This window comes from Mesocricetus auratus, unplaced genomic scaffold (assembly GCF_017639785.1).
Source record: "Mesocricetus auratus isolate SY011 unplaced genomic scaffold, BCM_Maur_2.0 Super-Scaffold_100011, whole genome shotgun sequence".
Classification (NCBI taxonomy): domain Eukaryota; kingdom Metazoa; phylum Chordata; class Mammalia; order Rodentia; family Cricetidae; genus Mesocricetus; species Mesocricetus auratus.
Genome location: NW_024429195.1, coordinates 16,399,529 through 16,471,617, shown reverse-complemented (window position 1 = coordinate 16,471,617; position 72,089 = coordinate 16,399,529). Strand labels below are relative to the sequence as shown.

The following is a 72,089-nucleotide window of genomic DNA, read 5'->3' as shown; positions in this document are numbered from 1 at the left end:
TATGGAGAGAGTGGACAGCCTTGCTTTGTTCCTTATTTTAGAGGAATTGCGTTGAGTTTCTGTCCATTTAGTTTGATGTTGGCTGTTGGTTTACTGTATATAGCTTTTATTATGTTTAAGTATGTCCCTGTTATCCCAGATCTCTCCAAGACCTTTATCATGAAGGGGTGGTGGATTTTGTCAAAGGCTTTTTCAGCATCTAGTGAGATGATCATGTGATTTTTGTTTTTCAGCTTGTTTATATGGTGGATTACATTGATGGATTTTCGTATGTTGAACCATCCCTGCATCCCTGGGATGAAACGTACTTGATCGTGGGGAATGATTGTTTTGATGTGTTCTTGGATTCCATTTGCAAGCATTTTATTGAGTATTTTTGCATCAATGTTCATGAGGGATATTGGTCTGAAGTTCTCTTTCTTAGTTGTATCTTTGTGTGGCTTGGGGATCAAGGTTATTGAAGCCTCATAGAAAGAGTTTGGCAAAGACCATTCTGCTTCTATTGTGTGGAACACTTTGAGAAGAATTGGTATAAGCTGTTCTTTGAATTTCTGGTAGAATTCTACTGAGGCCATCTGGACCTGGACTTTTTTTGGTTAGGAGACTTTTGATGACAGCTTCTATTTCCATAGGTGTTATAGGTCTATTTAAATTGCTTATCTGTTCTTGATTTAGTTTTGGCAAATGACAGCTATCCAGGAAGTCATCCATTTCCTTTAAATGTTTGAATTTTGTGGAGTACAGGTTTTCAAAGGATGACCTAATGATTCTCTGGATTTCCTCAGAGTCTGTTGTTATGTCCCCCTTTTCATTTCTGATTTTTTTAATTTGCGTGTTCACTCTCTGCTGTTTGGTAAGTTTGGACAAAGGTTTGTCTATCTTGTTGATTTTCTCAAAGAACCAACTCTTCGTTGCATTGATTCTTTGTATTGTTTCCTGGTTTCTACTTTATTGATTTCAGCCCTCAATTTGATTATTTCCTGGCGTCTACTCCTCCTGTGGGAGTTTGCTTCTTTGTGTTCTAGAGCTTTCAGCTGTGATGTTTATTCTCTGGTATAACTGTTCTCCTGTTTCTTCATGTGAGCACTTAGTGCTATGAACTTCCCCCGAAGCACTGCTTTCAAAGTGTCCCATAGGTTTGGGTATGTTGTGTCTTCATTCTCATTGAATTCGAGGAAGTCTTTAATTTCTTGTTTTATTTCCTCTTTGACCCAGGGATGGTGCAGTTGAGCATTATTCAATTTTCATGAGTTTGTAGGTTTTCTGCAGTTTGTGTTGTTGTTGAATTCTAATTTTAAAGCATGGTGGTCTGATAAGATGCATGGAGTTATTCCAATTTTTTTGTAGCTGCTGAGGTTTGATATGTTGCCAAGTATGTGGTCGATTTTTGAGAAGGTTCCTTGTGGTGGTGAGAAGAAGGTATATTCTTTTTTATGTGGATGGAATGTTCTATAGATATCTGTTAATCCCAGTTGGGTTATTACTTCTATTAGACCCTTTGCTTCTTTGTTAAGTTTCTGTCTGGTATTCCTGTCTAGTGGTGAGAGTGGTGTGTTGAAATCCCCCACTATAACTGTGTGGGGCTTTAGATGAGATTTAAGTTCTAATGTTTCTTTAACGAATGTGGATGCCTTTGTATTTGGGGCATAGATATTCAGGATAGACACTTCATCTTGGTGGGTTTCACATGTGATGAGTATGTAATGACCTCCTTCATCTCTTTTGATTGATTTTATTTTAAAGTCTAGTTTGTTAGATATTAGGATTGCTACCCCTGCTTGTTTCTTGGGTCCATTTGATTCAAAAAAATTTTCCCAACCTTTAACTCTCAGGTAATGTCTGTCTTTGTGGGTGAGGTGTGTTTCTTGTATGCAGCAGAAGGAAGGGTACTGTCTTCTAATCCATTCTGCTACTCTGTCTTCTTATGGGTGAGTTAAGGCCATTAATATTGAGGGATATTAATGACCATTGATTGCTCATCCTTCTTTGATTTGCAATGGTTGTTGTTGGTGGAATTATGTGTGGAATATCACCCCTTTGTTCTTTTGGCTGTTGGTAGAGAGGGATTCTCTAATGCCTATGTTTTTCTGGTTGTAGTTAGCTTCCTTGGGTTGGAACGTTTTCTTCTATGATTTTGTTGAATATGCCTTCTGCCCCTTTGAGTTGGATTTCTTCTCCTTCTTCTATACCTATTATTCTTAGGTTTGGTCTTTTCATGGTGTCCCATATTTCCTGGATATTTTGTGTTAAGGATTTGTTGGATTTAATGTTTTCTTTGGTTGATAAATCCATTTCTCCTAGTGTATCTTCAACACTTGAGATTCTTTCTTCCATCTCTTCTATTCTGTTGGTAATGCTTGTATTGGTAGTGCCTGACTGTTTGTCCAGCTTTTCTATTTTCTGCCTTTCTTCAGATTGTGTTTTTTTAATGTCTCTATTTCAGTTTTCAACCCTTGCAGTGTTTGCATTGCTTCTTGCAATTTTCTGCTTATTTTTTCGTCTGTTTGTTGCCTTTTATGAACTTTTTGGTTTGTTCTTTCTTCCATTTCTTGCATTTTTTTGGTTTGCTTTTTGTCCCATTTCTCGCATTTTGTGCTTTGTTTCTTCTTCCATTTCCTGCCTTTTTTGGTTTGTTTTTTCTTCCATTTCTTACATTTTTTGGTTTGTTTTTTCTTCCATTTCTTGCATTTTTTGGTTTGTTTTTTCTTCCATTTCCTATATCCTCTTTTAGGGCCTCTATCATTTTCATGAAAGTGCTTTTAAGGTCGTTCTCTTCTGCTTCATTCACATTGGAATGTTGGGGTCTTGCTGGTGTGGAGTCTCTAGAGTCTCTAGAATCTGTCGGTGTCATATTTGTTTTTCTGTTGCTGACTGTGTTTCTGTATTGTCTCTTTCCCATCTCTTCTTCTAGTGGGTGCAGAAAGAGCCCCTTACTGGTCTGGGGACCAGAGTTCCCTTTTGGTGGGTGCTAGCAAGTCCAATAATCTGGTGGTTCTTCTATTCCTTGTCCAAATGCTGGTTCCATGGGTGGAGAAGAAGAACAGGAATCTGGGGCACTTAGCCTCCTACCTGGTCCCCTGGACCCTATGCTGGGTCCTGTTGTACCTGATCTGGAACAGCTACTCCCCTAGTCTTCCTGCCTCCTCTGGTTTCCTGGTCTCGTTGGTGGGAGAGAAGATCTGGAGTCTGGGGTGCTTGGCTCCCGCTGGGATTGGGAGCTCTGTGCAGTTCCCAGGCAATCTGCAGGCACTGGAATGCAGGCCGGGAAGCCGGCCTGTTTACCTGATGCTGCTGGAGGATCAGCTGCTTCCCTGGACTCCCAGCCTCCTCTGATTTCGTGGTCTTGTTGGTGGGAGAGAAGATCTGGAGTCTGGGGTGCTTGGCTCCCGCTGGGATTGGGAGCTCTGTGCAGTTCCCAGGCCATCTGCAGGCACTGGAACACAGGCCGGGAAGCTGGCCTGTTTACCTGATGCTGCCGGAGGAACAGCTGCTTCCCTTGTTAATTAATTAACATGCTTTCATAGGTGTTAATTAATTCACATGCTGTATTGTCCATTAATATAGTATCGCAATGCACATGCTCCTTGACTTAATATGTTCCATAGCTCTACACATCCACAATAAGTTGAACATGTCATTAGTCAAATGTTCATATCATTTACCTGTCTCATTGGACATAAAAGAGTAGCAATTAACACACTATAATGCTAAATTGTTACCCTAACGTTCACACTTATACATGCTTAGCTGACTGCTGGAAGCTGTTTTATGCTTTCATAGTCAAGCTCTACAGTAGTGTCCTACTATTTTGCAAAAGCAAAACAAATTTAATGGTTAAAAGTGTACTTTCTATTGAATATGTCTCACGTTTTCACTATCACGAAAATAAAATATACTAAATTGGGCTATCATAATTCAGAGTCATCTGTACTATGTTACTGTCATTAGTTAATGTCTTAGTTGGGGTTTTATTGCTATAAAGAGACACAATGACAAAAGCAATTTTTAAAAAAGGAAAACATTTAGTTGGAGCTGGCTTACAGTTCAGGGGTTTAGCGCATTATCAACATGGTAGGAAAGCATGGCAGCACTCAGATAGACTTGGTGCTAGAGAGGAGCTGGCTGTTCTACATCTTGATTTGAAGGCAGCATCCAGTGAACGTAGACACACTTTCTCAAATAATGCTACGTCTACTCCAACAAGGCCATACCTCCTAATAATGCTACTCTTTGTGGGCCAAACAATCAAACACATGAGTCTATGAGGTCACACCTATCCAAGCCACAACAGATAATTATGAAATATAGATGAGGGAACATATATTTTTATACTGGGTTTTTATTCATTGTAGAGGCTTAGCATATATTCCTGGATGTGTACCTATATTCTTATTAAAATACTAGTCATACATTTAAATTTTTCTTAGGTTTTACACAAGTTAGCCTTTATCACTATGTTTTACACTCTTCTCATTATAATTTTTTAAGCTAAAAAGTGGTCTCTTTACTGCCCTTCTAACCCGTGATCACAGTTCCCCACGAATAAGCTTGTCCTTGCGTGTACTCCTTCTTTCTATCACTCCAGTATCTTTTCTCCAAATCAATGGCATTACTGAATAAATCTGTGCATCTGTTTTATAACACATCTTGAGGCACATCTTATATCCATAACAAAATCAAATGTAAATGCTTTGGGAATTTAAAAGTACATATTAGCATGAGGTATATAGTTCATGAATGGACTGAACTTACTTAAGTAAAAGAATCTTACCCTAGCAATCTCATATCTCACACAGAATGTGCACTTTCTATTTTCTAGTCAAATATTTATGAAAATATTTGGCAATTTTTAAAAATAACTCTGATATTCCAAACACATGGATTCATTGACCGGGGCATAAAATAAATACACATATGCACCACTGTATATCCCACTGAAGAATCTCTCTCTGGATGTGTTTGTTACAAACCTGATAGTAAATGTATTAAGCATGTTAACATATAAAGGAAGCAGCACAAATTGCAATTACTAGTTCAAGTCCAATTTGACAGAGTTTGAAACTGGGTATAACTGTAGATTTAAATACCATATACAAACTGAGTTTCTTCCCAGGGCTATTTAGTCTTCCTACTACTTTCTTTATTTTTTTATTTCTGGGAAAGCATAAAATAAAATGGTGAATTGTTCTTATCAAGCAAAGGCATAATGAAAAATCACAATTCTGTAGCTGTGTTTAAATAGAGAGCCACTGTACTTTAATGATGAGGAGGTTTTGAAGAGGTTCCTCATCTGTGTGAGCAGCAAGTCCATCTGTTTGATTTGCAAATATGTTTTTAAAGGGAAAGATTTGAACAAGGTAATTTTGAGCCACAAGAGTACTCTAGCTCTCTTTGTCTAAATTTAAACTCAGTGAAAGCTTAGCAATCAGTCAATTCAAAGCAGAATTCTCCATTGTTATTAATTTATTTTGTCAACAATGTATTCTACTTTAGCTCCATGGTGCATTTAAAGCATAATATCATTAAGTAAAAGGGTCTATTTTGATTCTTTATTTCTGATTATATAGAGCAGACCACTTTTGAATGAATATCAGAAATTACAAGAGATTCTCTTCATGAAATAGGGTAAACTATTTCTATTTTAATACAACTGTTTTAAACTCAAATTGCAAGAGTTCTTACATCCATTTTCTACTTCTGAAATCATCTGGTAATGAGAATCAAATGCCTTTTATTCAAGACAATAGACAACCCAAAACATGATGGCACAATTTTCTGGCATGAGAAATACTTAAAAGGCAAAGACCAGGGAAAGGAAAGTTAAAATTCAGTCTAGGCTCCATAGAGTGGAAGAGTGGGACACCCAAGCCATAGGTGCTGGACTCAGTGGGTTAAAATAGGGGAGGCAGAAATGTGAGTGTGAGCTCTGTCAGAAGAACTAGGGGAACTGGAGGGAGGGAAATGGTAAGTGTGAATAATTTCATGCACACACACATATATATATATAATTTATATTTAAATATAGACAATTTTAATAATTTAATAAAAGTAGGGAAATTAGTAATACACTTGCCAAACATAAATAATACACACCTAGTTAAATCGTTGTAATAAGTTTGTCTGAAGCCAAAATTTAAACCCATACACATATAAATAAGGAGGGCCTCACTGTCACTGGAGAATGATGTGAGGATTGGTGGGGGGCTGGAGGGACTGGTGGAGGGACAAGAGAGGAGGGGTGGGAGAGGGAGGTGGGATTGACATATGAATCATTCATGTTTCTAATTTAAATAAAAAAATTAAAAAAATTAATCATTGGTTTTGCCTGATTTGTGCAAGAATTCAACCTGCTAAAACTCTCTTTTCTCAATTTACTTAAAAATTACTCAAGGTTCCTATTGATACATCAGGTTTCTTTTTCCATTTAGAGACAGAAAATGAAGACAAGGGATAAAGGTATTTTCCGCTCTTTTCATAGGAAGACAGGAAACAATTTATAAAAATGGTGCTCTTAGTGGTTTCACTCAGTATTCATGAAACAAATGCTGCAATGGCAAATGGAGGCAGCTCCTTTATGAAAATAACTGTGGCTCCGATGAGACTCTCTGATCCTTCTATAAGTTATTTTCCCCTGTTTTCACCCTGAGCATTCCAGTTACTAAAAGAAAATCCACAGTATACATGCTATGTTGTTTAATCCTGAATTGGATCTTCTTTATCAGTGAAGTAACATGAATATATTTAGTTTCTCACCTGAAATGAAAATGTGTCAGATCAATTCCTTCACTGTGATTTCTTCTTTTGACTGTGGCATTATTACAAATTACCCTGAGGCATACATTCCCTCCTAATATCATGTCTCAAATGGAAACTTTCTGTGGTAGTTATTGTTCAACACTATGTAACCAAAGAGAAATGTCACCTAGCTATTAAACTGTCAGAACATTAAAAGCAAATAAATCATAACTAAACATAGAGTATATAAAGCCATAGTCACAACCAATATTTCCCAGTTTAAAAAATGTATGAATGATAGTAGATATAACTAAGAAGCAAAACTGAAATACATTGTTTTAGTTACAAGCATATACTTCATTCCTCAAAATTATTAGGTTTTAAAATTTGGGAAATGACTCCTTGAAGGAAGCATTTTCCATGCAAGCATCCCAAATAGAGCTTGGAAATCTAGAAACCATATAAAATCTGGGAAGATTATTAATGGCATTCAGAGGTAGAAAGATGGGATACCCTGGCAAGATGGCTAGTTAAACAAACAATTCACTTTGTCTGTGACCATATTACTAATAACATCTTTAACTAAATGATACTTTTCTAGACAGAATAAATATATACACTTTCATTATCTTTTCATTTATGACAAAAATTATCTAATAGTGCCTATGGTTGTCATTGGGTTATATAAATGCACAAAATGCACTGTTGATATTTCTTTTCCATTTTCTTTATTTCTTTATTTTATATGTGTCATGTTTATGAGTATGTACTTACCATTACAGTTTATTTAAGTCTTCATATTGATGTCATTTAAAATAAGCCATTCTTAGCTGGGAGGTGGTGGCACATGCCTTTAATCCCAGCACTCGTGAGGAAGAGGCAGGTGGATCTCTGTGAGTTCGAGACCAGCCATCCTTATTGTTGCCCACACCAAAAGCAAAAATCAAAATATTAAATATTAAATTAATCTGGCTTTATATTATCATATTTATTTTTCAAAAAATACTATTAATGAAAAATTCATAAAGCATTTCTTAAGATTGTTTCAATCACTGGCAAAAATTTTCAGTCAGTGAGTACTCCTGGATATGTAGATTAAGAGGAATTTGGAGCACCTACTGTTGTGTAGCAGTTGTACTGAAATGTTTCAAACAGGAGAAAGCTCTTAATGACTCAGAAAATACTAATAATGCCTTGTTAATAGTCATGAAGTGGGCTGGGAAATGGTGACACAAACAAGCCTTTAATTCTAGGAGGAGGCAGAAGTATGCTGATCTCTGTAAAATTGAGGTCAGTCTTGTCTACAGAGTGAACTCCAGGGTGGTCAGGGTTACAGAGTGAAACTATGTCTCAAAGCAAACAAACAAAGAAACAAGAAAAAAGAAAAAAACCCAACCAGCCATAAAACAAACACAAAGTGTCTGCAAGTAAATAACTCACAAGTCTGAGGAAGTCCCTGAACCTTACCAAATTCACTAACCTCCTACCTCCTCGAAGTAAATAATCAATGAAGACTGATGGGGAGAGGAGATCCTCAGACCCGTTCAGATACTTGATGATGTGAGCAGTCAACCATGCTATCTAGGTTTCACTTATTAAGGTTTGATTTGTCCCTTCTCCTTTAAGTAACTCCTCAGTTAGATTATTGAAATAACTCAAATAAACTCATTGCTTTGCCAAGTTGGTCTTTGATGAGGTTACCCTGGTCTCTTGGGGCTTTTTAATGTGTGGTTAGTGAACATCTGTTCATGTCTAGTCTATTGAGGAACAAACAAGTAACACAACAGCCCAATTGGTACATACATGTTTTTCATTCAGATATCCTCAGGACTGAAAAAAATCCAGTTTGAACACTGAAAGGAGTATAAGAGATGGATAAGGTAAACAAACTGCAGAGAAATCTTTAAAGAGGATTTAAAGAGAATCATCTTTGAGCCTTGAAATTCCAGTCAGTTGTGAATCTTTTTTTATGTTGGTGAAGCTGTTTATATTTTTGTAGCATAGTTTTAAACAATTAACAATGATATCCATTTTCAATAGCAAGTTTCCATCTCAGGTGATGCTACCCACCACCTGTAGCTACATAATCTATAGTATTAAAGTTAACAGTGGTAAAACAATTGTATTTATTTTCCTTGTGAACAGCTCCTTTAATTGGTGTGCTCAATGTTGGAAAGAGTGAACAGCGAGTTTTTAATGAAATGAATGGACATAGGACATATACAGTACAAACGGCTCTGATTCCTTGTTTCTCTCTCTTTATTTTGATTATTCCATGACTGCTCATTAATATATTATACTTAGTGGACAAACTTTGATATAAAGTGAAACTTTTGTACAAGGAACAACAAAGCTAGTGCTATCAGTTGTCAGGAAAGGAAACCTGAAGCTAATGAGCAAACAATTGCTTTAAAACATAAAATGGAATCATTAGTTCAGTAGGTATTTCCTGGGCACACAGGGATTTCCAGTCATTACATGTATGGACTAAAGATTGGAGGTGGAAGAATGCCTAAAATCTTAGATAGGCTTTATGGTGAGAATGAGATCAATTGAATAAAAACAGGCAGTTGTGCAAATCAGAATAGAATATTCAAATATTTCAAAACGCAAGTTCGGAGCATCAAATCAATCATCTAAAAACTGTACAACTGCGTGTGCACAGTATAAGAGAACCAGAGGAAACTGTGCTGCCTTTGAGTTTTAATAAGACCATTTGCAAGAATATTGTTTAAATGAGTAGATAACACTGTTAAGTATTCCTCAAACAGTTTTAGCAGGGCAGTGGTGGCACATGCCTTTAATCCCAGCACTCCGGAGGCAGAGGCAGGCAGATCTCTGTGTGTTCAAGACCAGGCTGGTCTACAAGAGCTAGTTCCAGGACAGCCTCCAAAGCCACAGAGAAACCCTGTCTTGAAAAACCAAAACAAACAAACAAAACAAACAACAATAAAAAATTGATTCCCCAAACAGACTGGAAACGGAAGAGAGTGGGTTGGGAAAATATTTTCCAGCATTTATATTGCATTTTAAAGATTGTGATTAAATCCTTATGCTTTTAAGTATAGTCTTCCAATTATTTGGTTTGTTGCTAGCTGATTAAAATATCTTTAGAAGAAAAAATTCTCAGTTGAGTAAATTTGAATGCAAGTGGCCTGTTTTTTATGTGGGTGTCTTTATTTTTCAAGGAAAAGCAATGATTAGAGGCTATCTAGTGTTAACAAAATATGAATTCTTAAAATGTACATCAAACAGTTATTATTTATTCAGACAAGTATTTATGTGCTCTTAGAAACATCTGCCTAATGAACCATTTGAAAAATAAGCATGAGTTGGGCCAGACGTATTGGTAAAGCATGCTGCTGAACAGCAGACAAAAGGAAATGAATCAAACACCTGATCAAGGGCACAGGAAGATTCTAGAATGGCAGACTGCCATTGTTGATGTCTTTGTTTCTTAGCTATTATTGCATACTTGAAGCCAAGAATAATATATGAAGGAGCTGAGCTTTCTCAACAATTTTTCTTTAATAAATAAACTTACAACTTCTACAAACTGTAGACAATAAAATAAAAATTAGCGTAAACTTAGGTGTCAGTCAGACATAAATTGCATGGAAACAAAAGTTTAATTTAAGGATTCCAGGAAAGAAGGGTGAAAACTAATTGAATGCTGGTGTCACATACCAATGATGTCATCAAGCTGTCCTTTCCTTTAGCAATCAAATGCTTCACATTTTCCAAGGAAAAAGAGAAGTTATTCTCCCCTGCTTTTTTAGTGTAGGTTCTCTTACAGCAAAATGAACAATCTGCCAATTGTGATTCAGACTTTGAGAAGTTGGTGTGTTTCTGTTTGTGGTCTTGTGGCTTCAGTGTTATCCCCTCATAGGAAAAGTAGACTGCTAAGTGACAGACAAGTAGAGAAGTATCTGAGGTCATTCATAGTGGACAGCAGACATCTGAGATTCAGATATGTATAAGCTCTCATCAAAACACTTAGCGTCACAAGACACTTACCTGGCTGGAAATATCTGTGCTCTAAACTATAATTTAGCATGCTGCCAATGCAAAGGAATGTGAATATATATATATATATATATATATATATATATTCACAGATGCAGGGTTATGACCAAATACTTCTTCATATGTCTCAGTCTTGCAGTGTTCCTGATAATACATATTTACTCCTTTAATCAAGGTATCCTGGCTTAGATCACTGCACATGAGTGTTCATCAACAGCATATGTTTCTCAAAATATTTTTTATTAATCTGCATCATAAGAGTTTTCATATACATGCTTGACTTATATTTTGGTAATTACATAGCTTAAAAAATGTAAACCATGTTTCTCCACAGACACATGTGCCAAATACACCTGTATCCTTAATGTTAGTAATCGGGCATCTGTACTGGCCTATCCTTGGGGTTCTGACAGGATATGCCCTTAGCTGAAGCCACTAAGAGCACTACCTGTGCATATTCACTATGGTTCCTTTTATAACAGCCCTGCCCAATTCCCACCCTTCTTTCTCTTTCTTTCTCTTCCTCTCTCTGTTCCTCCCTTTTTGTGCCTCTCTCCTTCTCCTCCCCATCCCTTTCCCTGTCTCACCCTCACTCTCCCTCTCTTTCCTGTCTCCTCTTTCCTGTTGCTCCTATTACTGGAGGCTGGTCTTGCCTCTTCCCTTTCCTCTTTTTATGATCCCTTTCCCTAATAAAATACCCTGCTGCTTAAACCCTCTTGCATGGGCATCTTCCTCTCCCATGCTGCTTTTCTTAAATTGCAACACTCATCACTTCCTAAGAAGTACTACATTTCTAAAATATTTCACATTTATCAACATCTTCCATTCATTTTCGTACCTTCTTGACTATTTACCCTTTGAAATTTATCTGGTGTGTGAGCATTCTCTTGAATTAACTTCCAAAAGCAAGATAGTTGAATACTCACATAAACCACTACTTCATGATATTGAACAGCTTCAACATGCATAACCATTTTCACAGGCACCCACCATGCTAAAAATGATGGGTAACTCTTGTAATCCCATAGAATCTCTATAGAAGTAGTAGTAGAAGAGTCAGGAGTTCAAGGTCGTTTTAAGCTACATAGCTACATAGTGATTTAAAGAATAGCTCAGGCTACAAGAATACTTGCTTTGAAAAAAAAACAGTGCTTGATAGATGGATCAGAAATTAAAATCACTAGTTCTTCTAGAGAAAATGAGAGTGAACTCAACACCTTCATGGCAGCTCACAAGCAACTGTAACTCGAATTCCAGGGCATCCAAGACCCTTTTTTTGGTTTCTGTAGGAATGGGTAGACACACCTACAGGGAAGATGCTCATGCACAAAACTTACTAATTTTAAAAACCGAACCAAACCATAACAAAAACAAATTTCCTAAAATAATGGTAATAGATATTATTTTAAAAGTTCTGCCATCTTCCAAGGTATTCCAAATGACTCAATATTTATTACATTTCTAACATGAAAGTATGAACAACTATAGTATTAGCTACTGTAGGAAATGTGAACATATGAACTTGTTTCTACTGCCTCTGTCCTTATTACTTAATTTTGTAAACAAAAGCTAAATGTAACACATTAAAATTCATAATCACATCCTAGAAAGACTTAAATTAGCTTCATTGTGTGACTGAGTTGAGTTTGGTGACCTGTTAAAGTGATTTGTTGTGCATTTAACCATTAGAGCGTAATTCTCAACTCTGGCCAAATGGGGACTGATTTAAATTTATGAAATTGTTATATGGAACTTATAAATACTATATTTGTATATGCTCTTACCTTCTTTCATAAATGTGAATGAGAATGAGAGCATATAGTGTAGATACTGTCTTCCAAGTAACAATTGGAGGTGTTTAAGCACATAACTGCTGCATCCTAAAAAATACGTTCCAGAGAAACATCCCACCGAGTCCCAATCTGTTGAATTCTGCTGTAATGGTTGAATATAGAGCTAGTGATCAAAGTCTCCTGGTGAAATGAAGCACATGGGGAAATCAAAGTGATGGGACACTTTGCTTCAAATACAGAGGAAGGGCTTTGGTAGCAAGGCTGGAACAGTTCAGCAGCAGCATGCATATTTTAATACATCCCAATTCTGTAAAAAGCACTGGAATTGTGTATATGCCAAATGAAAATTACACATTAAGAATTGAGTCTTTGTATTTAACATAAGCTATGGAGCACAACTACCAGGAAATCACAGATGCTGTCACGAGAAAGACAAGGCAAAAAAGTCTCTATTATGTATGCAGTCCTGGAAAGAATCACTGCAACAACACCCTTTCCCTGTCTCGGTGTTAGGATATTTGTGGATTCCCAAACTAATTTGACAGAAAAGAAGAAATCTATCTGTTTAAATACTGAGTTCTAATCCACCCTCCATTAATAATGAGTTTATTTATTGTATGAAAAAGAAACCTTGTATTTGTTGTTTACTTGCATCTTTGTATGATAGCTTATTGAATTAAAAGGGAAGAGTGTAAAGTTGTTCTCACTGTCCTTTATTTCCCCTTCTCCTCTTCTGTCCCTTTTTTCTAGAAATCATCCCTGTTTCTTCTCCTATACTCATTCCTCATTTTCATAAACTACAGAGTATGTATCTATACTCAACTTTTTTTTTCTTGAAATTTAAAACGGGGAAACCAAGCATTTAATCCAGGTACAATGATCCACACTTGCAATTCCAGAAGTGTAGGGAACATTATGAGAAATTCAAGGTCATTCTGGACTACATAGCAAACTCCTCACTAGGCTGGGCCACAAGAAAAATGTGCTTAAACCAAATAGCACAAAGAGTTGTACACTGAATTGTAGACAATGGAATTTTGAATTATTAGCTATAGAAAAGATACTCTTGACACCAATGACAATATTGTTGTTTGTTTATACTCTATTGCTGTAGTAAAATTCTCACCAAAAGAAACTTGGGGTCAGACAGTATTAACTAGTGTTCCAGACAAAGGTTCATCATGGAGGGAATCCAAAGCAAGAGAGCAAGAAGGAGCCTGGAGGCAGGAAGTCAGTAGAAAATCTAGAGGAACACTGCTTCTGACTTGCTTCGCCTGGTTACTCAGCTACTTTTCCTTCCCCCTTTCCTTTATTTTAATACAGCCTTAATTTAAATCCAATCACATCACCTCCTCCTTATATTTCTTCCTTCCAGCCTCTCCCAGTTACTTCCCTCAATTCCCTCAACTTATTCCTGTAGGTCTCACCATACTGCACCTGGATATGTATCTTGTCTTTCTGGCCACTGTCATGGTTAAGAGATGTTACACCTCGGCAGGTCTGTTTAATTAATTCTACCCCTTAGTAGGCTATAACATAGTATAGAAATGGAAACAAACTAAAGGTCCTTCAGCAGATGAATGAATAATGGAACTATGGTACGTATACACAAGGTAATATATTAATCTGTAAAGAAAAGTGAAAATGTAAAGTTTGTAGGAAATGGATGGACTTGGAAAAGATTATATTTATTGAATGAAGCAACTCAGAACTATAAGACAAAATGCCACCTGTTCTCTCTCTTCAATGCTTCGAAGATCCAAATCCTCAGTTTGAGAATAGATCATTGAGTAACTACGGAAACAGGAAAGCATCAGAGGACCACAGTTTGTGGAATAAAATAGCAGAATATGAATAGGAAATATGAAGTTGGAAACAGGATAATATTTATCTGGGAGGATCTTCACCTGGAGATGAAGGAATAATATTAATACAGGAATATAAGATGAATTAGAGGCCTACAACACCAAGATTGTTAGATAAAGCCTCCAGGAGTGATATTATTTTATAATATATGGAAGTGAAGCAATTTTGGCTTACATTTCTGCACACAACAACCACAGACTGTGGGCAAACCTAGTATCAGTTCAGAGAAAGCTCCTTTTAAATGACTGATCAGGGTAATCCAACTGATCAAAAAAATATAATACAGATTACAGGTGTATCTTTGGTTGCCTCTCGAGGTTTGCTGGTATGAACCTATTGGCTATAGACAAACTACACTTGGGATACAGGCCTGGGATTATGAGAACTGGATCTGACCTGAAAACTATTTTTCTTCTATCTACCCTCAATGGTTTCAGCTACCTTTATTACACAGTCCAAGTTTACCTGTCTGAGGGTGGAATTATTCATAATAGAATGGGCTGTTCTGTAACAATTAGCAAACAAGAAAACGTCTTATAGAAATGTTGACAGGTCAATCTGATGGAGGAAATTCTTTTTTTGGGATCCCCTCTTCCAAGGTATGTCTAAGTTAGTGTCAAATTAGCAAAAACTAAACAACTCAAGCAGAATGTGTTCTAATAACTGCTGCTGCTCCATTAGTGGTACAGAAATAAAGAATCCCAAAATTTCCACTTTCCCAAATCTAGTTCAAAGAAAATAATGATGAGAAATTGCATAATGAAGAAGAAACTTCCTGGGTTCTTGGTCTCTTCAAACATTAAAATTATCTGCTCAATAATTAGAAGTGATATATGAGTTTGATTATGTTAATAGACTGTTTAAATTAAATAGCTAGGCATATTTGAATTGGAGCAAAAATAGTGAACTTTTTATTATCTTCTTATAAATGTTTTATGACTCTATATAGTTGAAATAATACTCTATTAATAAAGGTTATCATGGGTCTTCACAGGCAAGAAATATGTAGAATAACTAGGCTGCATAAAGTATTCTGAACATAATTCTGATCTTTGATATGTATGACAAATATGATTTATGAAAGCAAAATCAGCAAGTCTTTATTGGATGAATGCACTTTTTTCTTCTATTTTTGACATTCTAATATAATTCCATAAAATTTTGCCATTCCTTTTCTTCCTTCCAAATATTCCATTTACTTCTCCTTGCTCCTTTTGATACTCATAGCCCATTCTTTCATTAATTGCTGCTATGTAAATGCACTTTCATGACTGACTTCTTCAACAATGGAACACACACTACCCTTATAGCCCATAGAAATGGGGAAATGCATTGAATGAAGCATCTTAGTTCCTGTGGGAAGTGGTATCTTAAGAAGGAACAGCCTCCATGGTTTATTCAACTCTATTGGGTTTAAGGTTGGCAGCAAAGAACATGGAACTTAATGAGTGGTGTTGCAAGTGTACTGGTTGGTATTCTGCCAACTTAAATCAAGGTAGAATTGTCTGGGAAGAAGAGACCTTAATTGTCTTCATCACCTTACCTGTCGATATTTTCTGAGGCATGTTTTTATTAGTAATCACTGTTGGACTACTCATCCCACTGTGGGTATTGCTGATCCTTGACAGAGGATCCTGTGTGGTCTATAAAAGCAAGCTGAGCAAGCCATAAACAGCAAGCCACTAAGAATCATTTCTCTGGGGTATGTGGTCAGTTCTTGCCTCCAGTTGCCCTGTTTTTGTTCCTCCCCTGGCTTCCCTCCATGATGGACTGTTCATGATCATGTAATCCAATAAAACCCACATTTCCTTTCCAAGTTGATTTTCATCAGAGTGCTCTAGCACAGCAATGGAAACAAATCTAATGCAGAAAATGGTACCAGAGAGCTGTTTATTATGGTTACTGAACTGACCACGATGTTATCGGAGGATTCTGGGGGACTTTGGAATGTTAGTCATGGAAAAGCCATCCAGTGTTCAATGCTTAATGGGTTTTTGTGGGAACTGGGAAGACTTTGCAGAGAAATAGAGCCCTGGCTTGTGAAATTCCCGAGGGAACTTTGTGAGTTCCTCAGAGAGCCTACACGGGCCATTTTTGTGATACTTTGAACTACGAATCTATGATTCCTGCTCAACTGGGGCCGAAAAACCAGCTGTGAGTAACAAGGGATCACACCACTGAAATTAAACTTTTGTTTTTCAGAAAACGGTCGCATGTCAGATGGAGCACAAAACCAAGCAATAACAATAACTGAATCTGAAATGAAGTCGATGAGTCCACAGCATCTTCTAACTTACAAACAAGCGTTGTTTGGAAGAGAACAGCAGCTAAGTAAATGTTTTTAAATGGTGAGGGTTGCCGACTGGATTTGCTAATGAATAAGGTAGGTTTGTTCTAAGTTTTAAAATGCCTTCTTTACCATGCTGACAATGAAAGTAAAGGTCATAAAAGATACACAATGCTTTCACTAAGGAATTTAATTTTAAATACTTACATTTTAATGTGCATGTGTATGGGTGTGTGCAAATATATGCCACATGAATGCAAGGGCCTGTTGGGGACAGGAAAGGGAATGAGATCACTTGAAACTGGAATTACAGGCAATTTAGAGCTGCTCAACACAGGTGCAAGGAACTGAACTCGAGTCATGTAGTAGGGACATACTCTTAACTGCTGAAGTGACTCCAGCACCTTGTGGGCATAAATGTATTCTTTATTTATTTAAATATACTAGCCAAATTAAAGACATCTTCGATGTATGATGAGATTTTAAGAACATAAGTAAAAATGTAAGCAAAATTTAGTATCAGAAAGTAATTGTTTATGTGAATTATTTAATCTCTAAGATTGGTGAATTTTGAGCAGACTTAGTTCTCATTGATACTTGCCAAATCTTCTTAAAATGAAGATTATATACATCCCTTTGTTGTCCAGGAGGTCATGTTTATCTTCTGTATTTCCTGTGAGACCTCCTAATGGAACAAAGAGCATGGTCCTACCAACTCTTCAATTGGTATTTTACTCTGAATTGAGGAGAAAACCAAGAAATTCTAGTAACCTTTGTTCATCCAGGTCCCACAGTGGTCAGAAAGAAATAATTACAACCACTTTAAAGCAATTAAAAAGCAGTTGTATATGAAAAGTAAGAATGGTCGTAATTATGCCGTAGGGAAGGCTGCTTCAGAGGGATACTTATAAATTCTTTGAAGCAAAAGTAACTGTTCTCTACTTCTCAGCAGGCTTCACTAAGTAGAGATGTATAAGCCTTAGTGGACTCGAGGGAGGGAATAAGCTGAATACCTGGTATACACATTGATTTCTTAATCTCATGAGGTAAACCCCTGCAGAACATGATTCAGAAACAAGGTGTGTGATTTCCAGTGCTTGACACACTGCATTAAAACTAAATTAGACTGTGTCGATAAGCCTAAAGAAACGAATGTCCTTCCAAAGAAAACAATAGTTTAATTTGTAATTCTCCCCAAAGGTTTCTCTTCTTAAAATAATCAAATAGAATGGATCTAATCCTTGCTGTTTAATTTAAAACAACATCAGATGAATGTGGCCCAGAGTGGTTGCATTATTTGAAAACATGCAGCATTTTCTTTCTGAGAATTATAAGACAAGGTAACAGTTGTCACAATGCTGTACTTTAATATCCTGGGCAACAGAGTAAATCCTGAATAGAGGAATAACTAAGAAAAGTGTTTGTGCAAGGTGACTTCATTGTTTGAATTTGTTTTTATGTGGTGATACTTATTGTGACTTAGATTTTTACTATTTAAAAATACAGAAACTTTTTTTTGGTTCAAGCTCAAGATGTTAAAAATCGCATATATTAGTTTGAAATATAACTACAATAGTAATCCAAGAGGAGTCTCATTTATAAATGCTTTGATCTGTATATTACTCCAAAATATTTTTCTTTGTCTTTTTCATCATTTTTTATTACTTTAATTTTAAATAGCTTGCTTCACATGTCATTCCCAGTTCCTTCTCCCTCCCCTACTCACACACCCCCTCTACCATCCCTCCCAGCCTCCTACGCTATCCCCACTTCCTTCCACATAGGGGATATCTAGAGTCTGTCATTTCACTCAGGTCAGGGTCCAGGCACTCCTCTGAGAGTCCAGGCTGAGAGAGCATCCCTCTTTATGTTATGTACACATGATGTCTGTTTGTATGCCAGGGATAAACACTGATCTACTGCCCAGGGCCCCATAGGTTGCCCAGGCCTCCTCAGTGACTCTCACATTCAGTCAGTACCATGCTGCCATCCCAGCCTTCTGACTGGGGTCCAAGAGCTCCCCCTTGTTCAGATCAGCTGTCTCTGCTGGTTTTGCCAGCCCACTCTTTGCCAATTTGCTCATTGCTCCTCTGTCTCTGTCACTGGGTCCTATGGGTTCAGTTGAGTGTTTAACTGTGGGTGTTTGCCTCTGCTTCCATCAGTCACTGGATGAAGGTTCTAGGATGGCACATTGTGTAGACATCAAGTTCATTATCAGGAATGGGCATTTAAGGTGGTCTCTCCACTATTGCTTAGCTGGTCAGCGGGTATCATCCCTTTAGATCACTAGAGGTTTCACTGGTGCCAAATCTGTCTTCTAACCTATAACTCCCTCTTTTATGGTGTTTCTCATAAAAGTTCTTTAAAGTACTTTAGCTAGTTTACTAAAAATCAACGACAGACATGCCTAATACATACTATTGTTGATTTCAAAATGAAAAATATAAGACATAAAATCGTGTCACATACTGAGGTCCCCTTATGTCTTATTTTCAAAGTAAAATTTAGTTTACTTTTCATAAAAATATTTTGCTTTATATTTATAAAATTATAATGTTTTCAAATAGAATTTACATTTAATCAACCCTTAGGATATAAGATATAATTCATGGGTATTGCTTTCAGAAAATACTTGTGTACATTTTTTGTGTTAGTGACCTATTTTCTCCTATTGACATTAATTATTTAAATAAGAAGCATAAATTTAGAGAAATGAGTGAAAGCAGGCTTGTTATAAATTATATTTTCACAAGTAATGGAAACATGACTATGTTAGACTGCATTTGCTTATCTCATATTATAACTTGATAAAAATGTTTTATTTTATATGTGAGTCTTACTGATTGTTCTATAAATCTTTAATTACAGAAAGGAACTTTTAATTTTATGCTATTAAAAATAATAAAAACAAAATAATATTTGATCTTTTTATACTTTACTGACTATGATATGCAATTAAGTATATTTTCTCACCTCTCAGCAGGTACTGATAATATTATACATGTGGAATTGAGTATATTATTTTTCCCTCAAATTTTCACTAGTGTGGACAACTATGGGAAACTGCTTACCAGATTGCATAGAGTAGAAATTGTATTTGCTTGTATTACTATATGAATTAAAACAATAGAAAAGAAAAGTGGAATATAACAGACTATAAACTTTTAGAATGTACAATAATAGAAAATTGTTAATGACTGTCATCTCAATAATAGTATCATATATATTCAGTATGTGTGGTAGATTAAATTGATTTTATATAAAAATGTTATTATTTATTCATGCAAAAATATAATAAGCAGTACTGGAAAGTTGGGTATTTAAATCTGAAAAGAAATATTGTAGAGATTGTATCCACTCACACATCTGATAGAATGTATTGATTACTAACACCATAGTAATCACTGGGCAGAAAGATATAGAAACATAGAATCCCTACTCTGGGGACCTGTAATCTCCTAATGGTGGTTGTACATTTATAATCAAATTGCCATAAAAATGCAGTGCATTCTATTTCTAATAGACATTTGAAAATGATGTTCTGTGGGCTCAGAAAAGAATGCACTTAGCTCTGCATAATAATTCAGAGAAGACTTCCCAGAGGAACTATCATGTCAGTTACAAGTTCTGTTTCCATTATTCAACACTTTCATAATGCCAAATATATATATATATACATTTAATAGCAAGAAAAGCACCACTTCATCACTTCTAGTCCTGTGTTTCCCACAGTACATTTATGCACAGCTGATAGTGAGTTTTACAAAACTTTTTCAAAATAAGCTATTATTTTTCTTAAAACAACTGTATTCACTGTCCTTCATACCTTGGTCCAAAATCTAAAAGAATCTCACCAGCATCAACATTCTTGTGATTTCATCTTCTATAAAACTTCCCTTCACTTTTCTTCTCTACATTTCTTTACTTCTGTGGGTCCATGTGCTTTGCAACGCCATGAAGCCATCCACAAAATTACCTTAATCTCTTACTGTATTATACTATCCGTTAAAATGCAGAATTGAGAGAAAATATTCTTGGTTTCTCATTTAAACACTGCACCCCAAACTTATTATGTGTAGGAGGAAGTCTGTATGCCGCCATTAAACATGTGACTTATTAGAGGCACATACAGATGAGCTAATAAAAGGGCAGTTTACCACACCGCTAACCACACCCACTTTAGGCAGGACTAAAGACGTATATGGCTGGACGTAAAGACGTATACGTACGTAGGCAGAACTACGTCACTAGCCAGGCCCACTTTTGGGCATGGCTAGGGGGCGTTACGGGGGAAGGTATAAAAGACAGCACACAGGAAGTCTCGGTCTCTTTTCCTGGAGTTCGGCTTCCGGCTCGGCAGAGGAAACGGCTTGTATCGTCTGGGTTACTTGTTTGGTATCTTGTGAGTAATTTCTACATTAAATACTTAGCTTTACTTTCAGTAATTGTGTGTCGCGTATCGTTACAGCGTCCGTTGAAGCCTACAATTATGATGTAATTGAAAACAAATGAAATCTTTGTCTTTTGTCCTTGTTTCCACCATAGAACTCCTGAGAACACTCGAAAGTGGATATTGATGCAAGTACTAATGAATACCTTCCCTTGAAAATTCAAGACAGTTCCAAAATATGACTTGGTGTTTAGAAAGGCAAAAGCATAAGTAAAACTTTACACAGTGCAATCCCAACACCAATCTCTGAAAATAGAAAAGAGGCTAAACATTCAGCTGAATTTGCAATGGATGTTGAATTTGCAAACCAAGCCTACATAACAAAAAATATGTAATAAACTCTATATGGAAGAGTAAAGGTTATTTTTGTTATGGGGAAGACACGAAGAATTCAGGAAGGGTGTCTTGCAGCTGACCATCTGTCTCATATGCATATTCCCCACTTTTGGGATGAGTTCTATTCCTTATAATAGACTCATAAATGTTGGTTTTATTCTGGAAATCACTCTAGAAGCTATTGAATCACCTAGAGGATCCAAGAATCTTTCAATCATCTGTCAGAATTATGGGTATTCTAAGATTTATAGATATCATATAAAATGTGGATAATGTAAGATAGAATGCTTTAACTTCGCTATCTGTGCTAACTCTGGGTAGTATAAAAAAATTGCTTAGACTCCAGGATACCAAAATGGTGTCAGAAGATGCAGACCTATTCATTATCTATTCTAATATGCTCTATAATAATTGTACAGAAAAATAATAGCATAATAATATGCCAAATACTGAAAATCATAGTGAAAGTAGTATCAATAGACTGAAGGTACAACTGGCATTTATCTCCTTTTCATCACAAACTCCTTAAAATCAGAAATAATACTTACTTGCATGCATTTGGCATGCAATAAAATTTGTGAACTAATATGTGAATGAATAAATAAATGGCTGCTATTTGAAAGTATACTGCTGCATTACTGTACATTATTAGTGATTGTGGTGCATAAATGAATAGATAAAATACATGCATATGATTCTTAGGATGCCTTAATCTTGCAAAGACATATTATCAAGTTAAGGTAGTAAAATGAGACACTGTGGAAATAATAATAATAAAAAAATCAAAACTAACAGAGGAAACAAAGTAGAAAAATCAAATATCTTTGGACCAAATTATGTACTCCCTGATCCCAGAGAGTCGCCTTTTCATTTTGACTATTACCAGCTTCATTCCTTACCCTGAAATAAAAATTGTGTGGCATTCTCCTTTGTTTGCTTAGAAGCAGTAAGATCTAAGTATCCCAGCAGGTTTTCGTTGCAAATACAGAGAAGTAAATTCTCCCCATATGGCTTCTGCATTATCCATATGAGGGTAATCAAACAAACCAGCTAGGGAAATCAAAGGGATCAGCTGGAGGCTTTCTTTTTGCTACAGTGAAACAGACCAGTTCAAACAGTGTGTGTTCTTTGGAATGTTGCTTGAAAACTGACTTTCTCCTCCTGAGAATTAAATATATATGCACAAAATCATGAAATCAGTATACATTTGGAAGCATAAAGGCCGCATATTCTGTGCATAACGGTGATGCTAGATGATGTTTAAATGTTTTTAAAATGCCAGTTTTATTTGGAAAGTTACACTGTTTTTTGTTTTTTTGTTTTTGTCATTTGCTTCTGCAACAGTGGAAAGCAAACTTTGATTTGAGTTCTTCATTTTCTTAATGAAGTTCTCCTGTTGCACTGAACAAACACAGAGAGAAAACACCCATTTGTGTGATAATATTGCAAATTACAACACTGCACGTATACTTTTGGTACATTTTTCCTCATCTAAAACATTTGGCTTTTAGTTAACAAGAACAAAGAAATTGATTTCCAATTCTTGACAGTTATTCTGCAGTTATGTAAGGCGTCAACATAAAGGAGATAGAATAAGTAACATGGCAATTTTTAAGTTGGAAACAGTTTGAGATTAAAGTTCAAAATGAAAAACTTGAGTCATACATACCTAGAGAGCAAAAACTAATTTCAATGATGTGCCAAAATACCCATGTTTTAAATGAGAAGGATGGGCTGCTAAAAGTATTTAAATGACTTAAGTTTTTGGAGCATTTAAGCTTTGTTTTGGTCATCATAGGGAATTTAGTATTCAATGGTTTGTTACCAAAATAATTGTGGTAACAATATCATGCATGGATTAACATTTTCAAACAATAATAAGAAAACTAACAAAATCAGAAGTAGTTTATGGCCATAGTTTCTGAATAATGAAGAATCTGGACAATAAATCCAGTGAATTTTATACGACTCTGAGCAGAAGCACATTTTGATGACAATGAAGAGTTCCAACAACATTGGAAATTGAAGCTAGAGACATAATAGAAAGAAATGTAAGAGATGCAGTGTGTCTCTAGGGAGAGAGAAATGTAGAAGAGAAGATGTGTCTCCAGGAGATAGGTGGAGATATATGCTGACTTAGATCATGCAAGAGTTTCCTCTGATACTGAAGCATTCCAACCAGCAGTAAAATCCTGATGAAAGAAGATAATCAACCAAAACCAGTTCAGGAAGTTCTTGAAACTGAAGGAAACAGAAACTATCCAACCTACCTGGAGATGATTAGACCAGCTGAATATATATATGTAATGCTTATCTGTTTCCTATCTATAATGAGTAGGCATGAGTAGTATCTCTATTAGAAAGTTTTATCACACAACTTATGTCTGAGCTGTCTCTCTGAGGTTGTGAAAGTCTAAGAAGAGAATAACTTGTCAGGACTAAGATAACAAATGTTATACACAATGAAGAGACACTAAATTTGAAGCCAAGCTAGTAAAATGCTCCCAAGCTCCTCAAGAGATCAGTTCACATGCAGGAAGCAAACACATTCCTGCATGTTAAACAACCCATTCAAGAACTAAATCAATCTGAGAAATCAGTCCCATCAAAGAATCAAATGAAGCATTGCTGACTCTCAGTGATCTTCCACTGACTTAATTACTGGAAACAAACTCAACTCCAGTCAAAGAAGCAAGGCTGCTTTAAATGCCAGTAATCAGAACATCAAAAATGAAATAAAATTCTCTATAATTGAATGAATAAGAAAGTATGATAAATCTAAACAAATGATAACTTATACTTTAGGATTAGGATACAGAGACTGCAAACCACATTAATATCTTTAACAGAAATACCAAGGGAAAAAGTACATGACAGATATCACTAGCTTAATTTCATTCAAGCTCATATAGACTAAAATAAATTAAAATCACATAATTGAAAGAATAACATGAACAAAATTGTATTGTGTAATCTGAATAGGACAAAGGACAGAGTATGTAAAATGTGATAAGAAAGAAAATGAATGTACACAGCTGAGCATGGTGGTAAACACCTATAACTCCAGAACCAAGGGAGGGGATGACAGGTATAGTGCAGGTTTGAGCCAGTCTAGGTTATCCAGTAGAATCTGTTTCAACAGAGAGATAAATTGAACACTTCTCAAAGTTTCCAACAATTCAGAAATATAGAGAGCAAGACCAAACTCATTCTTCAAAGCCAGTACTACTTGATAACAACCTAGGATGCTTAAAACGAGAAAACAGAGGACTATGAATCAATTATTCTAATGAATATAGATGTAAAAATTCACAATAATTTGTTAAGAACGTCACACATCTTCAAAAAGCCCCATTTTAGTCTAGGGATACAGACTGGTAAAAGATACAAGAAGCAAAAATTGCAATATACAGTGTAAAACCCCAAGAGCAGATATAATGTGACCATTATTATAGACATTGAGAAGTCATTTGACAAAGACAATATGACAAAAGCCTGCATGATTTAAAAGTTCCAAATAAACTTGGATAATACAATAGTAGCTACCTATTGCAAATGTTCATTAACCCCCCCAAAATCTGGATTAAGACAAAGTTTCCCTCTACTCTTGTTGGGTGTAGTGCTAAAATTCCCACCTTATGAAGTATGGCATGCAGAAGAAATACAAAAAATGCAAGTAAACAAGGAATAAAGTAAATTATCTGTGTTTACAAATAACATGATGTTACATTTGATAGACCTTGGGGACTCCTCTAGCAACCTCCTAGTTTTGATAAGCACTACCACAAAGTCACAAAGTTGCAAGATACAAAGTTGCAGCATAAAAATGTGCTGCTAATAAACTTGCTGAGGAAAACATAAGGGAGAGAATAGAATGTGCAAAGTTTTCCAAAAGGAATAAACAATTTTGAAGATTCAAAATTAAAAAAGAAAAATGGCATGTCCATTTCCAAAATGATAATTTTAAGATTAAAAGAAAAATTGAAGAGACACTGTATGGTAGAAAGACACCCCTTGTTCCTGAATTGCTAAAAATCATATTATAAAATACCCATAGCTCTTATAGTAATGTACAGATTCAGTGCAGTCCCTACCATTGTTCAAAATGTTCTGCATAGGAGGCAAACTATTCTAAAACACATACAAACGCAAAATCAAAATGAATCTGAATAATCAAAGAAAAGCTTATCAATAAGGACAATGCCACATCACAATATTCAACTTCTAACTACAGGGCTATAGTTCAATCTGTCTATGCCTACTTACTCACCTATCCAGTTCTATTTTCATGAATTTTAGAAGTATCAAGAACCCTTTGAAAACTCTGTATGTATTATATTTCCTAATCCTTATAATAAACTCCTGAGGAAAATACTGATCTATGTCTAACATTCAGATCATTACCCAAGGCCCAAAACCATTAATCTGCAACATCAAGCAGCCAGAGAATTGTCTCTGCTTTTAAAGAAGTAAATTGGGTTCCTGGTTCTTATTCTCCAAAATATCATTGTCAATTAGGGGCTGCCTCTGATTTGACTGACACAGTGGTTTGATAATTTACTGCTCTGTTACCCGAAGAAACATATGTGTGTGGACTTACACATGTGCAATAGTAAAATTATTAAAACATAGTCTTCAGTGAAACAAACTACACCACGCCATTGTAGAAGAGATAGGATGTAACATACTCATCCTTCGTTTCAAGGTTAGTTTCTGTATTTACTAAGAGCAAATCTTACATTCTATACATTCCTATCTTTGTTACCAAATAATCTTCCACTCAGTGAATAAGATATTTTTCAAGGAGGACATTATAAAATCTTTGAAAAACAGTTTTTTTGTCACTTCATCATGGAAAGAATACATCATCACCATGTGGTTCTCTCATTGTCTTTGAACTAAGGGGTGGGTAAAGACTTTGGGTGGGTATAGGTGGTTTCTTTTTTACTCTTACTCTTTTCTCTTTGGGGGCCCACCACCCAGCTCCTAAATAAACACGCAGAGACTTAGTATTGCTTTTAAATGCTCGGGCTTATCTTTGCTTGTTTCTAACCATCTTTTCTTCATTTTAAATTATCGCATCTGTCTTTTGTCTCTGGGATTTTCTGTTTTTCTATTTCTGTATACCTTTCCCTTCCTTTTTATTAAATATCTAGCTATGTGGCTGGGTATCTGGCCCAATCTTTTGCCACTACTTTTCTTCCCAGATTTTTCCTCCCATGTATTCTCTCTGCCTGCCAGCCCAGCCTATTCTTTCTCCTGTCTAGCTATTGGCTCTTCAACACTTCATTATGTCAATCAGGTGTTTGGGGAAGGAAAAGTAACAGAGCTTTACAGCTTTAAATAAATGCAAATTAAAAGAATGAAACACATCTTTGCATCATTAAGGAAATATTTCACAGCATAAAATAATGTAACACATCCTTAACTAATATTCTATAATAAGTGGGACCATTCTAAGCAGCTCAATTTATACAGACAGTATATAACTCATAAATAAATATTGTACTTACATTTGGGCAAGCAATGAGCTAATAAAGAAATACAGGAGAAGCAACCTGAAAGTTTACTCAATATTCCACTTATAATGAACAGATTTAAATGTTTAATATTTTCTGCTTTGTTCCTATTTCACAATCCATTCATATATTTAATTAAGACTTACTGGTATAAGTTTTGTTCAAGTACAAGAGAACAGACATTATGTTTTTCAAAGATATGTAACATTTCAGATTATAACACTATAACCTCCAGACTTTAGTTCCTGTCATTATACATGTGGGAAGATGAAAAGCTACAATTTGGTGTGCTAAACCACAGAAAATAGTGGCATCTACATCAAATAGATATTCTGGGTACACAGACATGATAACAGACTCATTTTAGTGGCAGCAATATTGACAAAGGATCTCACTTTGTATCAAGGTTGGTCATGAACTCACTATGTATTTCAGGCTTACTTACCTTGAACTCATGGCAATGATCCTACCACAGCCTCCCAAATTCCGGCATTATTGTTAGTAGCCCCAACATCACCTTTCACTTTTTTTTCTTCCTTGAAGAAAACAAGTCTTTTGCTATAGTTGCAGCTTTTGTTCGAATGCAAGTATATAATTGAGTAATAATTGAGATAAGTTTGTGTGTATTCACCATAAACATCCATAAAATATATTGTGACAGAATAATTTGGTTCTTAATGGATGGGGAATTGGTGATGCTGTTTCTCTGTAGTTGCTAAAGATTATGTGTATTATGAGGAGTTATGAAGGGTAGGCATCATTTATTACTTGGACTACCCAGAAAGGAGACAATCCAAACAATTCAAATAACCACATACTGTGCATTGGAGTTCAAGTATTAGTGAGTTGCTCCCATGCTGGGGTGGACTTCATGAATCAGACATCTTTGAGTTATTTCTGCTCCCGGAAGTTACCTTTGCCCAAATTCCTAAAATGAAACACAATAAAACACACACCAACAAGGTGAACTTTGTATTATCCTCATGTTGGTCTCTGGTCAGTTCTTATTTCAGAATAAGTAGATTTTTGTTCCTATCTCCTGATGAATATTTTAACACAACATTTGGGATTATCAATCCAGGATTAGTTTCCCCTTTCAATTTTTCTTCCTGTGGTCCTTTGTCTCTTTTTCCTACTTTTCATATTTACATGTGGGTACTATTTAATGTGTATAATTTTACCCCTTCATAATCCAAATGATATAAAAATGGAGCAACAAAAAGAAATAGGTGAAATTAAATTCAAGGGTGTAGGGAAAGATTTTACATGTCCATAGCACTAACCACTCCCATGTGGGTGTGTTCATGGGTAAATACAACTTATGGAAATAAATAGAGCTAGGGGGAGGGGACTCTTTCACTTTGGGTTTATGTTTTGACCTGGAGAGCAGTGCACAGACCTTTGGTTCTTGGCTTTTGTGGCTTTTCAAGTAAGTGATTTTTCTTTCAATAAAATATCATAGAATATCCATATTTTGTGTTGTTTAATATTTCATCAATTCAAGAGAAACTACAAAGAATACACAACACTGGGTAGTAAATCTTAGCTATCCAAAATCATTAAAATTAACAGATAATTACAATGAGGATGATCAGACTGTCACCATTAAGAAACGTGGTTATATAAGATAAGCATAAGTGAGATTTTTATGTGTTGATTTAGAAAACACTGCCATGGATTCTTGACATCAACTTTGATGAAGAATACAAAAGATATTACATTTTGCAGATTCCTTGAGAGTGTTGATATGTACTAAGAATTCGTGTTCTAGAAGAAATGTGTCATTTGGGAAACTCCATAGAATAACTATGTTCATGGCAACATTAGCTGTAATGGTATGGATACAGATTATTTTAATACACAATAATGAGGTTTTCTTTTGCAAAGTAGATCCAGCTGCATTTCAATGTAACATTATAAGATTGTATAGGGTGGTTACATTTTGAAATACTTATAAAACCCATATTTACATAGTCTTACATATTAAGCACATAGTGGTAAATACAGAGGAAGAATTGTGTCAAATTCCTGAGCATGTTCTTCTTATTAAAATCAGTCCACAGCCTCTTCTACTGCAAATGATACATTGATATTCTCTGCAGTCATAGATCTGATTTATGAATGACAGTCTCATGGAAGACTACTTTTTCTCCTGCCATTTTTGTGCTATATTCCATCTAGTGTAATATATGTAAAGAACAATTACTGTAGTTTGCCATTAAATCTCTTCCTCCTGTGAAGTGATAATTCCGCGTGACTCTCTATGGGCCTTCTTCTCTAAGAGTTAGAGTCTAGTTATGCCTTCATTAGCCTCCTAAGGAGGGTTTAGGAAATTTCAATAAATCATTAACAGTACCAGGGAAATGGAGATACCCTAATATTCTCCACTAGGGTCACGGTTGTTGAAGATCTGCACTTTCCCCAATAAATAGCAAGTTTAATAAACAGGTGCTTATGATTTAACTTTATATAGTTAACCTCTCTGTTCAACAGTATGCACAGCAGGATGCATTCCTTTTATTAAAAGAAACACTTATCTTCTTTGTCTTTATAGGTAAGTGTGTGTCTATATGTGTTTAAGCCATGTGTATGTGGTGTTTGGAAGCCTGAAGAGTTAAACAGATCTGTGTATCCGAAGTTACAGCTGTTTGTGAACTCCCTGGTGTGGTGCTGGGAGGAAAATGTTGGGCCTGTAATGGAGCAGCAGGAATTCCTATCCACTGAGTCCCCAGAATACTTATGCAGGGAAGCAAAATTCTCTTGAGTCATTCTCATATTGTGTTCTTATTTTTCTTGACTTCCATTCTTCTGTCTGCATGTTTCAAACCCTAATCTCTGGCCTATTTGTAATGGGACAAGGTTTCACAGACTCTTATTTAAAAGCCATGTTCAACAGTTGACAAAAAATAACATATTATAGGAATAAACAGAAAATATGTGGGAACAAGAGACCTAGGCCAGAGGCCCACTTCCCCATCAGCCTGGAAGCAGGCAGCTGTAACCCGTGTCTGTGACCACAGAGAAAAACATGTTTACTAAAAACAATCCAGTGTTTGTAATGTCTGAAGCTAGAGGCACCATTGTTAGTAAGGATGAGGAGGAGTCTCTTAGTGACAAAGCAAAAACGGGTAGAGATCTCAGGGCATGACCCAAAAAAGGACTCCAGTCAGAATCGGTTATATCCTTCTCTGCCAGACCTAGAAAATGAAAGCAGCTCAGACTGTGACTCATCAGAGTCTGAAGAAGAACAGTTACTTGTTGAGATCACAGCCCTTAAAAAAGCACGAAAAAAGACTCAAGGAAGGAAAGATTTAAAAACAGGTACCTCAACTTCTAACAGTAAAATTGAATGGTCAAGTCTCCAGGCTTTTGCCTGAGAGATCACCTTCTAAGGAGAAGGTGTATTGAATTAATCTCCATTGAGGTCAGGAAAGTAATGGGGAACTGACAGATCACCCTCAAAGGCTGGCCAGCAAGTAAAGCTATGAGGGTGTATTGGAAAGGAGTACCAAGTTGTGGGTACCAGGTTAAATCTCCAGGCATTTTCATGACACCAAGGTTGGGAAAGTGTAGGAGGAAGCTTGTATGCCACCATTAACCATGTGACTTACTAGAGGCACATACAGATGAGATAAGAGCGGTTTACCACACCGCTAACCACACCCACTTTAGGCATGACTAAAGACATATACGGACGGACATAAAGACGTATACGTATGTAGGTGGTGAACTACGTCACTAGCCAGTCCCACTTTTGGGTATGGCTAGGGGGCGTTACGGGGGAAGGCATAAAAGACAGCACACAGGAAGTCTTGGTCTCTTTTCCCAGAGTTTGGCTTCCGGTTCGGCAGCGGGAAAACTACTTGGCTCATCTGGGTTACTTGTTTGGTATCTTGTGAGTAATTTCTACAATAAATACTTAGTTTTACTTTCAGTAAGTGTGTCGCTTATCATTACAGTGTCATTTGGAGCCTCAGGAAAGAAAGGAGAAGCTGAGAAATCACTCTCAGTTGGAGGGTGGATTGAGTAAATCTCCAGGCTTTTGCCTGAGGGATCATCCTTGGTTGGAGGATGGATTGAAAATGGGTGAACTGAAAATGGGTAACAGTTAGTAAACAAGGTACTAGTATTAAGTTAAGGAAAAGGAAAAGGCAAAGGTATATGGAATGAAAAATACATGGAGAGTCTGGATACTGTGTGCTATTGTGTTGTCTTTAAACAGTTTAATTGCGAAGAAAGGAACAAAATCTGCTAAAAGATATTTGATTATCAATGATGCTAAATTAATCCAACCTATATATTTTGAAAATGCTTTGACTTCTAAATTTAAATATAAGGACGGGTTACTTGAGAAAAGAATTTCTGCTTTTGTTTCCACAGGAAATAAAAAGCTGTGGGTTCCTTCCAGACTAGTATGGTTTGATGAAGCAAGACCACCTGAAGCAGTGGCACAGGTAATCCAACATCTAAAACAAGTGAGATGATGCAGCCTTGCAGACCACACAAACAAGGACTTCAGCAGGTTTCTTTTTTTGTTTGTCATGATCCCCATGATATTCAGCACCCCTTTTACAGCAGGGAGTAGTTTGGAAAGAATGATGCCCACATTCCCAAATATTGTTTATAAATGTTTGTTTGCATTTATACAGGGTTGGTTATTGATAAAAATTTAAGGTCAATTATGTGAGTCATCTCTAAAACCTTTTTACAAGGAGTTGGTATGGCTGTAGCCCCTGAGTATAGCTCAGAACTTCGCAAATGGAGGGATGTTGAGGGGAACACAGGACTTTTTCAACCTTTTGTTTTAATTCAAGGATTGGCTGGAGTAGTTCTGTCATAGAGATTTCAATTAAGGAAGTTTCATTTCAACAAACTAATCATGACCTAGGGGAAAAGTATGAAAGATGTATGTATGTTCTGAGTGTATGGTGTGGCCACAATGGTAGTTATGAAATGTGATTATGAATGCATGAATGTGAACTGCTTAAATTGCCTTGGATATGATTAAAAAGGATACTTAGGTTGCTTTGGAGATGGTTAAAAAGCTACCTAAATTTCTTTGGATAGCCAAAAAGATCATGCAGCCAGTCAATGTCCTTTTTTTTTGTTTTGTTTTGAGGCAGGGTATCTCTGCATTGTTTTGGAACCAGTCCTGGAACTCCCTTGGTAGACCAGGCTGGTCTCAAACTCTGCCTCCCGAGTGCTTGGATTAAAGGTGTGTGCCATCAACACCCGGCCAGTCAGTCTTAACAAGAAAGGTTGACCATTTGAGTACTCAGAGCCAGTCAGTGGAAAAATAGCAAAAACCTACAACATGGTCTGAGAGCAAAAGAAATCTGTATGGAAGATTCTATAGAGTAGCAAACAATTCAAACAAAATTTCAAAAAATAAAAAAGGGGGAGTATGGTATCTCCCCTAATATTCAGTTATTCACCATACTTTACATTTAAAAATTTTTGGCCATAGACAGTAATGATTTTTCTGCTATGGAGAGACATTGTAACAACCCCTCCCAGTCTTTGGGATGGGACAGATGGAAGGACTTGATTACAGGAAAATGGCAGCCACCCACTCCTCTATTTGTTAGGGTTTGAAGGGACATTTGTGTTTTCCCTCCAGGAAGTGAGAAGCCCATTTGGCTCCCCGAACAGTGCATCAGGCATGTGAACCCCAATACTTGGAATGCTTGCCATGATCAAGATGGTCCAACCATCACCAAACACTCGCGGGGGGGGGTCTCTCAATTGATTTCCTGGCTCCTGAGTTATGAGTAATTGCTGGCCATCTGGAGATTCTCACACCCTGATCATCCAGGTTCCCTCCCTGGTTACTATGGTGATGGAAGATCAACACTAAGGAGAGGAGATCATCCTGTATCTCCCTAAAAGAGACTTTGGCATCACGGCCGCTGTTTTCACAGCCATTGCCATATCGGCCACTGCAGCTGCCATGGCCAGAATTGCCGTTGCCCAATCTTCCGCCAAAGCAGAGACCTTTACCAGCCTTGCTTGTAGAGTTAGTGAGCACTGTCCACCCAGAATGTGCTCAATACGTGTATTCAGTTGTGGCTGCTGATCAACAAACTGCATCACTACAGGAATAAATTGATGCTCTGTGGATAGTGCAACAAGCCTCTTGTTCACATTTTTTATCATGCTACATGTGTATCTTCAATGAGTGTATCTAGTGTATCTGTGCAAGTGAACCTTCTAAATGCTTTCATGAGTGGATCTCGGAAAGATATCTTTGTAAACTTTACCACTGTTCTGGCTCATCATGTAACTATAAATCATACGTGGATTACCCTTGTAATAGAGGAAGGCAGGAAGAACACTATGGTCCAGATTGGGGGATGGTTACAGTCATGGGGAGGTGCTGTGTTTGTGGGGATTCTAGGAGTCATGGCAGTGGTGGTAGGCATTCTGGCCTTATGTCAAGTTCTATAGTCAACAGATCCATCACCAAGTATTGCTTAGCTTAGCCCATGGCAATCCCAGTAGCCATGAAGTCTAGTTACAGATGATTCAAGGATGAGGTTCTCTGATGATAGGCAATCTATGGGGAAGAGACCTCCCACCTAAGACAGGGGTTGCCAGGTCCCCCAAAGATAGGTAAGGGAAGGTGACCCTAATTGACCTAAGACAGGAGTACCTCATTAGAAAATGAAAATGGGGAATTGTGGGAACAAGAGACCTGGGCTGAAGGCCCACTTCTCCATCAGCCTGGGAGCAGGCAGCTGTAACTGGTCTCTGTGACCACAGAGAAAACAAGTTTACTAAAAACAATCCATTGTGTGTAACCACAAAGAAAAACATGTTTATCGGAGCAATAAGTTCCTGATAAGGGCTCACCCACTGGAACACCCTGAACCTGACCTTTCCAATGACAAACTGCCTCTTCCTGACCCTCCACTCCTGCGTCTGGTGTCAGGGTATATAACCAGATGGGCTAAGAATAAAGTGAGCCTTTTTTCACCACTGACTGGTCTTTGTGTCATCAATCCCAACACCCTCTGCAGATTCTCAGTCCCAGGCTTCACGAGCATGGCAAAATATACACTGTGACTCAGTTAATTCTCTCTTTTTTTCACAATATATTGTGATCAGGTTTTCACTGCCTCAACTCTTCTTAAATTCTAACACCACTCTTCTCAATTTCAAGTAAGCTCTCTCTCTCTCTCCCTCCCTCCCTCCCTCCCTCCCTCCCTCCCTCTCTCCCTCTCTCTCTCTCTCTCTCTCTCTCTCTCTCTCTCTCTCTCTCTCCCTCTCTTTCTGTGTCTCTCCCGAACAAACAAAAATGAAAAACCAAAGAAAACATGTTTAAGCAAAATAAAATAAAGCAAAAGCCCCCTCCCCCAAAAACAAAAAACACACAGAATTGGTTTTCTGTTGGTCATCTCCTCCTGGGTTTGTGTCCTGACTTGGGGGGTGATTAATTTGTCCAGTGACAGACAGAGAAACCAGATTTTCATTTGGTAACATCTTTCAATTGCAAATAAATTCCTGGTTAGGAATAGGACTTTGCAACTACTGAGAGGGAATCCATGATGTTGGCAGGTACTCTGCATGTTATCAGCAGACTAAAGCCAATATTAATATCTCCCACCTACAAACCCTGTAACCTATACAAGATATATATATATATATATATATATATATGCATGTGTGCATGTGTGTGTGTGTGTGTGTGTGTGTGTGTGTGCGTGTGTGTGACCTGACTACACCCTGGTACAACAGTGGCACAAATATAATGAAAGTAAGCAACCCCTTTTTAAAAAATATATTTAAGGACTACTGCTTAAGTGGAACTGCTAAAGTAACCAGAACCAAAGATTTGATAGCTTATGGTCCAAGAGGAAAATCTACTACTATTATTATTCTAAAGGAATATAACAATAAGATGAATCCTAATGACATATTGCTAAACCCATAGGTCAGTGAATCACTCAGCACTAAGTAGAGAAACTTTGTCTTACAGTAGATGGGAACAACAGAAATACCTGCAACGAATACTTTCTTACCAAAAATGCTTGACAGAGAGTAACTCACACTTGTTCAGGAGATGATTGATGTTCTGATCTATGTGTGGTTCTACTTCTTCCTGAAAGTGTTATTATGATGTGTCCTAGGTCCAAAGGCAGTAGTAGTACTTGTTCTTCCATGTGTACAATAAAAATTTCTGTCTATAAAACTCAATCTTTATTAAGTGTGTGAACACACATCAGATTATACCACTCCCTTTGGAGGTACCCCACCCCTAAACTTTCCAGGCAGCATCATCTTGCACCATGTACCTAGTTGTGTTTGACCTTTAGAACACTGTATTATCCATATATACTGGAGTTCTGTACTATCTGCGCACCAATTTGTGAGCTATGACTCCTTTGGTATATTTGTGATCAATCTTTTAACAAACTTTCCACTTAAAATCACCTGCTCAAGACAAAGGCAGCCATTTTATTTAACTGCTCATGTCTGAAAAATGCCTAACAATAAAATTTTATTTAATTATGTTAGCTATTTGACTCTTGAGGAGAAGTTTTTTAAAGAAATCATTACCTATTTTCCATTTGTGCAGGTCTGCATACAATCTTATTGCCTTACATACATATACAATTTTATTACCTGTACATATCAATTGGATATCATGATATTTAAAAAATCTTAAAGATTATATAACAAAACTTCAATACATGAAGTTTTATTTACAAATGTAAGCATTTTCAATTCTAGTAAATGGAAAAAGTTGCATAAACATTTTATTTTGTCATACATATATTTAATTTCTGGAAATAAATGTGTTGTGCTACAATTGGAAATATCAAATTAATTTGAATATTCTAAATTTCTATTTAAAGGAGGCACATTGAACAACATTCAGAAAAATACAAAAATCTGCATTCACTAAAAAGATTTAAATGTGAGTGAAATTAAAGATATGAACACAGAATATGCACACATCAACAAAAATATTGGCAACTACTTAAAGAAGGTTGCACATATATATCTTATGGGTAATAAATATAGAATCATAAGTATGATTCTTAACCTTTCAATAAAGTACTCAACAAACACAATCTTTTCATTATCAGTTTTACTTCAAACAATCCCTCAAGTTTCTTGAATCTTCAGGAGGATAAATTTTTTGTGCTTAAATAGGACTATAAAAAGAGGAAAAATAATTGTTGTGTCTCTAAACAACATTTGATAAGAACCTCTTCTTTTTATCATTCTCTTGAGCTCCCTACAAAAAAGATATTGATTAAAGTTGATAAAGAACATGATTTTATATATTATCAGGATAATGAAGAGGCAGAGTTAATAATCCTGCAGAGTAACTGTTACTACTATATATGTTTCTTATTTTGAAGGGAACATTCATCAACCCATGCTGAAAATATGAAGTGTACTGTCTTTGGTGATTGGATCTTTCTAACATGTCAAGAAGGCTGATAAAGGAAATTATGTGACTTTTCACCAAGCTGAACTTTTTTCTTCAATAAGTAAAATTATTGTAAAATACTGTTCTCATTCTCAGTGTCCAAGGTCAAAAACAAATACTCTGAAATTTTATGTCTTCCATATAATTTCAAAAGCATTAACCTCTCAATATGAACCTTTTCTTTATTCTAATTACTTCTTTTCAGTGTTCCATAGAGTTAGAAAGAGAATGCACTGTTATCAATTATTAAAGTTCATATAATTGTGCTCAATATTTCATTATAATTATAATAAGCTCAACATTTTTGAAATTCTAAACCTGTAAATGGAAAGTTTAATTACCATGATATTTAAAATTGGACACACTGATTCTTCATTTCCCGAAATGACTATTAAATTGATCAGAATATTTACCCTAGAAGACACCTATTTGAAATTTAAAACGATATAATTATACAATTTAACCAGGTATATAAGTACTATTAACTCAGGAATTAAATTTAAAAAGCAAGTTTTAACTAGTTTTCTTATGAATTTAAATATTGAAATGATCCTTTATAATTCCATACATATGTTAATTTCATTCTAGAACAATCATATGATAAACATCTTTGCCGTATTTCAAATGTGTGCCTATATAGGTATATTTATGTAAATATAACAATTATAGTAAAAGAAAAAGTGGGTATCAATTTAAGAGTGAGGGGGAATGGAAGGATTTGGAGGGAGGGGATTTGGGAAGGGCTTGGCAGAGGAAAGGAAAATGAGACAGTGATTAAATCCTATTTTAACTAAAATAATTAAAATTAAGATTTTAATCAAACCATTTTAAAAAATTGTTATTCACTTAAATTATTTTAGCAATTTGTTAGTACTAGCAGCTGGTACAAATGATTCTTATACTGAGAAGCTAACTAATGATCCAAAGTATATAGTAGGAAATTTATGTTGTTCAACATTTTATCAGTTTTTCTAATTTTATCTTTAAATATTTTGCAAATATAATCCTCTGAATGTTTTATACATTCATCCATATTCCTTAAAGTATATGGGTACTTCTAAATGACTTTTAATGAGACTGTATAAAGTATCATTTTTAATGACTACATTTTGGTGATTTTATACTTAACATGGAGCACTACATTATAGTAAACTATATTTATGGAAATTTTCCATTTTGCATGTTGAAAAGTTTTTAGTGAAATTACTGCTCAAAATTAAAGTGTAGAATTTGATAAACATTTATGTGACTCTACATTCAGGTTAATACCTATATATAGGAATCCTGAAAGATCACTCAAATCTAATTTTAATCCTTTCATACCCATAGTAAATACCCAACTATACACTTATGAATCCATCATACATACACATGTGTGTTGTATATGTCTTTGTAGATTTAACATTTTTCTGCATTTTAAGATTTTTTTGACAGTACCATACTCATACACTGTGATCACATTGGCATCCCTATCCTTTCCCATAATCCTTCCACTCCCACTAAGCATCTCTTTTCCCTAGCTGGTCTACTCCTACATCCTCGTCCAACCACCTTTTTATTAGGATCCCATGTAGACAGTCATAATTGCTATAACCCTGTTGTTTTCAGAAAACAGTGTTCTTTCTCAATCCTTCCCACTCTTCAACTCCCACAATGCTTCACTTTCTTCTGTTATGTTCCCTGGGCTTCAGAGGGTGTAGCATATAAGACACTCAGATGCGTTGAAGGGGGATGTCCTTCTGTATGCTGTGAATATATGTTTCTGTCATTGGTTCATGAATAAAACTCTTTTGACCAATTGGCATGTGGGTATAGCCAGGCAGGAAGGATAGGCAGGGCTGGTAGACTAGGATAATTCTAGGAAAAGGAATGCAGAGAGGGTGTTACCATTGAGGGAGAAGTCGGGACATCACCGGTAAGCCAACACCACATGAATATGCACAGATTAATATAAATGGGTTAATAATTAACATAGAGCTAGTCAATAAGTAACATTTAAACAGTCAAACAGTTTATAATTGATATAAGCCTCTCTGTGTTTATTTGGGACTAAATCAATGTGGGAAAAGGCAAGACATAAACTTCTGTCTACAGTAATTTGGATTCAGTTACTTAATATCCATTATTTGAATAGTTTAGACGTTATGATTTGGCTACTGTCTATTATGAAAGCTGTGTATGTCTATGAATGTAAGTATAAGTATGTAGAAAATTATTTGACGTTCTCTATTTGGAAAAGCATCAACAGTAAATTACTTTGATTTTGAAATCTTTAGACAAAAATCTTTGTGCAGATCTAGTATCAGGTATATATGACCTTCTATGGGACAGTCTTTAAATTAATTGAGGAAAGGCCTATCACTCTAAGAATACCCATGCAACTATTTAATCAGAAGACATACCTTATGAAGCAGGTAGGGTCTACAGCTATTGTGATCACTGATAATTTTCTCCCTCAACAGCCTTCATAAAACCTTGCAGCATGGTGAACACTAGCTGTCAGAGAGGAAGCTTCCATCCAGGTATCTTCAGCAGTCACATCTTACTGTCTAGTTTTGTTTGGCAACAAATAGAAATGCTGATATCCTGTATTTTGTGGGAAATCTCTGTGGATTTGTGGGGTGTTAACCCATGCTTGGTACTAAGATTAATATCTAAAAGCCCACAACTCTAAAAGCAATATTCCCACATTGCAGAGCATCTCCTGAAAGTATTACATGCTTTATTATTGTATAGTTTCTTTAATTCAGCACAATATACTTTAGGATTTACCCATACTATGCATATATCAATACCTCATTCTTATTGTTTCTATATAGTATTTCATTATACACATATTTTCAAAAATTATGATATATTCATGTGTAGGAATTCTTAAGAGTTCCTGAAATAAAACTGCTTGGTACTTTCACATTCTAGTGTTTATAATGATGTGTTACAGATAATTACAGTTAATTTTCTAGGAAACTGAAATTATTTTCCTTAAAATATTGTTCCAGTTTACATTTGTGAACCTAGTCTATGCTCTGATATCTTCACATTTCACACACATCTGAGAAATTAGATGCTGTAATTAGAAATCAGTGCTATGTCAGTGCAGTTTGATTTTTCATTTCATTAATGATCAGTGATGATGAGCCTTTTAAAGCAGGCTTATTTATCTTTTTCATACCCTTAGAGTTCCTGGCTTTCTATAAGCATGACATTCTTGAGAAAGGAGTTGTCAAGGGATACAGAGCTTTCATTTTTGTTCCTTCAGGTTTTGAATATCATAAGTGTTGATCAATGCAAGCTTTAAGTGTATTACTGTCCTAAAAGTCACAATATTTCTCTACCAAAAATGTATGTCCAGTACCATGACTTTACAATACTTAGGCACAAAAGAATAAAACTGAAAGTATGAATTTGTTTGTAAATATGCAGAGAAATTATTATAAATATATGTAAGAACTTAAAAACTATTCATTTCTCTTGTTATTTGGTTTTCCTAGATAGGGTTTCTCTGTGTAGCTTTGGAGCCTATCCTGGCACTGTAGCCCAGGCTAGCCTCAAATTCACAGAGATCTGCCTGCCTCTGCCTCCTAAGTGCTGGGATTAAAGGTGTGTGCCACCAATGCCTGGCTCTATTCATTTCTTTACAATATAGAAACAATGTCAGACATGGGCCTCTAGTTGGAAAATTAATTGGCAAAAAATCATTGAAATGATTGCTGATGATACTCTTCTATATTCATAGATGGGAGCCTAGTCCAATCATTATCGCAAAGGCTTCATCTAAAAACTGATGAGAACAGATGCAGAGTTCCACAACAAAAAGTTAGGTGCAAGTTGGAGAACTCCACAAAAATTAGAGGAAGAACTGTAGGAGCCAGAGGGTATGAGGATGCCATAAGAACAAAGCCCAGAGAATCAATTAAGCAAGGCTCATAAGGGTTTGTAAAGACTAATATGACAACAGGGAGCCTGCTTGGATGTGAACTTGCCCTTCTCCATATATGTTATGGTTGTATAGCCTTGTATTTCTATGGGACTCCAAACAATGGCAATGGAGTGTCCCTGACTCTTTTGTCTCCTCTTGGACCCATCTCCTCCTCCTATATTTTTGCATCCAGTCTTGATATGAAGGTATGTGCATACTTTATTTTAACTTCTTTCTAGCTTTATTGTAAATTGTTATTCTATGTTCAGGTAATGTCTCTGGGATACCTGCACTTCTCTGAAGGGAAAAGGAGGGGTGAATCTGGGGGAGAGGGGAGGTGGGTGAAGGGACTAGAAGACTAGAGGGAGGCGAAGTGTGGTCATGATGTAACATATGAGAGAAGAATAAATTTGTAAATAGTGGGAAACAGGAATAAGATGAACTTGAGCTATAACTTTAATATTTCTCAAATTTAAAACAGACACGGGAACATTTTGTTAAGGAGAATCCTAAGTAAACAGGCACACCTGCATCCATCTCAGAATTCATGGCTGAACTTCCTCCTGCTGATAAGGCCTCAGAGCACTATGCTGAAATACCATATAGGAATTACATTTTAATATACTGATTAAAATCACCTTTCCTAATTAATGTTAACATCACTTGTTTTCTGTATCTGAATACCTAAATAATTAAAAACAAAAAGAAAAGGTATTATCTTTTTAGACTTCTACAAGATTTCTTGTACCTCATTATCTCTAAACATGTCCACATTTATCTTAAAATAGCCACTTATTGCAGCAATTAAAATAACATGCAAATATTTCTGCTAATTAGAAAGAATGGAGTAAGATGTCACCTCTCATTTTGGACCAAGACATTAAACCAATCAATGATATTTCTCTATTAGACCTGATCATAAACAGATTTTTAAAAGTTTACTTTCATATTTGTATAAATATTTTGAATAATGGAGTGATTAGCTCAAATCTCTATTTAATTTTTCAAGTGTTTAAAAGAGACATCTCCTTTTAATTCTATGCACATGGGTTAACAAAAGTTATCTCATGCATGTTTGACTAATGAAAGAAAAGTCGTGAGTCAAACCACATTGACTTCTCAGCTCACTTGTTCACAGACGCATTCATTTGTAAAATCTAATGAAAGTATTGAAATGAAAGAGACAAAGAGATGCTGTAAGAGAGGTTTGGGGGAAACCCTGAATTAAAGTTGAAACAATAAGATAACAAAGAATTTTAAGAAAGCACATGTTTTCTGCCAGAAATCTTCATACCAACTAATTCTATTGAATTCCATGCTTATTATTTCATAAAATTGGGTAGGGATGAAAGAACTTGATGAAATGTGTTGAAGAAACAATGCTTCATTCTTACTGAAATTTAGAAATACTTACCTTGGGCTATGCCTCTCCATAGAAGCAGAATAATGCAGAACACACTTCATTAATTGAAAATGAAAACGGTAGAACTGCCACACAGATCTAAAACCTACTCTGTCCCTAGAGGACAAAAAGTAACCAAGTTCTAACAGCTTCTGTCTGTTTCCCTAAATGACCTCTGTCCTCCCATTAAAAAGCCTGCCAGAGCCATCTACTGCTTGCTCTAGCCAATACAAGACAATAGGGCCCTGACCTTTCTATCTTAGAGCGTTTATAAAAAAGGCTCACAATTATAAATCTTTCTTTTGTCCCTTTGAGATGTATGGGCATTTCCGACAACTCAGAAGTGTCTCTCTGGAGCACCTGAAAGCCATTGCTTTGAAATGCAATCAGCAGGAAAAAAATAAAAAAAGAAAGAAAAATAAAAGGAAAGGAGGCCTTAGTGTCCAAGACTCTGGGGACAGAACACAATCTGCATTTCCACAATGGTCAGACAGAAGACACAGCAGGCCTCACAACATCTACCCTGACCATCTCTGTAATCTCTAACTGCTAGGAGTCCAAGATAGTGTTTGCCTCTTGCTCCTCCATTTTCCTTCAAATATCCAATCACCTCACTACAGTTCAGAATAGAACTCAGGAATTCTCAGGAACTATCAATATTTACTGAGTAAAATCTGTTTATGCGCACTAATATTCAGCTATGCTTCCTGTTAACAAAACAAAACGTCTAAATATTCACCTAGGAATATATGACTCAAGTTACATCCCATGTTTGACCTCATATAAAGCTGCCATAATTTAATTCATTAGGAATGTCCAGGGCGTTAAAAACAATTAACAAAATAAGCACACCATTAGACCACCTAGTAATTTCATGGACTTGCTGATCACATTTATTGTTTACCTGAAAATTTGAGTCTTTAAAAGCATAAAGGGCTAACAGTGAAGGAATTTAGTCACTCAATGGTTTTAATAAATATCGGTGAGTAACAATTTTCAATTAGTTATGAAATGTTGTTATGTGTAAATTTGTTTTAAATACAGTGCTTTAATTGAAAATACAAATATGCCACAGTCTTATGATTTTTGGTCACTAATAAATTTATGTGGGAATGCAGAATAACATTCATAAAATTTCAGAATTGAGAAAGCCAAAAACTATACTGCATTTAAACCTTTTACAGAGAAAATGCACCTATGTAACAACACGCACATTATAGAGAAAGTCACTACAAACATTACATACACATCTGACTAATCTTTAAGCTGATCAAACACATACTTGCCCTGACACATAATTTCCTACATCAGAACATCCTGCTTGTATATATTATAATTATTTCATTGAAAATGTAGACAATTTAATCATTTTAAGAACTGTGAATTTTCCTCAGTATAGGGAGTTAATAACAATATAACCACCCTTACCTCTGGGAATTCCATGTTTTATGTATTTCCACAAATACAGAAGAAATGACAGTGATCACCTTGTCTTTCCAGTGAGGTCATTTAGTTTCATAAAAATACATAGCCAATAAATAAATAATTTGGTCCAAAAATCTGGACCTTCATAATTTGAAATTTATTGCTGGTGATTTTTAAACATCTCGGAAGGGAGAGAGAACTGGGAGTAACATGTGTAAATAGTTAAATAAAAAATTATTATAGGAAAATTCTACTTCCAATAGTTAAAGTAAATGAAGCATTATTCTCCATTCAGGGTTATTACAACTAATGGTTTAAGCTTACAGCTTCTTATTGCTTATTTCCAATTAATTTTCACTGCATTAGTGGTTTCATTCTTGTGACAATATCCCACACAAAAGAAGCTTAAGGAATGAATGGTAGGTTTAGTTCAATGTTTGAAAATACAGTCTACAATGGTCAGGTGACAAGGCCAGGAATGAAGGGCAAGTGGTTACCTCTTAGGAATCAGGAGACAAATGCTGGTGCTCAGCTAGCTTCTCCTTTTTATCATAGAAGGACCACAGCCTATAGGATGGTGTTACCCATATTCAGAGTAGGCCTTCCATCCTATCATAAATCCATTCAGAGGTGATTCTCCAAAAAAGTAGGAATCAACCATCCTACTTGTCCTGCATTTTAGTCTCACTGGTTATTATCTCATTCTTTCCTATGGAACATTAAACTTTGAATCACTTAATAATTCTGTCCAGGTCATCACTAAATCACATTTTAGTATCTATCAACAGTTCTGTGTGTATTTAAATGATGACTAATACTACAATTATTTAGGTTAAAAGCCACTAAAATTTATTAGTGGAAAAAATGGGAAAAACCAAATCAATTAGTTACAATTAGTCTTTTCGGTCTTTTGTTTGCCATGATAATTCTGGTTTTCTTCAGTAAACTGTCAAATTAAATTTTTGATATTAAGTAAAACTCATTTAATTACAGCCAAGGAGATCATTTTAACCATGAGTGTTATTTGTTATTCAAATTGATACAATGCATTTTTCATTAGGTGAAAATAGATTTTTTTGTTTGTAATATATGCTGATTATAGTTTCCTCTCCCTGTACTTCGTATAGTTCCTCTGACATACACACACATCCAACTCTGTGCTCTTTCTGTCTCTCATTGGAATACAAAGAAGCTTCTACAGGATAATAATGATGTAAGATAATAAGATAAAAACAACATTAATACATTGGAATAGGACAAAAAAAGAGATGGAAAATAGTTCAAGAAAAGGTACAAAAGTAGATGTAGACACTGATATCCTCTTTTTCTAACACTCAAGCACCCATAAAAGTCCTAGTTTTGAAGCCATAATGTATATGCAAATAATAGGAGAACTGGGGTGACAGAGTTTGTGTGTAAAGTAAATAAATTTAAAAATAAAATAAAAGCCCTGGCATAATATTATGAGCCAAGAAACCTCCAATGATGTTACTGTGTCTGTTTTCTGTAGTCGCTCAGTGCTGGGCATGAAGCTTACTCTTAAGAGTTGTTTGTCTCCACAGTGGTTATCAATTGGAGATGGATTCTGGATTACAGATATGGACATGTGTCCTCTTTTCCTTTCACCTAGGACCCTCATCTGATGGAGACTCCTGCAGGCACTGGGCACGTTGCCCCAGGCCATGTGAGTTCATATGCATCTCAGTCCTCAATACAGTTTTGTTTTCTTGGTGTTCTCCATTTCCTCTGATAATTACACACTGTCTTCCTCATTTTCCTTGGGATTCCCTGAGTGGTGGGAGGGATTTGATAGGGACATCCTGTTTATGGCTTTTTCTCTCATTTACTGCATGTAAGTCTGTGGGTCTCTATATATGTATCCACCTGCTGCAGGATGGAACTTCTCTGCTGTTGATTAGGCATCATTTTTTTTCCATCTTTTTTTTTGTTTGGTTTGTTTTTTTTATGGCAACAGCATTTGCTTTGGGTTTTACCATAGGTCTCTGTACTATCTAGTCGCATATTCCTAGTCACCCTAGCAGTCTCAGACATGGATTCCATCTCATGCAGTGAACTTTAAGTCAAAGCAGACATTTGTTGGCTACTCCCACAAGTGTTGTACCTCCTTTGCATTAACATATCTTGCAGGAAGGACACCATTATAGATTAAAGGGTTTATGGCTGGGTTGGTGTTTATGTTTCTCTTTTGAAATCATGAAGAGTAACATCCTATACTACAGAAGCTAGCATTGAAGAGTGTCTATGTAGCAAACACATATACTTCTTCATGTTCAATGAGTTTTGTTGTTGCTGCCTTCAGCAATGGGGCTTTGCCATCAGTTTGTGAAGAGCTGTCTGTAGTCTTTGGCAACAGTCTGGGTTGCTTGGGGGCCGGGGATTCCATGGGACCTCTTTGGGCAAAACTTCAATTATAAGGAACCCAATCCTGGTACTTGAAGTTTTATTTAGGGAGAAGAACTGTCCGATTGGGGATCTGTCTCCCCTGTTATTTTGAACTTCATTTAGATTTCCTTCATATATGTGCATATCTTAGGAAGCTGCTGCTGTACTAGGTTTTCATACTACCACTCATGTGGCCCTTAATTTTAGTTGTGTCTCCCTGTATTCTCTCCTTCATCCTTCTCTTCACTCTCCCTTGATGGGAGATGTCCTGTATGCTGTGAGTTTATGTTTCTCTTATTGGATGATTAATAAATGATGATTGGCCAGTAGCCAGGTAAAAAACGTAGGCAGGAATACCAGAATGGCAGGAGGAGGAAGGCATAGAGAAAGATACACCATGTAGTTTCTGGGAAGATATAATACTGGGCATTCTCTGGTAAGATAACACCATGTGCAAATACATAGATTAATAGTTATGGGTTAATAAATTACGAGAGAGCTAGTCAATAAGAAACCTAAATTATCAGTCAAACTGCTCATAATTAATATGAGCCTTTGTGTTTTTAATTGGGGTTAAAAAGCTGTGGGACCAGGTGGGACAGAAAGTCTGTGCTCTAAGGACAATTCCAGTCACCCAAATATGCATCCATTATATTCCATTTCATTTTCTTCAGGAGATCTCTCTTGATTATTATTGAAAGAACAGGTAAAATCCCCACACAAGCAAATGTATGCCATATTTGACATTCTGGGTCTGGTTCCACTCACTCAGGATGGTTTTCTTCTCAATTCATCCATTTACTGTGAGTTTCACAATTTCAGTTTTAATCACTGAATAATAGTTCATTGTGTAAATTTACCACATTCCACATTTTCTTTATACATTAATCTGTTGAGGCACATCTAGTTTGTTTACAGTTTCTGGCTATTATTAATAAAACAGCATTCAGTACTGAGTTGTTCAGTTTCCAAACATGAATCTATGGTTGCCATATAGGATAGAGTGTTATTTCAATTTTCTTGTATTTCTTGAGACTTTGCATCTAAGTATATGGTCCATTTTGGATAAAGTTCCAAGAGATGCCAAGAAGCAGGTTTATTTTTTGTGTTTTGGTCAATATTATTTAAGTATCTGTTATCATATTAGGTTCATAACCTCAGTTAGATCTAGCATTTCTGTGTTCAGTTGTTGTCTGGGTCAATTGGTGAAAATGTGATATTGATGTCTCTTAATGTCTATTTTTGAAGGTCAATATATGACAGAAGCTATAGTAGTATTTCTTTTATGAACTTGTGTACCTTTGAATTTGGTGTATAGATGTTAATAATTATAATGTCCTCTTGGTTGATTTTTCTTTTGATGAATATATAATGTCCTTTCATATCTTTTCTGACTTGTTTTGACTTGATATCCAAATTTTAAGATCTTAAAATAACTACCCTAAATTGCTTTTTAGGTTCATTTGCTTGGTTTATCCTTTTCCCATTCTTTTACCCTGAGGTGATGTTTATATTTTATGTAGAACATGCTTCTTAGTGATAGCAGAAGAATTAATCCTGTTGTCACTTTCATTCTGTTAGTCTGTGTCTCTTTATTGAGGAATTGAGACTATTAATGCTGAAAGATATCAGTGAGCTTTGCTTGTTGATTGCTGTTATTTAGCAGATAGTGTGTGTTTGTGTGTGTGTGTGTGTGTGTGTGTGTGTGTGTGTGTGTGTTTCCCCTCTCTTGATTTTCTGGTCTTGAATTATGTGTTTCTTGTGTTTTCATGGGCATGGTTAACCTCTTTAGGTTGGAGTTTTCCCTATAGAGCATTTTGTAGGACTGGATTTGTAGATAGATATTTATTACATTTGGTTTTATAATAGTATTTTTTCACCCATTGTGACTAAAAAAATTCTGAGTATAGGAGTTTGGGTTGGGGTTTGTGGTCTCATAGAGTCCATAAAATATCTGTGTATGCCCTTCTAGCACTTAGGATCTATATTGAGAAGTCAGGTGTTATTCTAGTAAGTCTGTCTTTATATGTGTCTTTTTTCATTGTAACTTTTAATATTCTGTTTTTGTTCTTCATGTTTAGTGCTTTGATTTGTAAGTTCTGAGTGATTTTTCATTTCTGGTCCAGTCTATTTAGTGTTCTGTATGCTTCCTATACCTGTAGATGCATGCCCTGCTTTACATAAGGGGAATTTTCTTCTATGATTTTGTTGAACTAATTTTCTGTGAATTTGGCCTTTGCTTCTTCACCTACCTCTATTCCTTTATTCTTAGGTTGGATCTTTTCATAGTTTTCCAGATTGTTTGGAGGTTTTTGACAGGAGTATTTTTAGACTTTGCATTTTCTTTGACTGAGGCATATTTTTCCTATTGTGTCTTGTATGTCTGAAATTCACTTTTCATCTTTTATGTTCTGTTTTAGAGGTTTACATGTGAGGCTCCTTTTAAGTAACTACATTTTTGGTTTCCAGGTTTCCCTCAGGTGTTTTTTTTTTTTTTTTTTGCTTTTTTTCTGCTTCTGCTTTCAGGTCTTGAGCTATTTAAATTAATTCCTTCTACTGTTTTTTAAAGAATTTTTTATTTCCTCTTTAAGTATCTCAATAACATCCATAATGCCATTTTAAGGTCTTTGTATTATGCTTCAGCTATGTCACTGAACTCAGGGCCTGCTGGGATGTCACATGAGGACATGTTTAGGCCCCTAGAATTTGGGACTAAATGAGGTGTGAGGAGAGGTTATACAACACGTAGTCTCCTACAGGGTTAGGAGATAGACTGGAGGCTTGGACATGGCAGAGAAGAGGGATAGTAAGGATCTGAAGCTCACCTACCTGTTTGCATCTTCTACTCTCTTCTCTGGTGGGCTAGGTTAACAGGATCCCAAGGAATGCCTGCTGAATACAGGAACTAGGATAACAGGATGACTGCAGGAAAGAAAGTTTATAGGGAAAGATAAGTGTGATCTACTGAAGGTGGGGGCAGAGAAGTGGAGGTTACCACCAGTGGGCCAGCTAAGGAACTTTGGATAACATTGGGGATTAGATTTGGGGGAGAGGAGACAGAGATGAAACCCTACAGTAATAAGGCTGCTTGCTTCTCTGGACAGATACCCACAGGTTTCTTGGAAAGGTGTGGTGGATTTGGGGTCTGAATTAAAGTAGTGAGTTGGGTGAAGGCAGTTTGTCAGGAAAAACAAATCTTTATGATCCACTGAAGATAGGAACATGGTTAAGGAAGGGCTGTAGCAAATGGCATGCTACAAATCTGGGCGTGAGACTGATGGAAGGGGAGATCTGCAGTTAGCCCACTTGCTTCCCTGGCTGAAATGTCAAATTATTTTCATCTTATGATATAAGGTATTATCTGGATTCAACAAGATAATCACTTTAAAATATTTTTCTTCTCTAATGAAAATGACTATTGAAATGAAGCATACATGTGTGATAACAGTATTGAACTCTCCAGAGTTGCCCTCTGAAAATTTCATGTGCACTTTCTTATTTTTCATCCACAGTCTAACTATATCTTCAGCATGCTTCCAGAGTCAGGGAAAAAGATCTGACATTCATGGTAAATACACTCTCCCCACTGTTTTCTGTGTGCCTTTTCTCATGGTTGTGTTTCACCTAGCTACTATGAGCTCCCATTATGTTTCTGTAGTTCTTGCAAAGGCATTTTGTTCATGTATATCTTGCTAAACTAGAGTTCAAGCAACTCCCTAGTCTCCTTCCAAATGAAAAAAAATATTATACATTTATTGTCACTCATGTTGGAATCAGATCCTTGAGATATTGTATTCTTTGTATTCTCAAATTTCTTACTGTTTCATTTAGTTCTGAGCCATTCATTTCACTCTATCTTCCAAGGTGCACACTTTGTGCCAGGTAATGATAGGTCAGTTATACTAACGTTGAAGTAAGCTTTTGCAATATAGTTATCAAGATTTTTAAGATTTTATGTGTGCCGGCCATTGGTGGGGCACGCATTTAATCCCAGCATTCAGGAGGCAGAGGCAGGCGGATATCAGTGAGTTGGAAGCCAGCCCGGTCTACAGAGCGAGTTCCAGGACATCCTCCAAAACAATACAGAGAAACCCTGTCTCCAAGAACCAAAAAAACAACAACAAAAAAGATTTTACTTGGTATTCCTGGAGAATTAATTAAACCATTTTGTTGAGACTGCTTTGTGTCTACTGGAATGACTATGAGTATGAGCAACTTGATCTTGGGATCCTAGGCTGGTTCATTGGGTTCTTCTTTCTTGTAAAAACCTCAATTATATTAAATTGCTGAAGTAGCTCAGACACACAGTGAGCAGACTGTAGGGCTCCCTCTATAGCTTGAGAAGGAAGTAAATAATCCCTTAGCTGCCAGCTCCCTCCTGAGGCTGGAAAAAATTTCTTTCAGTGTCTCAGAAGACACATATTTTGGGACCTGTCCCAGACTCTTAATTTAAAAATTACTTGAATGGCATCTCCTTTCCATACTCAGAAACATCAAAAAGGCCTCCTTTGAGTCTATATGAGCAGAGCATAGAAATCTGCCATTTCCTTGGCATTATGTATAAGTTAGACACTTCTTAAATATTGGTAGTTTTACTTTTGTTCAAGATAATTTTATACACTTTATTCTGATCACAGTCTCCCCTCTCCAACACCTTCAAGATCCTCCATACTTTCCACGTATATCTTCTCTCACTCATTAAAAAACAAGCAAACAAATGTACCAAAACTACATAAACCAGAATTAAATAATAAAGACAAATTTATGTATGTATTATGTATGTACATATGTATGTATATTTCATTTTGTTTTCAGACTCATGGGACCTAGGAGTAGTAGAAGGCAAGAAAGAAAACAAAAGATAATATATTATTCATTTTCATTTTGTACACTATGCCATAATAGAACTTTCAAATTTTGGAGACATGATTTCTTTGTGTAGCCCTGGCAGACCTGTAACTTGATGTGTAGATAATTCTGGTCTCTTCCCCAGAGATCTGGCTGTGTCTGCTTCCTGAATGCTGAGATTAAGGGCATCCACCACCACCTCCCAGAAAGTTTTCATATTTTTTAAGAAGAATGTTCCTGCTTGAAAAGGAGTTGTAAGTTATAAAAGGAAAGAAACAATTACTTGTTGCAAAATGGATTGTGACTATTTCTTCCATTACTTTTGTATTCTATCATTTGTATGACTTGTCTTGATGAACCACTGCAGTCTACATTCGTGGAGAGATTCTGTTAATACAGAGTGAGTTCTAGAAGTTTTACAGATATAATAAGAGAGCCATCCTTCTGTATCTGTGGGTTTTATATTGATTAATTGGGTCACATATGGATGCAAAATATTTGAAGTATTTCATCTACATTGGGCACACGTAAGTATGTTCTTCTTGCCATCCATCCCAAGAATACAGAAACAGCCTTCACAGCATCCCAAATGTTTCTTTATTTTAATATTTTGACTTATTTTCTTCAAGTCTTTTTCTTTTTTAATGTTTTTATTTAAATTAGAAACAATAATGCTTCACATGTCAATCTCAGCTCCCTCTCCCACCCCTCCTCCCTTGTCCCTCCACCAGTCCCCCGACCCCCACACAATCCCCACATCATTCCCCAGGGAGGGTGAGGCCCCCCTTGGGGAGATCTCTAAAGTCTGTCATTTCATCCAGGGCAGGACCTAGGCCCTTACCCATGTGTCCAGGCTTATAAAGCATCCCTCTATTTGGAATAGACTCCCAAAGATCATTCATAAACCAGTGATTTCTGTGGCCTCCTCACTAAGACTACATTCATGGAGTCTGGATCAGTCTCCTATTGCCCATTCAGGCATCAGTCTGCGATTCAAGAGCTACCCCTTATCAGGTCAGCTGTCTTTGTGGGTTTCACCATCATGGTCTTAACCACTTTGCTCATCACTCCTCCATCTCTGTCACTAGGTTCCAGGAGTTCAGTGTTTAGCTGTGGGTATCTGTCTCTGCTTCCATCAGTCACTGAATGAAGGTTCTAGAATGGCATATAAGGTAGTCATCAACCTTACCATCAAAGAGGGGCATTTAATGTAGTCTCTCCACTATTGCATAGTTTGCCAGTTGGTGTTATCCTTGTAGATCTCTGGAGATCTCACTAGTGTCAGCTCTCTCCTCAAGCCTCTAATGACTCAATCTACTATGGTATCTCTCATCCTGCTCTCCTCTATTCTTACCTTGACTCAACCTTCCTACTACCCCATACCTTCTTCTCCCTTCCTCTTATCCCCTTCTCTTTTCCCTGGCTCCCACTCCCCTACCCTGATGTTCCCAATCTGCTCAGTAGATCTTGACTCATTCCACTTCTCTGGGGTATCATGCTTCTCTCTTGAGAACCTCCCTGTTTCCCAGACTCACTGGCACTGGGATTGTAGGCTGAGACACTCATGACCCATATCTAAAATCCATAGATGAGTGAGTACATACCATGTTTGTCTTTTTGTGTCTGGGTTACCTCACTCAGGATGGTTTCCTCTAGTGCCATACATTTGCCTGCAAATTTCAAGATTACATTGTTTTTTTTTCTGTTGAGTAGTACTCCATTGTGTAAATGTACCACATTTTCTCTATCCACTCTTAAGCTGAGGGGCACTCTGTCATTAAAAACCTGACAAGAATAACTTTCTTGCCCACTAATATTAATCTATAACAGTTGGTTGAGTATGAATATGCATGGGTTCTTGGAATAGTTTGTTTTTCACCTGTAATATGTGAGATGCGTAATCATGAAAGGATATGGAAAATGTGCTGGGTTTTTTTTGACTCTTTATTTTGTGTGTACTGTAATCATTCACTTGGAAAACAGAATGGAACCACATTATAATTCCTATATTGCCCGAAAATATTTGTTGGATTGTATAAGCTATAGAAAAAGAAAAGTATACAGTATAAATAACATGGCAAGAGCATGCAAGAATGGAAAAGAAGGAAAGAAACCATCAGGAGAGTGTATTACTGTCTTTCCCTTAACTCCTTCAGATAGAATAGTCTTAGTTTATACTCAAACTGTAGATTGCTTTTGAGCACTAAGCTGTTTTGAGCCTGGTCCTCCAGGTGAAAATGGATTGCTACCTAGCCCAATTGTTATTAGATAGACTTCATCCATCAATAGATGGAAACAAATGCAGGCACCCAGAGCCAAGCAAGCTAAGCTTCAGGAATCCTATAGAAGAGGACAAGAAGGATTGTAAGAGCCAGAGGGGTCAAGGACATCACAAGAAAACTCACAGAATTGACAAAACTGAGGTCATAGGGACTCACAGAGACTGAATCAACAACCAGGGTGCCTGCATGGGACTGACCTGGGTGCTTTGCACATGTTACAGTTGTGTAGCTTGGTCTTCTTGTGGGACCCCTAACAGTAGGAACAGTAACTGTCTCTCTTTTGCAGGGTTTGGACCTTAATTCTCACAATGGGCTCCATTGTTTAGCCTCAATACTGGAGAAAGTGCCTGGATTTACTGCAACTTGACATGCTGAGTTTTATTGTTAGCCATGGGAGGCCTACCATTTTCTGACTAGGAAGAGGTGGATGGTGGGGTGGAGAATAGAGGTGGGGGGAAGGAACCAAAAGGGGAGAGGATAGGAGAAACTATGGTTAGGTTTTTAATTAATAATAATAATAATAATGTCATTTAAAATAAATAAACAAACATTGCCAATTCCAGTTAATATAAACAAGGCTTAACAATAAGCATTGTCACGTGTACAGGGAGTGAATAAATGTTTTCTTTAAACTGCCATATTAACCACAAAAATTCAAAATGCCAAACATGGTGAGCCTTCTTAGAATTAATGGCATTCTTATGGCAATATTATTGCACTATTACATGGGAAACATACTAATTATATAAATTGAAATGTGAAGGACATGTCAGTATTACCTGTTGCTGTTAAATTATGTCAATGCTCTTTGCTTTTACTCAGCAAAGCAGACTTTTCAATGTACTTGGCAGAAACTCATGTTAAGTATATGCAACAGCCATTTCTTATAGACCATCATGTGAGATAAAAATTGTACAAAAATAAAACAAGAAAAGGAAAAGATGGCCCCTCCATCTCTGTACTTGTAATGATAGTGCTTTGAATGAGATTCCCTGATGCTGAATACTTTACTTTCCCCATAGAGTAAGTCTGCCAAATTTGTGTGATTTACAGAGAAGTGACCTCCTCCTCATTGACTCACATCAGTAACATTTCATGTTGATTTTTACCTAAATGAATTTTATGCAGGGATTCTTGTTCATATCTAAAGAAATCTACTCAAACACCACCTCAAATTTATTGTCTAGAATCACTCCAAAATAATCAATTATTAGTCTTATCTAAAGGACTAATCCTTTTTGTACATATAAAGTGTATAATTTTAACATTTTTGATCAATTGTCTTTGTATAGTGTTTCTAAACCGCAGAATTGAAGTGTAGAGATGTGCTTTTTAAATAATATCCATTGTCTAGCAGGTAAAATGATGGTAAGTTTCAGTTGGAAGGAAACATATGCCCCATTTCCTAGATATATGTCACAATGTTTCTATGAAACTCTCACATATCCATTCCATCTGAGATTCACAAAAACTCAAATGTGCCATTTTTTTCCTGGAAACTTTAGCTTACTACATTCAGTTTCCACTTCTGTCCTAAAGGAGAAATCAATAAACACTTTGGAATTCCTATCCACTACTGCTCTGGAGTCTTCAGGAAAAGAATTCACATTGTACAAATGTCTGGGGATATAGCAACAAAATTTATCTCTTTGGGCTAAAACACATCAACTGATATATAATTTTCAAGTGTCATCTATTTTATACTTAAAAATAACTAATGGGCATGCTCCTCGGGGCTTTTTTAAAATAATAAGTTTATTTTAAAAATAATAATGTATTTTGAAAGCAATAATGTATTTTTTAAACAATTTAATGTTCAAATTTGTGTCTAGTGTGTTATATGAATGTAAGAAAATAAAGGAGATAGAGTAGGTGAATATGATCAATTTTAAAACAAAACATCCTTAAAAGAATAATTACAATTATAAAGCTAATATTTTAAAAATTAAAATGATAAAGTAGAAGTAAGTATTATGCTTTTTATTATAATTAGCTTATCAAAAGTTCACACCAAATATATGCTTATAGAAAAACTGAAGATTATCACATGCATATGTCAGTCTTAAGTATGAAAATATTAATACATTAAACCCATTAGCATCCCTTACATAATACATGAAGATCACTCAACTAGTAAGCTTTATTGACTACACAGCATAATATTCTCAATAGCCAATGGACACTAAGATGTTAAGTGCTTTGTACCATGCATTAAAACAGGAGACTAAATATGATATATCTATTAATGTTTAATTAATTCCATTTTGATTATGAATTAATACTATTCCAAAAATTTCTTTCCCTACAAATATAAAAGTAGTCTGGGTATTTGACACTTACCATAAGTCTGAAATTATAAAATTGTACCATTTGGAGTTTATAATTTCTGTCATAACATATGTTTCTTTTAATAATATATATCATTAGTTATAGCAATATATCCCCAATTTTCTATTTAACCACTCACACAATAAGAAACAGAAAATGTCAGTATTAAACAGTTTAAATATGAGTTACATCTCAATGTAACTCTTAAATATCTCATATTTAAATGAGCTGCATAGGCGTAATACCTTAAACAAGAGTATAAATATAAATATAGTATAACAAAATTGAGTTTCAATTTGTATCAATGAATACTTTAAAGTATTCATTTCCATATCATATCTCCTTTTTTTCTTTAGAGATTGACTGTGACCATTAACCATTTATAACAAATACCCTATAATTGAAAACAGACATGCTACTTCATGATTATTGTTGGGCACAGTGAACTTCTTGGGACCCCGAGGAAATTTAGAATTATGCTCATGTCCTGATTTGGATATCCTGTGTGGTTAGTCCATCACACCAGCAATCCTGAAGCTGTCATGGAGGTTGAATCATCTGGGATATCATTTCACGGAATCTTGTTTTATCATACTATATTAACCTGGAAGGAATCAACAGGTTATCATCTTCTGTGGAAGCAAAAGTAGAACTTCTTTTCCAAAGCACCCCATCATTAGACCCAAATTTCAGAGCCAAGATGCCTATATATATATATATATTGGTTTAGTTTAGAAGCCCTCACAATCTAATGTCTCTTAGCAGTTCGCTAATTAACAGTCAAAAAATCCCAAGAAAACCATAATATACATAATTCATACTCTCTGTGTATTTTCCATCTTTACATGGCCAACTATGATGTTTTATTCCTCTATTTTTCCTTTAAGAATCTGTTTATTATCCTCAAATCGTTATCTATCCTCTATCATCTTCTCCCAAGCCAGTGAACACATATCAAATACACTGTGACCCACTTAGATGCCTTTTTAAAAAATCGGAATCTGTCCGTATTGTGTATCTGTAATCGTTTTGTGACCATTGTTTTAAATTGTTAAGAGTACATGGATAAGACCAGAGTGGCTGCTTTTGGCATTGGTACTACCCCACTCCACTTTCCAACACAGTGGGGCTGTGTTTACCGTCTGCTGCTGAAACCATGTTTAGTGCCCTAACACTGGTCTATGCCACCACTCAGTAGCTTGTAGAATATTCTCCGTAAACCTGTTTCGTCTGTATATATAAAAGCTAAATCGACCAAGCATCACACTTAGTGGCTTGGAGATGCCGCTGTGTACTGTGGTGGAAATCCACCATGCTATCTTCAAGCCCAAATGCAGCATCAACTCTGCACCATTGTCTGCATGAGACTGTGAGACTAGGAAGCCCGGTGCAGCACTGTTTCTGTGTGTTCAGAACCTTATTTTTTAAAGCTTTTTCAGGTCTAAGGTGGATCCATGCCAAACTTCAGGCACCTTATGGAGGATTTTTCTCGCCTGCCAGTTTCTGAATAAACACTCAGAGGCTAATATTAATTATAATTGTTTGGCCAATATTTAGGTATGCAAGTGACTAGCTCTCACAATTAAATTAACACAAATCTAATATTCTATATTTTACCATGAGGCTTGTGACTTGTTACCTCACATCCTGCTTCCCTGAGGGCTACACGACATCTACCTCACTCTGCCTTCTTTCTCTCCATAGCTTTGCTTGGATTTCCCACCTGGCTCTATTCTGCCTGGCTATTGGTCAAATCAACTTTAATTTTAAGCTCCATTTTTTCTATTTCTTTAAATACTGCAGCGGAATGATCAACAAATACAGACACTTTTACATAGCAATTGTAACATAATTCAAATTTACCTTATTAAGCTTAGTTCTAACCACTGTTTTGTACTTACTTTTTCAGAAGTCTGAGGGATTTTTCACACAATATGTATGTACAGGAGAGTATTAGTATAAGACTGCTTTCAAATTATCCATGTGGGTGGGGGACTGGAGATATGGCTCAGATGTTGAAAGCACTTGGCTGTTTTTCCAGAGGTCCTGAGTTCAATTCTCAGCAATCTCGTGGTGGTTCAGAACCATCTATAATGAGATCTGGTGCCCTCTTCTGGTCTTAATTGTATATAAATAAATACTTCTTTTAAAAAATTGCATGAGGAATGAGGAAAGTTAAACTCACGAAACAAGCCATGACAAGTGGCAGGGATGAGACCTCAGCATATAGTTTAGGAAAGTGTACTCCAATCCTTCATTATTATTCTTCAGCTATGTATGAAATCTTCTATTGTTCTCACAGGCTCCACACCTTCCTGTTAAGTGAAGCTCAACTAACCTTAGGAATCATAACTTGGAGCTCAACATTATCAGAACAAGACGCCTAAAGTATTTCCAATTACAGACAAATAAAATCAAGTGCACAATAGGAGGGGTGGTCTACTGTACCAACAAGCACAGTTTTTCCTTCTTACACTGTAGCCTTTACATGATGAATTATACCCCAGAAATCTATTGTTCACCCACTATTTATTTAATACACCCTGTGACAGTATCCTTACCTTGTGTTCCTCTCTATGCCACTTCAAGTGAGACTTCTTAGAAAGTCCTCTGTCACCCAATCTGAAGCTGCTACCTCTGTCAATCACTTTCTATCATAGCATCTACTTTATCTTATTCAAATATGAGTATATAGACTTTTTCTATATACAGATTTGCCATTTTTTCTTGCCCTAATAGTGGGATATAATTTATGTAACCGTAATCAATCTGGAATAAGAAGCATACTTGATGCATACTGTCTTCAAAATTGAAGGTTCCTGACTGACTTGATTTGAAAGGGTATTTTAGTCTTCAAACCATTTATTTCTTCCCTACCAACTGGTAGCAATGATATACAAAATGAAGAATTGACATATTTCCCCAAGAATGGTCAGTTGTCTTCATCAAGCTTGGTATCTAAAATGCCATTGGCAGTTGTATGTTGATGCTAGCAATAAATACTGAGCAGGTTAATATTATAATGTAGGGAAAGAGCAATTATTTTTGAAAGAAAATGTGTCATAGCAATTACAAAATTCAACATGTTATAATTTTTCCCTTTGGTGACCTGTTTATTTAATATGTACCAAGAAGCATCTTCGTTTCAGTTCATATTAATTGTGTCATTCATGACAGTACTGCAATTAGAATATTACAACATTGTAGAAAATCTGATGTCTAAGCTTTATATATTAGGTATCAAATCAAATATAGAAAATGGCATCATTTCCTGAATTTAAATTATTGATTTATAGCAAGTAAAGTATACAAAAACTTCAAACATAAAAATTCTGTTATTTTAAAATACTTTCAAAGCAGCACTCAGTGTTCCAATCTGGTATTTCCAAAGGAATGCTTGTAAAAATATAAGAGTCTGTCTTCTTTGCTCAACCCTTGAAATATTGAGAGTGATTATGTAGTTCACTGGATGTTAGAATGATTTGGAGAAGTTTAAGTGTCCATGACCAATTAAAGCAGAATATTCTATGGTTAGAATGTAGATATCAACACCCTCCCCAGCTTTTCAAGTGACTGCAATATTCAAACAAAAGTGAGATCCACTACCCTAAGGATGAGCGAATGTAAAAATGGGCAGCATGCCTAATACATATGGATATGGATAGAGTCAGAGATGGAATATTTCTACTTAAACCTTATGCCAGTCAAGTTGAAGTTTTGCAGTTACATTATGTCATTATCTCTGAAATGTATTTGGTTGAAATCCAAAGAAGATAAATGAGCACTCTTCACAGAAATGGTTTAATTTGGCAGACATCACTGCTTCCACAAACAAACTGTTCAACAAAATCAATTCTTGGAATCATTATAACGTTAAGAATAGAAAGTAAGAACTAAGAGGCAGGTGTTATATGTAGCTTCAGAAAAGGCAACAGAAATACTTGCACTCATTTTATTATGTGCAGTGTTGCTTCTCAACGTACCTGTTTGCAAAGTTTACTACACACCACAGGTAGAGGGCATTTCCATTCTCTGCTGTTATTGTATAAACATTCTCCAAAGAATGGACTGTATTGTCAATACCAACACTTCTTTAAGTATACATGTAAAACTGATAAGGTATCAATATTTTTACTTAAAATGAAATACATATAGACAAAATATATGAAAGCGTGTTCATATTTACACCATAAACTTATGTATAGGTGAACATCTGTACCCACACTACATGAAGCTGACTTCTGTGCAATTTTCTAGACATTTAGTGATCATGTATTATTTCTAACTTCCAAATTTGAGATTAATAGCAAGTACAATTTTCTTTTTCCCCTTATCCCATTACCTTAAAATATTTAGGATATAGTTTATCTCTAATAATTTATAACACATTTTGAAATAAATATAATTTTCATTTTGTTACTTAAACTTTTGACATATGAATTAAATGGCAGTGCTTAACGTACTCTTTTAGTTCAATGCATAGTGCAAAAGTACTTTCTGTTATGTGTCAAAACATCACTGGATAAATTATTAAAAAGAAAGTACACTGTAGGGGTACTGGAAGAAAGTGGAAAAGACCAAAACAAACAAACAAACAAACAGTGTAATAAAATAATTACGTATCTTTTGGTAATTTAGGTAATTCTTTACTTTTTTCTTGTATTGTTTTTATTGTTCATGGACTGGATTCTGTTTCCTGTCTAAATATCTAATATTGCATCTGTTTTTGGTCATTCTCAATTTAAAATTTTCATTTCTTCAGGTAAATTGGCACATTTACTTTTTAACACATTTCAACATAGATCAACATGTATTGGTTAAAATTTCCCATTATAATAGAACAAATGTGTGAAAATGTGTAACAGGTGACATGACTTACCGGGAGTGTAGTTGCAAAGCATCTTGGAGGCCTTGAGTTTAATATGGGAAGTCTTCATGAGACTGTCTGTATATGTATGCATACATACATTCATATTTTATCTCTCAGGGTATATATATATATGAATAAATATATATTATTAGATACATAACAAAACATGAAAATGGTATTTTTCCTAACTTATATTTAAAAATATATTACAACGATGCAATTATTGTGTTGAACTGCCTGCTGCACACTGTGCTTTAACCAACTCCAACTTATAAGTTTTGATTAATTATTTTTATTTATTGTATTATTTAACTCTTTCAATGTTGGGACGTGACAATTAACTAGACATATTGGAAGGGTTCCCCATTGTTTTATTAATACTCAGCTGTTGTTTCTTTATTTTACTTTGTTTGAGACAATGCCACTCTCTGATACAGTCTGACCTGTAAATCATGCTCCTTCTGTCTCTGTCTCAGCAATGCATCCATTTGGCAGTATTCTAAGGATACACTTAAGGTGTGGTTTCATAAGCATCTCTTTATCTAAATATAATCTCTCTCTCCCTCCCTCTCTCTCTCTTTCTCTCTCTCTCTCTCCCCATCCATCCATCCATCCTACCATCCCTCTATGTATCTATCTATCCTGTCTCAAGACTCAATTACACTTTGTCAGAACACTTTTTAACCTCTTAATTTCTGTCTCTTATATTAGGAAAAGGCTGATCTCACACCACTGGTTACAAGTGATGCTCATCCTATTGCTCTTTTTTAAAATGTCATATGGATTTCTAAGTGCAAGAATGATTTTGAGTGTAGTAGTACATGCCTACAATCCTAGCTTTGGGAACTAAAATCAAACCTTAGGGCCAGCTCATTTACAACAAAGCTGGGGCTCCAACTCTAGCCAGTTATCACACAGTAGCTCTTGATTTCATGTGTTATTCATCTGTAACTTATCACTCTGTCAGTGAGAAGCTGAGATCATACTGTTGACTTTCCACCGTTTCCTGTTCAAATCCAATATCCATTGAATGGAACATCACCTTTGTGAGTCTGGGCAAATTTGTCAATTACAGGGCATATATGTAGCTCTTTTAGCTTTGGACATAGAGATTCCTATTACTTTACTATGCCCCCCTTTCTCCACCTTGTCACCAAGGTTATTTCACAGTATTGCAACATTCTGTATTGTATCCTGCATTCAAATGTTCTCTTTTTTTGTTAATTCATTTTAGAATTTTCATGAATTCAATATATTATTCATCTTCATACCTCAGTGCCTCTCCTCTATGAGCCTCTTCTACCATGAGACAATTTTACCTCACTGTCACTTATTTTTATGAATTTAGGAATATATGTATGTTACAACAATTAATAAAAATAGACACAACTAATTTGAAAAAGAGCAAAAGTGTGATATATGTGAGTGAGGGTTTGACTGGAGGAAAGGGGGAAATGTCATAATTAAAATATAATAAAAAAGAAATAATATGAAAAACAAGATTGAGAAAAGCAATTGCAGTGCATACTAAGACATACATTGTAGATATTGATAAAACTTTATTTTCCTTTTCTTGATGCACACCATTCTTTCCTTTTTTGTACCCTGACATACACTCATAAGGTCATTCAGAGACTTTGAATCAAACTGAAACAACTGGAGTTGTAAAACACAGAAGTCAAATAGGAGATGGGAGAGAGGTGGGAAAAGAAAAGGAAAGAGGAGGACATGGGGGAGCAGGAAACTTGAATCAAGGTAAGAATAGAAGAGAGAAGGATGAGAGATAGCATAATAGAGGGAGCCATTATAAGTTGGAGGGGAGATCTGGCACTAGTGAAATCTTCACAGATCTACAAAAATGAACCAACTGGCATTAAGGCTACCTTAAATGCCCAACTATTATAATGAGATTGATGACTACCTTATATGCCATCCTAGAACCCTTACCCTATATGCCATCCTAGAACACTCATCCAGTGACTGATGGAAGCAGAGGCAGACACCCACAGCTAAAACCTGAACTGAACTCCTGGAACCCAGTAGCAAAGAGGAGTGATGAACAAAGAAATCAAGACCAGGCTGGTGAAACTCACAGAAGCAGCTGACCTAAACAAGAGGGAACACATGGACCCTACACTGATGACTGAGAGGCCAGCATAGGACTGATCCAGACACCACCCTGCCAAACTAACCCTTGCCCCCAACCTGGATATCAAAGAAGAGGCCTTGGCAATCTATGGGACCTTGGAGAGTAGATCAGTATTTATCCCTGGCTTACAAATAGACTCTGGGAGCCCGTTACACATGGAGGGTGCTCTCTCAGCCTGGACACATGGGGGAGGACCTAGGCCTTGCCTGGAATGATATGAAAGACTCTGAATATCCTTCATGGAAGCCCTTATCCTCCCTGGGGTGCAGAGGGGGATGGAATGGGGTGGGGGACTGGGAGGATTGTAAAAATTTAAATAAAAATTATTATAAAAAAAGAAAAAAAAGAAGTCAAATTCAGTGAGTTTGTGAGGTTGCTTCAGCGTGTTGCCTTGAAATATATGCATTTAGTAATATTGATGTTTTAATAGGTTAGTCTAAACTACTGTTATTCATTGTAGCAAGTAATATTCAAAACAGAAGTCTTTTAACAAAGGAAAACATGTTTTTATATAATGTAGTACATAGTTTAAAGTAATGACAACATCCTTCATTTGCCCATAGTCATTCACTAAATACACTGTCAATTCCAATCCATACTGATATAAACACATATGAGAACCCTAGAAAAATGCTGTACATTTGTTACTTTAGCACTCAGAAGACAGGGTACCATAAATCAAATTCTTGTGTGTCCTTACCTAGATGAATATAAATATTAATTATACTATTGACTACTGTTTATGATTTATTTGTGGATATTTGTGTCTTTTATTTAGTACAAAATTATTTTTTCCTCAAAAACTTTATTTACATTTTTATAACTTTCTTTTTCTCAATGAAGAACCAGAATAATCCAGGGTAAGTGAATAACTTCACAGATCAGAAAATATAATAGCAATATTCAAAGACAAATGTTTGCATGTAAACATCATCTCATCATATTAGTAATGAGGGCATGTGTATTTATGGTTTATTATTTGTTTTTATAGATTTTAGTTCTAAATGTAAATACTTGTCTAAATTTCAGATTTCAGAATATAGTTTTAAGCAATAGAAATAATTATTAAATGTAGCATAATACTGAAATATACAATTGAAATATTCCTTTTTACTCTAATGTATTTCTTAATAATATGATAAAGCCTAGCATTGCAATTGTTGTGGTGTAGTATGTCTTCACCAGCCATTGAGGGCTCATATGCAGAAATAAAATCTACAAAGTGAGATATGATGATCAAACTTCATATAGTATGGAAAGGTATCATCTCATGGTATTTTGAAAACCACACTCTCACAAATGAATTAGTGAATCTTAGTGGGTTGATGAAAAGAGGGAGAACGTAAAGGCATTATAATATGATATTGTGCATTGTCATGGGATGTTGCTCATCAAAAGGTCACAAATATATGGGACAGTAACACAAATAATAAAAACTCAGAGTCAGGTGTTGTAGTTCCAAATTAAGATCAGAAAATTAAAGCAGCCAGCCACTACCTCTTAAACTCTACCTCAGGCCAAAATGGATGATCCTGTTTTCATGAATCTTCAGAGTCAAATGCTATGCTGTGCCAGACTAGAAACTTTATCTCACAAGAGACTCTTTACTTCTTCTTTTATACCTCCCTAGTGCTGTGATTAAAAGCATGAGCTCTGTTATTCTTTTAGATTGATTCACTCATGTGCAACCCTGAGTGGCCTTGAACTAACAGAGATCCATCTACCTGTCTCCCAAGTACTGAAATTAAAGGTGTGTGCGACCACTGCATGGCCTGTATGGCCAGCTAGTGTGGCTGCTTGGATTAAAGGTGTGCAACACTACTGCCTGGTTCTATGGCTGTGACTAGCTTTGCATTTTCATCCCAGTGGCTTTACTAGATCATAAATAATCTATCAACAAATGGTACCTAAGACCTTGGCCCCATTAGCATTGTTAACATTGATGTACTTCTTTAGAAAGTGTCCTCATTCAGCTATTTCATTAGAGAAATGCAATAAAATACTTGTACACCAGTGCATGATAATTGCCATTTGTCATCCACAACAATGACCTTGTTTTTGCCAGCTGAAGTGAATATGACAACACTTCTGTTATTATAAAATGTTATAATAATTATATTTTTAAGAGAGGGTCCAAGAAATTCTAAACTAAACATTTCCCCAGTACCCAACTAGTAATATTTAACATTATAAACTCCCAAGGAAAAATATTTTACAACTGCCTAAAACATTAGCCAATAAAAAATATCAGTATACACTTCTGTTGACTCCTTCCCTACGTGTAAATACCTAACAGGCTGTGTCTACATGATAAAAACTGTAATGACATTAGTGAAAATAAATGAACCAAGACAGTTATAATTTTACTTGCAGTGAAATCAAAATACAAGCCTCATATTTTTACATTTCAAATGTTTAAATGTTGATGTTTGGTCAACATAGCCTGGTGGTAATATAGTTTTTCATTTGCTATATACATTCTTGCACAGCATAAAATTAGGTTATTAGAGATCATTTGGGATGGATTTAGTTCCTTGCTGACTGTGTGTGTGTGTGTGTGTGTGTGTGTGTGTGTGTGTGTGTGTGTGTGTAAATGTGGCATGCAGGCCTACTGATATGCTTCCCATGATGGTGGTTTACTTTAGGTTTATTTTCTAGAACCATAGAACATCAACCAACTTTTTGTAACATCCTCAGCACAACTTAATATGAAATTAATTTAAAACTACAATCAAAGCACACTTAATCCAGTAATGAGAAAACTAAAACCACCTAAGCACTAAATGTAAATACCTAATAGAATGAGGCAAACAATAATTTTCTTCTCATTATCCATATTGACAAGAATTAATTTTTCTAGGCTTAGTATAAAAGTAGTCACAATAGTAAAAGAAAATCATGGTCTTTTGAGACTAACATGCATTTCTCTTAAAGGAAATCAGAAATTACAGTTCTCAGCATTTAAATAGTAACAATAATAATAAATAAGAAATGACAGACAGAGTTTCAAAATACTTCTCTATTTCTAAAACTCAGCTTCTTCTAACATGCTGTCCTTATTTCTAATATGGAAAGTAACCTATAGAATATATGCAATTATATAAAATCAAGACTGAAGCATGAGTCACATGTATAAATAAAAGCATATCCACTATAGAAGCAGTTAACAGTGAATGAAGACAGTTAAGTTGATGGGGCATGTCCTGCTTGTATGCTGTAAATATGTTTCTCTTACTGATTTAATAAAATGCTGATTGCCCAGTATCCAGGCAGGGAGTATAGGTGGGGCTATCAGACAAGGTGAATGCTGGGATGAGAAAAAGAAAAAGCCACTCAGGAGACACTGTGTAGCTACCAGGAATACGGGACTCCAGGCATTCTCCAGTAAGCCAAAACCACATGGAGAAACACAGATTAATAGAAATTGGTTAATAATTAAGAGAGTCTAGACAATAAGAAGTCTTAGCTGTCAGTCAAACAGTTTATAGTTAATACAAGTCTTTGTTTATCTATTGGGGTCAACATGGCTGCAGGAACAGGCTAAGCAGAAACTCCATCAACTGTTTAGCAGTGAATAGTTTTACTACAAGCAAATGTTGGTAGTCATCAGATTACAGTCATAAATAAAAATATGATACCTTCATCATGAATATCTACCCATCATTCCTCATTTTAAAAAGTATAGTTGTAAGTTTCCTCTTTTAGACTACCGAATAAGGCCAATATTTTTTCCATTTGTGTATTCCCCTTTTATGCATAACACTTGACTTAAATCCCTAAAATCAAATAGTGTATTAAGACTGTGTAACTGTGGTGGAGAGTGAATACAAGACATAAAGAGAAGTATGAAATGGAAAGAGGAGAGAGACACTCCTTGGCTATATCGTTTGTAAACTGTATGGGTATTTATTAATTCATTTGCAAGTGACCTGGTTTTTAATGATTTATTTAGTACACTTTGCCCATTTCGTCCCCCCCCCCGTGTTCCTAATAACTTATCTCACCTAAGTGGTCCATGTTTGCATTTTCTGGAAACATTCTGAGAAAGAAGTGTTCCTTGTGAATTAATATGCCCTTTATTCTTGGGGGACTTCTGTGGTTAAATGAATACTCACACATTTCATTACAGTATCTCTGAAACACATGTAAACCCTGAGGCATACCAAATTACTGAATTAAGGTGACATAATTCTTAGAGAGTTCAGTACTTCACTCCTAAAATACACCCAATGTCTCCAAGGTTCTGACTAATTCATGCTGCTGGGAGAACTGCCCCATTTTACTTTGGGTTGCAATAAGGTACCTACAGTTGCATCTAGCTCCAGCACTGATTTAGGGCATTAGTATGAACCAAATCAATGTTATCACATTTTCATTGTTTGTCATTGATCTGTAGTCCATAAAAATTAAAAGATTACAGTGCAATCTCACTGGGTATGTTTCCTGATATTATAAAGCCACACCGCTTCCAAATGGGAGGTTTTGTTGTTGTTGTTGTTGTTTGGACCTTGCTCAAAATTGACAGGTTCTCATACGTATAAATAGCAGCAGGTGTGCAATCAAAATAATTTCTTTGTCTGATTTAATAGTCTAAAAATTCACAGAGGTGAAGATAGATAATAATTAACCCTGAAGAAATGCTTGGATATTAACATAAAATCAAATAATTTTTGTGTGCCCGTTAAATGGCAGTACTACATATTTACCATTCAAATGAAACAGGAATAATGTGCTCCTTTTACTCTTGATGTCTCTCAAGCAACAACAGAGGGCTGGAAAAAATTGGCAAATTAGAAATCAATGTGATGACTTTCTGGAACAATGTTATCTCTCAGTGCTAAAAATTATTAACAATGTGATTCGGAGTCTAAGGTTTTGACTTTCAAAACAGCATTCATAGGTTCTTTCATTTCTGTATTTTTGTTTGTCCTGTTTGTCCATGATTTGGAATTTATTATTCCCATCTCTGATAATACTTTTAAAATGATTTTTTCATGGTAGGTTCCTGTCATTTAATATTTTATGGTTCCCTCCAAGGTATTAAATTTCCTTTGTATTATCTCAAATCACAAATGAACCCTTGACTAATCTTCTGTGATTTTTGACTGGTACTATTTGAAATTTCTGATATATTCTGAATTTTGTGTGAAAATTTTGTGTGTATTTTCAAAGTCAGGAACAATCAGCTCCTAATTCTCTGATTGTGCTTTCAAATTTAATCTGAACTTTCAGGCAGAGACGTAGAGTAGAAAGCAAAGATCATTTTTTTTATTTTCCTGATCCAGTAATTTTCCTAGAGACCATTGTGGAAAATCAAACTATCAATACATGAGCATTTGTGGATAGAGGCATAATTCCTGAGTCAGATATGGAAATTTACAAAGGACAAAATGATCTATTTAATAGCTTATGATAAAGTCAAGAACTTTATACCTTCTCAGGAATTCAATACACTGACACCAACAATGGCATCAGGAACCTCATGCATGTATAGGAACAGAGGACTTATATGGGCAGCATGTTAGTATTTTTAGAATGGTCTGTTGAGAAGCAGGCATGCAAACTTATTTTAGTGTTGAGGGAAATGGCTCCCTGGTCAGAGAATTTCCCTACAGGGGAAGTGAATATATGAACTGCAGTTCATATCCCAAATAAACATTAATAGCCTGCTGTGCAGAGGTAGACCAGAGAGGCAGAGATGGAATCCTTGTATCAAGATGGATAGCTGCATTAATCATATTAGTAAACTCTGAGTTCAACCAAGAAACATTACCTCAATGAACAAGATACAGAATGATCAAAGATGGCTCCTGACATCTGTCTATGTGTACCCAGATCAGTCTTCATCATCAGAGCCCTGTTGCTTCCCATTACACCCTTAACATATGACATAAGATGTGCTCACTTAACAGCAGGGTACAGTTTTGTACCCTGCAACATAAAACCTGTTACTGGAGCCCATGTCTTAAACTGTTCATCACCTTCCAAGTGTCAAGATAAAACGTCGACTTTCACTTGTGGAATTTGGGGTATCTTCAAAATCTTTGTCACAATACATCAAAGCATATGCTATGCTCAATATTTGATAACTATTGGCATTTCTTTTAAAAGTGAAATGAAATTGCCACATAAAGTACAAACTTGTAAGAAGTTTTCAAATAGGACTTTACCTGCCGGGCGTTGGTGGCGCACGCCTTAATCCCAGCACTCGGGAGGCAGAGGCAAGCGGGTCTCTGTGAGTTCGAGGCCACCCTGGTCTACAAAGTGAGTTCCAGGACAGCCTCCAAAGCTACAGAGAAACCCTGTCTCGAAAAAAAAAACCAAAAAAAAGACTTTACCTTATTTGAAATGCTGTTTCCCATTCCTTGTGTAATTTTGTCCCATGAATATACAGTTCAGTCAGTTCAACATGCAGACTCCATACAATAGAACTGTGGCTCACTCAAATTGCATGGTATTACAGGGTTTGGTGAAAGAAAGTTGCAGAAAGATGTTAGGCAAATCAGGAAACTATGCTGTACTAATTGAGTCTATCAATCAGGAATGGGGAATAGAGGAGTGTCTATTATCATGTAAGGACCTGGAACGAAATAGGTGCTCCACACACAGGAGAGAGCAGTTGTAAGAGGGCTGTTTAGTGCTACCTTCAGCAAACACAACCTTTGGATTTCTTTGAACCAGGTAAGACCAAAGGCCATGCTTTCACTGTCTTCATTCACTGGGGAAAGTTTACCTGCTACTTTGCTTCCAGGCTAGGTCCAGCACAGATGGTGCAATCCATTGAGAGTAGGTTCCAGAACATCAAGCATGGTGGAAAATGGAAACAGGCTTCGGAGTGGGCAAATGAATGAACAGCCTGCCCCAACTATATTTTTTTAAATAGAGCTGCCATTACTTGCGTTCCATTCAACAAATAATGGATGGGAATAAAACCATATGAATTCCCTTCAAATCATAAATCAGAAGCAATGACAAGTATATGTGTAGGTTTTGTTATCCTCCATGACTATAGTGATTATGGTGATGTATAAGTCTCGAAATACAAGTGGTGGTGGTGGTGGTAGTGGTGGTGATGGATACAATTTTCCAATCATTATATACATGTTCTTAGATATCCATTTTCCACTGCATGAAATAGTTGCACATGCCTTCATATTCTAGTATGGGAGGTCATTACTTTTATCTTGATGGCATCTCATTTTGTCACATGGGCACTGTTACCACATTGGTCTCTCTTTCAGTTTCACTTGAGACCATGAGACTGCTGAATGTGTTTCTCTTCTGTGAAGGTAAAGCTGGCTGCCATTCAGTGTACAAATGTAAAGACTTCCCAGCAGTGATGACATGCTTTCCTCAAATGAAGACAACATAGGACATGATTTGCTCTAACACAGAGCTTCCACATAGCCTGAAGTATGGACAGTTATTAACCAGTCCAATTATACAAAGAGAAGAAATTGGTCAAGTTTATCATTATTTTTATGTTCCATAAATTATTATTTAACAGGATTTGACACCATTGAGATTTTTGAATGTGTCAAAAAATACCCAAATTTGGGCATAAAAAATATACGTAGTCCAAAGGCTATGGATTGAAATGAGTTGTTTGAGGACTGCAGTGTGCCTGTTTTCAATATTCTGAAAGTTTTTTATTCAATTAAACTTTTAGAATATTTATAAACATAGTTTTGTTGTTGTTCAATTGACTACATATTAACTATAGGGCAGTTTAAAAGATCTCTGCTTTTTTCAGAGAACTAGGTTCAATTCCTGGAACCCATATAGTGATACACATGCATATGTTAAAGGGATCTGAAACCCTTTTCTGGCCTCAGGGGAAATAAAACCCTTATGTGATGCACAGACATAAGCAGGCAACGGACATACATATAAAGCAAGCAAGTGATAATTTTTAATGTTGAAATCTCAGTTGTAATGTGTTTTTAAATGTCGTTTGAAGGTGTAAAGATTGAACAAAAAGTAAAATTTCTGAGAGCTCTGGGTGATTCTTTTGTAGCAATGTGCATTGCTGCAGGTGAGTCCCTGGGTATCCCATATGCTTAGCAAGTGTTCTATCAAAGAGCTAAATCTCCATCCACAATGTAATTCTCTTTGAAACATGCATGCACACATATAGAGATATCAACGTTCATTATGTCTATTTTCATGTTTCTTTTCACCAGCCTGGTCTTGACCCCTTTGCTCATCACTCCTCCCTCTCTGCAACTGGATTCTAGAGTTTGGCTCAGTGTTTAGCAGTGGGTGAGTGTGTCTGCTTCCATCAGCTACTGGATGAAGGCTCTAGGATGTCATATATGTCATCAATCTCATTATAGGTAAGGACATTTAAATCACATATTTATTTTCATAGAAAAATAGTAATCATAATAATATGTTATTTAGAGTTTTCTGAATTTCAAGATTAAAAAATGCCCAAACATTTTATTTAAGTATACTCACTTCTTAAATTTTCTTTCTGAAATCCTAACTAATGAAAACAATTTTATGTTGAAATTTTGGGCTAATTTCTTTTTAATAAGCATTAAAATAGAAATTAAGATTTATGAAACTTTGCTTTAACATGATCCAGAACATTTTTATGTATTCAATTTTCTGATGTTGATTAAAAGTATAGCTTAAAATTTTCCTGAATGATGCATTAAAAAGTTTGAATTGAGTATGTTTAAACCTAATCAAATTATACTTTTATCAATGATTATAATATCTGAGGGTTCAGAATAAACTTCATTAAAATACCAGATTTGTTTCTTTTGTCAGTGTGAGAAGAGATATTTTGTAGTAATTCATGCCAAATCTAATTATACAGACTATTCAGGAGTCAAAATACATCTGGCATCATTGTTTCCTGATTGCATGATGCTACACTCCAAGGCGACAGACAGTGATAGGTTTTAATGGGCCCCAATCAGAAACTGATGGATTTGGAAGAAATAGCAAACATCTGCCATGAGGAGACATTATTTTCAAGCTCGAACACTGTGCTTTTGCAGAACATATACCATGTTCCTATGTCCTTAAATTATTTGATGTAAAATCATAATCCATCTTCTCTACTTCTGAAGGATAGAGAAACATGTGTAGAAATGACAGTTCATATGCATATTTGCACAGAGATCATGCATATTTATACTTACAGAAGTCATTCCCAGACAATTCTTGTCTGAATAGAGAATAACACAGTAATGCAACACTAGAGTGTGCATACAAGACATACAGTTCAGAAAGCATTTATTTCTCTGTGTAAATCTGCTAGCATAGTTTATGATTTTCTGTAGGTTTTGATTATCACTCATATTGTTTTGAGACAATATTTTATTTTTTAAATATCTAATCATCTTTTATATTATGAACATACATTGTTTCCTATTTTTCTACATTCTCACACTGAGTAAAAGTCACATGATCTCTTTCGAGAAACCAAAGGAAAAAAAACCCCAATAAGTCACATGATCCCTCAACAAAAGTGCATAGCTTTGGTGATTAATTGGCACACTTACTGTTTAATGTGTTACCAAGTGATGTTGACTGTTTAAAGGATTCATTATGGGTACCAGATGACAGTATAGATGGCTTCTGCCACCTGTCCCTCACTCCATGTGTCAACTGACAGAACTGAAGTGGTTGGTTTCATTGTGAAGTAAGGCTAAGGAGAGGAGACTGGAGAAGTGTGTTTATGATTTTAGTGACTTCTCTAGCAAAAGAAAGGTAAAATGACAGACAGAACAGCAAATTTCCAGATTAGTTCATATTAATATATTGCAGGTTTCCTCTTTTCTGTAAAAATTAGCTTCGGGATCATTATACATGAAACTGGTTTAGACAGAATTTTTTTTCTAATTTCTCAGAGGGCCTAAGCAAACATTTCAGCTTTGTGATAGCACTTCAACTTCAACTATTCTATTGTGAAATTTATTTATGGTCTGTCAGTTATGTGCAGGATTTAGCCCATTATCACAGCCTCTTCACTTAACTATTTCAACAAAAAGAA

The 72,089-nt window shown here is 35.8% G+C and overlaps 1 long non-coding RNA gene across 4 annotated transcripts; it reads left to right on the top strand.

Moving 5' to 3' along the window:
• The first annotated feature begins 37,699 nt into the window (after nt 1-37,699).
• LOC110340801 lies at nt 37,700-70,303 on the top strand. 4 transcript variants are annotated; one of them, XR_005880366.1, is made up of 4 exons: nt 37,700-44,884; nt 49,116-49,171; nt 50,597-50,705; nt 70,264-70,303. It is a non-coding gene; the product is annotated as an uncharacterized LOC110340801 (long non-coding RNA). The 4 variants fall into 4 exon arrangements; XR_005880367.1 differs by lacking the exon at nt 70,264-70,303 and adding an exon at nt 61,896-61,932; XR_002382619.2 differs by lacking the exon at nt 70,264-70,303 and adding an exon at nt 53,020-54,464.
• Nucleotides 70,304-72,089: the final 1,786 nt, after the last annotated feature.